Genomic DNA, 71,678 nt, shown 5'->3' with positions numbered 1-71,678 from the left:
CTCCTGAGCGCTCACCAAGGCCAGCCCACCTGGCGGAGTAGCCCCCGCTAGCTGCATTTCGGAACCATGTTCATTGTAAATATTTACAGCAGATGCATTACAATTATTTCATAAGACATAATCCACAATTTAATGATGTGAGTTACTAATAGCAGTTATTGTTTCTCAAACTCCGCCAATTCTTCCACTCTTTTCACAATCCATATTTTCTTTTGAGAAGATGAGTCTTCTTTTGTTTGGATGAAGATCCGACAGTCTTTTGTGTTCTCGATAAATCCATTCTTTCTCAATTGTCGCGCCCTTCTGGCAATGTCAGCATTTCCTTTTGTGAGATTTTCATTGACCTAGACATGTTTATCTTTAAGATTGTAGTTATCTCTCAAAAGAGCAATCTTTTTCTTCCTGTCAACAAACCTGATCAGAACTGCCGGTGGTCGTGTCCCCCCAGTTGGAAGCGAAAAGCACATCTGAATGTGCGCTTCAGGTTTGTCCAGTTACTCTCTGGCAAAGTTGAGATGGGCAGCTTTGATCTTTATTTGTGAGCAGAGGCTTTTACCTCGCAAGCCTTCCATGAAAGCCTTGTCGATTGACTTTTCTTCTGATTGTTGAAGCATGCACATGTGTCCCAGATGCAGCAAAAAAGGTCTGCAAATCCCTCGATGTGATGCACAGGTTGACTTTCACCTGAATTATAATTTTTCTTGTGTTTTTTGCTGACATTTTAGAAGGTCCTCCACTTCTAGGTTCTCTCTAGCTTCTCTAGTTGCAGAGAATTTGCTTCAGAGTGGAATGATGAAGCAAAAAATGTTTTCCAATGACTTTATAGCTTTCCCCAGACAGATGTGCTGTCACTACCCACTTCCTGAGGTCGCCTGAGATTTCTCTTCCTCTCAGCTTGACTGACCAGTATGGGTTCACCTGGGTAAGACGTGGTTTTGTCTCTGTTTCAGTCAGTGATGCATAATTTCTTCGCTAAACCTCTCTCTCATTTCATTGGTCCATTTCAGTGGTTAGTTTAGCTACCAATTTGTCCTACCTGATCCTACTTGACTGCTTGTTTTAAGCAATGCAGCTCAGGGTTCACTTACTTTTGCACCTACATGAATCGACCAAAAACTATTTTTAATTAAGTTAGGACTACACAATTGATTTAAAAAATAAATAAATAACAATGCATTGAAATGCTAAACCTACACCTGTTATTTCATATAAAATGTAATGGTTCCGATTGAACAACAAAATCAGGTTGAAACAATTGGAAAGTCCAAATTGCTCAAGAGGTTCACAAACTATTGAGCAGCACTGTATGTGCGGTCGGATAACAATCTCACTACGAATATTTAATTCCCTGCGCAATAATGCGGCACCTTCATCAATAGGGTCATTGTCAAAAGGACAAGCCTTGTTCGGGACAAAAGTGGACTTTACGCTATAGACTATAGGTGTATTTACGCAAAAACTCACCACAGCGGACTTTATGAATGAGGAAATTAAATCCGTGTGTGGCTGAAGGATGCGGGGACAGAGGAAACCTCAAGGTTCATTGTGAAAAAACCTGCAACCGACCAGGTTTGATTCATGGACAATGTTGCTATGGTAACTGACCGAGAGCTTAAATTACCTCTTTTTATGAAACAGGCTATAGTTACCTCTTTTTCTCTGGTTTCAGTTACCTCTTTTTCTCTGGTTTCAGTTACCTCTTGTTGAAGAAAATAATATTTTTCTTCGTGTGTTCGTTTTCTTTCGGATAGTGAGAATGTTGGTTATCCGAATACAGGCTGGAGATCGGTGAACAGTTCCTTCGAAGGTTTTATTTATACAGAATATTCCGGACACAAGCGAGTTTACAGAATATTGCTGCAGCTTCTCGCAAGTGTCAAGTTACAGCGGACTCACAACATTCTTATAATATCTTGAAGGGGCGGTACCAAATGCCCCCTCCAAACAGCCCACCTGGAGTTCACCGGACATGAGATAAGACTTTAAACACATCATTGATTACAGACACTTCAACCACAGACAATGGCCCATTGTTGTGGAAATAGATAAGGTCCCAGTCATGACGATAAGACTTTAAAAACATCATTGATTACAGACACTTGGCAGAAATTGCGACATCACTCACAAAGACACATCCACAGATAAAAGTTCTACTGAGGAAATAAATAAATTAAAACAGTTATAACTAAATCTTGGCAGAAGACCCTCTTCACTCCCTTTCTGGAACAGAAAACGCAGTTTCCCACATTTCCGGGTTTCTTGACCCAGAGTTCTCACTAAACCTGCTTTGTGAAATAGACCCCTGGTCCTCACTCCTAAATTACGTTTTGTGAACCTGACTAATTAGGCTATTCCCCAGACAAAATACAGCAGTACACTTTGGCAGTATATTGATTTATTTATTTAAAAAACAAAAACAAGTTACAGGTTTACAAACATGAATTTATCTAGAAACAAAATATTTAATATAACCTTTTCAAAAAAGAGAGAAAACTTGCCCGGATGAAGGCCTACCAAGGCCGAAACGCGTTGGCAATTTTTAATCAATTGACCATGTGGCAATAAAGCCCTTTTAATTGGAACACCTTTGAGTGCCTCAGTTTTCTCTCTTTTTTGAAAGTGCTTTTGTGAATCCTTCCACTGAAGAGCACCAGAGAATTTTTTTGAATAAATCCCAAAATATCCTAGCAGCGCTCCTGCATGCTCTGATTGATTAAATATAACCTCTTTGGTGAAGATTTATTTATAAAAAAAAAAATTACAGGTTTGCAAAGTTGAATTTATCTAAAAACAAAATATTAATAAATATAACTTTTTTGGTGAAGGAAAAAAACAAACATTAAATAGCCATCCATCCATTTTCTGTACCGCAAATTCTCAGCAGGGTTTTGGGTGCGCATCGAGCAACTTTGGGCAAGAAGTGGGGTAGACCCTGAACTGATCAGTGGTCACTATCAAATTGTTTGCCACATACAACCATTTACACTATAACAGTTATGATAATATATTATCATATTTGATATCTATACTCACATGTACTGTGTATACCAGTAGTTTATAGTGCAGTTTGAAAAAAGATTTACCAACAAATGGTTAAATATCTATGCTGTTGCATTGAATGTTCCATGGAAGCCGTACGGGATATTAACTGGCACCTCAGCCCTGCCCAGCTCCTCGAATGTCTTGGCATCCAAAGCCAAGAGGAATGTACTCTTGTCCTGAAATCAGTAAACACATAGGCATAATAACACTCATCAATACGCAAATTCTAATCAGCGAAGGCTAAATGCCTAAATGTATTTTTGTCACAGATTTTAAAAAATGGCTTTACTTATTTATTTTTTTAGCACATCAGATTTTTTTAAAGATATTTTTCTATATTTTTTTCTTTTTTTAAGTTTGACCTTTTGTGCATGCATTGTAATTTATAGCTATGGTGTTTCAGAAAACATTCAAACTGTTGCTGAACCTTACCCTTAATTCATATTACTATATATTACATATTATCCATCCATTATCTGAAACGCTTATCCTCACAAGGGTTGTATTATTATTATTATTATTATTATTATTATGAAAATCTGATTTGCCAGAGGAAAACTGAGGTTAAATTTGAAATCAGTGCAAAAAAACCCCCCCCAAAAATATTCTAGGAAAGTTTACCTGCATTTCTTGAGAAGTTTAATTAGTAGTTTTAGAGAGACTTGAAGACTGCCAAAAAGCAAATGTGTCAGCATGTGTATCTCCAAGTTTTTATATGACATGTTTTGAATATTACATTTTGGGCTAATATGTGTCATATTTCTTGCAGAATATTGATAATGTACTGTACTGATAAACCATAATTGTGCACATGAAGATTTTTTCCCCCAAAATAGTATAAAATCCAAATGAAATAACTGATCCACCCATCTTGCTATGCAATTAATTGTGTCTATTAACTTTTGTTGAAGATGTTCAGTCTGAGACAATTAAAGAGGATAAAAATTAATGTTTGTAAAATTTGCAGGTTTGGGTTAATACATTTTTCCTAATAGATTTATAGTGTTTTGAAAAAGAGCTCTTCATCTTACAAAGTCAACATTTAAGAAGATTTGCACATTTTGAACTGCAAATGTTACTTTTAACATGCAGTAGAGGTTAGCTTGGTACTTATTACGAGATTTATTTGGGAACAAATGAATCCCCCAGTCCCCCCCCACCTCAACAATGTTTTGCTAAAACTGGACCAACCTTATTTGGAGTGATGACCACAGACAAAATAACACCATCATCCTCCTCAGTGGCCTCTGGGGAGGGTATGAAGACAGGTTCTGAGGGATATAGACCAGGTTGTTCCCAGACCTTGGCAGAAAAAAGATGAGGAAATGTATAAAACCGTAAAAACAATGAGCAGGAATTAAACTGTTGATTGTTACTTTTGATTGTCTAAAGCTTTTGCCACGATACTGTTACTGACAAACAGGAAAAGCTACATTTGACCCACCTTCATGTGTTTATTCTGAAGGTCCATCTTGATAAGTGTGTCTCCTACAAGGTGTCTGAAGCCGCAGCCATAGAAGTAGCGGTAGGGGCGGGTGTTGTACTTGTCATAGTTGATCTGAGGAAACTCAAGACCACCATACTCATGAAGGTCTTCCCCATGGAGATCCTCATGGGTGCAGAATATCTGCACAAACACAAAAGTTCTTGTTAAATGATTGTGAGCCCTGCGATTGGCTGTCGACCAGTTAAGGAGGGGGGGGGGGGGGGCGGGGGTATTCTCTGCCTCTCGCCCAATGACGGCTGGCATAGGCTCTAACATGCCGGCGAGCCTAGAGATGATAAGCGGTGTAAAGGAGTCTACCTTCTTCTTGCCGATCTTCAACGAAGTGGCTAAGCTTTTGGGCAAGTTGTTCAAGTTCTGGTTGAACGGTGTCTTGTCATCAACATTGAGCGGTAGAACAAAGCGACGCGGAAAGACTCTACACAGAGTGTTATACACCTGCAAAGAAATGTACTGTAGTTTTATCACCTTCCAGAGAATAATTGTGCTAAAACCATCTGTTGGACAGATGTTATATACTCTAGCTACATTTGTTGTTTTTAACCTGCTCACCTCATCGAGAGCTTCTCCAGACTTGCGAAGGTTCTGGATATTGTAGTTTGAAATTGCCTGGCCATCATCTGATGCGCACATATCTATGATTAAATAACCGTCTTCCTCGAAGGCGTTGATTTGGTGGAAGGTTGACAGTGGCTGAGCAAGGTATTTTAAGGCGCTCACCTGGAATGAAAACAAATTAAAGTAAAAGTGCTCGAGCCACAGTATGCAGATTGAAAAGACTGAATTTCAATGAATTCAAAGTAAACTCACCTTCCCTGTTTTTTTGTGAATCAGATGGAAGACTGTTTTGTGTTTGGGGTCCCAGAAGACGGCGTCGCTTATGCTCTTTCCTGTCAACTTGCCAGTTATAATCTTCAATAGGTCCATCTTGATGGGCTGCTCAATGAATACCACGTAGTTTTCAGACATAGCTACAATGGATTAGACAGAGATTGCATTTCCTTTGATTATCGGCATATTGATAACTTGCTGGCAACTCGGATTTCCTTTTGAGAAACTAGCAGTCTCCATCACATCAGTTTAACAGGCAATATTACTGTAATTGCTAGATTTAGGGAATATAACGCCATCAACTATGGGGAAAGAAAGTAGTAGGGTTTTTGGGTTTGGGTTACATGAAAAAACTTCATTTGATCAACATGTAAAAATTTGTTATTATAGTTATTATATTAGTTAGAAATTATTTGTTTGTGTTGTGGCAGGACTAGCTATTGTTTTGAAGTGTGTTTCAGCACATGACATTGTAATTCTGTTGCTTACCAAAACTGTGGTAGTAGGAGGGTTTGGTACTGTCTGCTGAGGGAATTGAGCAAAGCACCTTGGTTCCCTCCAAGGTTTCTTCACTGTCGTTTTTGGTTTGAGGCACTTGGATAATGTTGTAGTGTGATCCTGATAATACATACGCAAACAGTTTCTAGCTGATTTTACCAGACAAGTGGAGAAGCAATCGGATTTTCAATTTAATGTCTGAAATACTGTACCTTTAGAGGAGTATGAATTCCCCATGTTGTATGTTGTTCCATCAAGATCAGTGTGAGGGTGTGCAGTGGCGCCGTTAACAGCAATGAAATTGCTCCAGTTCACCTAATCGATACAGATTCGAGAGAGACAAGGTGTTAAGTTGATAAGTTGATCATGCCATTATGATTGATAGGCTGAAAACTTGGGTCGGGCTTTCTGGCATTGTTCTGGAGTGGTTCTCTTCATATTTGTCAAACTGAAAATCCTTGGTGGACATGTATGTATCCTCATCTGTGCATCTTACTTTCGGTTTATCGCAAGGCTCCATACTTAGGTCTATTTTATTTTGTATTTATATGTTACCGTTGGGATCCGTCATTCGTCATCATAAAATATCATTTCATTGTTATGCTGATGACACTCAGTTATTTCTTTCAGTAAAATCCACAGATTTTAGCAACGTGTTGGTCAAATAAAACTGAGGTGATTATACTTGACCTGATGGTTGTGTCAGACAGATTATGATCTTGGACCTCTTACTTCTAATATTAGACCCTCGTCCCGAAATCTCGATGTGATATTTGATTCAGAACTAAAGTTTGAAATCCACGTCAAGAAGTTTGTGCAGTAATGCTACCTGCAACTCTGTAATATTAGTAAAATCATGTTTGTTCTTTCATATGAAGATACTGAAAAAAATATCCACGCCTTTGTTTTGTCAAGACTGGACAATTGCGACACATTATTCATTTGCCTGTATTAGAATTCTTTGAACAAACTGCAAGCCTGTAAAAAAAAAAATCTCTCTTATCGAACGCATTTAAAAATGAGAACAAAAGAAGCTGAAACTAAATATAAGTAATATAATAATAAATTGATAAACATAATTAGAGTCAACTAAGAATTATTATAATCAGCTATTGGAAAAATATAAAAAATTATATTCAGGGCACGAGGAAAGTGATTAATTCGGTTATTAAACAGCGGATGGGAAAACCAGAGTACCCTAACCGTTTAATAAAAAATAACACAGCAATTCCATCCATATCTAGAGAAAGTACAAATGAATTCAATGAATATTTTGTAAATGTTGGATCTGACTTGGCAAAGCAGATTGTTGATCCTCTACAAAGAGATGGAGTAGACATAGATATTGTCAAGAAAAATCCTCACACCATTTTTTTGACTGAAGTCAATGAGAAAGAATTGGTAGATTTGGTTCCGTGACGTAACCGCCTACAAAAACTGCGAGATTTCGCGAGAGTTGAGGCGGGGCATTACGAGAACTATGCCTCTGAAGCAAATCACTCTTCAATGTAAACACCAACAAGTCAAAATTGTACTTTAGCGAAATAGTAGAAATATCGCTTTTATTTTGATGTTGGTTTTGCACAACAACAAGCCTCGATCAATCAGCAAAAATAGCCGTCATGTTTTCAACCACTTCAAAACGAAGCAGTCAATTAGACAAGATTTGAGTGAATCAGGCTTTAGCCCTGCCCACTAACTTTGACGGGCAAGTTTGACAGATGAAATTAATTCATGAAACGCTGGACCATGAAATAAATAAATACAGAAATAATTATACATATATTTATATATGTAGGTAATTTAATTAATGAATGCCACATTTATTTAATTATTGGTTTATTTAATTCCATATTTAATTGTTAAATGACACATTTATTTATTTCATGACACATTTATTTAAGTATTGGTTTATGTAGTTCTATATTTAATTAATAAATGACACATTTAATAATTTCATGACAAATTTATTTAATTATTTAATGGTGTATTCATTTATTTAATTTTTGGTCCTCCATATTTACCAGCAATTATATGACAATGACAATTAAATAAGCTGCGATGCACAGCTGAGTCATATAGCATAATTATGTAAGTTTTCACATGATAAAACTACACTCATCATTTGTTACCTTTTTGGTTGTCTCCAGCTTCTCAGGGTCTATCTTGTGCATCATGTTTGTTTCAGTGCTTACATAGTAATCACCTTTGTAGGTCACAACGCTCACATTCGCATTATCTGTGACCTCTAAAGGACATATAAGAAGAAAAAGACAGTTCAGTTCAATTCATAATAGTAATAATTAATAGTTTGTGTGATTCAAATCTTCAAACTGTGTAATTGAATCAGTTTCTGTTCTTCTTTTAGACAAAGTACTCACTTGGTAATTCAAATCTTGAGAGGAAGCGTTGGAAAAGGTTTTTACAAGGGTCTGGCATATTGACTGTTCCAAATTCGGAAACAGCAATGCGGTTGTTTTCATTGTTGGCCTGGTAACTGTCACTGGAGAGGAAGCGGCTTTTGTAAGTCACCTGTCCCTTGGAAATTTTGAACTGATGAAGTAGAGCCATGCCATCAAACCAGTGGTTGAATCTGAGGAAGAAGACAGTTAAGCCTTGAGAGGTGGTGCCTTCATCACCTGCATTTGATGTATTTTTCTCAAGGCATTGTACTGTACATACTTGTGGTTTCCAATTTCAAACTTCCCAGGGCCGTTTCTCAAGAAACTGCCGTTGATCCATTCTGGGAATTTGCCCGTGATGTTTGTTTGGATCGGGAGTGGAGTATCCTCCACTGTGCACACAATCTTCTCTATGCAAGGTAGACCGTGCACGTCTGTGAAATGACTGATGTTCTTTTTTGACTTCTGTTTTTTAAGTGCTGGAGGAAAGCATTAAAAACAAATGAAGACAATTAATATATTGCTTCAATTTGTCCATATGTTCCAGGTGAAGAGAATGGTTTACCTGTTTTGTTGTTCTGCTGGTGTTCAGTGGTATTCATGGCTGTAGATTTGTATCCGATCACAGTGTCAAAACCCTGCATGCTCCTCCTGTGGTGCACTTTCTGCAAGACTGGTGCTCAGTTTTATACAGTGCAGCCCCCCAGGATTGTGACGTACTCCAATAGAGATAAGTCAGCAAGCCACAGTGATTATATAAGCCTCAAACCACCAAGTTTAAAACAGATTCCAGCAAAGTATCTCATCCACTGGTTTGATATGATTTGTTACACCAACAAGTGGTACAATAACTGGATCAATTCTGCCCACCATACACAGTGCCTTATTTTGTTGTGCTATGGTTCTGGCACCCGATACTCTACCCTTGAAGGACCCAAAGAAAAAACTCATTTTTGTCATGTAAAGACAAATTAGAATATACACGTATGTGCACAAATTGACATTAAAATATGATCTAACGAAACAATAAATCTTTTAGTGGAAATGTGCATGGCACATTTCTTGTTCTATATGATTTTGCCTCTTAACAACACAATCAAAATTATTTGATTTATTAGATTTATTATCATTATTCTATCGTTTTATGGTTTCTACCAGCACAAGGAAGTGTTAATATATTAAAATGCTTCAGAATAGATGTTCTTTGTCTTGTCAGCAACTTACTCAAAGACTGGACATGAAATACAACTTGGAGTACAGTACATTTAACATGTAATTATGTCTGTTAGAACCACAAGGTATTGTCAAATAGCAGATCAATTTCTCTTCTTATTACCTACTGCCTTACTAAATATAACGTGAAGTTATATGATTTGCTCTATTCTTATCAAAGGAAAATTGTTTCAGATAGATAAAATTGCAGTATCGGAACTGCGGAAGTGCAGAGGGCGTGGACTTCACACGTGGACTTCACACCTGTCGGAGTCTGCATGTTCTCCCCACGCCTTGGTGGGTTTTCTTTGATTTTTTAATGCTCACACATTCCAAGAACATGCATGGGTGGTTGATAAAACACTCAAAATTGTCCACAGGTGTAAATGTGAGTGTGGATGGTTTTTCGTCTGTGTGCCCTGCGATTGACTGGCAACCAATTCTGGGTATACCCTGCATACCGCCCTAAGACAGCTGGGATAGGCTCCGGCACACCTGCGACACTCGTGAGGATAAGCGGGTCGTAAGATGGATGGATGGATGATGTGGTCTAATGAACCTTACAAGCATGTTCAGGGGCTGGAGGAGAAAATCCATGCAAGCACAGGAAAAACACAAATTTACACACAGATGTTCCAGGGGTTATTTGAACCTATATCTCCCTACTGTGAAGCAGATGTTCAACCCGGGTCACTATCATCCGTATTATAGTTCAGTTTTTTTCTGGGCATTGCTATTATGTGCAGTAACACTTGTTTAGCATTTACTTCCTCTTTTTATATCATTTGTGTGACAACATTTCTGATCATTTATATGCAATTTAGTAAAGAATTCCAATTTTTTGTTTTAACATGCATATCTGCTGCTTGATAGCAAAACATTATAGGTCTTGTGAGTTTCCATAGGATGGTTTAATTGTTTTTGTTGTTGTTGTTGTTGTTGCAGCTGTTTATACATTTTGAAGACATTTAAATCCATGTGACTATTGAACTTAACAAAAACAATGCATACCCTGTAGCTTTTATGTTGCCCAATTTAGACTGAAAACTCCCGAAACACAATTGAGCCATTTGGAAATTTGCAAGTCATCGTGTGCCAAAACCAAAATTAGCCACAATTTGATTACTTTAGTTCTACTTATTTGTAAGAGTAAAACAGAGTGAAACAAATTAATTTGTGCATCCACCTTAAGGCAAATAAAAACTGCTGTGTCATTCGAAAACATCAGACAGACACACACAACTAATACATTAACTTTTTGACTATTACTGATTTAACATAATAACGTGAATTGTAATGATTTATATGTATAGTTCAAATACGTTTCGACCAGTATGAACCCACCTCTCGATTCAAGTAAAGTAACAGAAGAATAAATTGAATGAAAAGAAGGTATTTTATATTCTACTACCTTCTTCCTTGAAGGTGCTTCAAAAGTTCCCTGCATTAGTTACAGTGCTGTCATTGCTCCTTTAACCAGCCTCAGTTGTGTGAGAAAGATCACGATCTTCGTAGTTGATGAAGTAGAAGTACTAGTAAGAAAAAAGTGTCCATCCGTCCATTCTCTGTTCGCATCCTTAGTGGAAAAGATCAATAAGCTTCTTATGAGAAAGTAAGGGATAACATATTTTACCTTATTTAATAGTGGAGGGGGAAATTAACTGACAAAGAGACCATACATCCATTTTCTATACCTCCTATCCTATTCATGGTCATGGGTACAAATACACGGAGAACTCTGAGAATACACTAATACAAACATGTAAATGTACTGTTAAAAGGCAAAAATTGTGCTGCCCAAAGGTCATATCAAAAGTGGCGACATGGTTCATTGGTGGAGTGGTTGGCTCCCAACCAGAAAGTTGTGGATTCGATTCCTCACCCCTGCTGACCATGTCGAAGTGTCCTTGAGCAAGAAAATAAACGCTAAATTGCTCCCAGTGGACCTGGCAGCGCACTGCATGGCAACAGCTGACCACTGGTGTATGAATGTGTGTGTGAATGTGAGGCTTTGCGAAGCGCTTTGGGCACCATATGGTGTAGATGAAGCGCTATATAAAAAGCAGTCCATTTACCATATCAATTACTTTATGAATATGATTTTCTGTTGTTGCACTTTTCATCTCTAACAGTTCTCTAGTTTAGCGCTATATTTTCATTAGAAAATTGCATCAGAGCAAAGATACACCCTTCTAACCGTTTGCCCTAAAATGTGACCTGTGAAAAGCCAACACTATTTGTTCTTCATACTGTGTTTGTCCCTTTGACTTTCTGCTGACTCCCTTTATGGTTTGTATCACCTGTAACTGAAGTCATACAGTGTTTAACTACTGTTAGACTTATCATGTTTTCTTGATATGATATGGAGGGTAACAACTGAACACAGCAGAAAAAGTAATTATTTGTTACTTTCTTTTTTTTCTTTTTTTAAAAGGTATTAATAATAGACACCATTTGGTAACAAGTAATACGTTTTGATTCTCACTACAGTATAACACCAGAGAAGAAATGCAACATAATTTACGAAATTTCATGCAAATCATGTAATAAAACATGCATTGGGGAAACTGGACACACAAACGGTAAAAAAAAAAAAAAACACCAAACAGAATGTGAAAAAGAAATGTAGATCGACCAGTAAATTGTGACCTTCACTGTTGGGCTCCGCTCCTTCTTCACCACGACAGGCCAATACAGAGTCCGCATCACAGCAGATGCTTCACCGATCTCCCACTCTGTCCTGCCCTCACTCGTGAACAAGACCCCCAGATACTCATCCCTGACCCGGTGAGGGCACTGCAACCTTTTGTGGCTGAGGACCATGGTCTCAGATTAGGAGGTGCTGATTTTCATCCCAAACACTTCACACTCGGCTGTGAACTGCTTCAGTGATAGTTGGAGATCACGGCTCGAAGAAGCCAACAGTACCACATCATTTGCAAAAACAGCAGCGATGCGATATTGAGGCCACCAAACGGGCCCCCTCAAAGCTTGGGCTGTGTCTAGAAATTCTGTCTATAAATGAAGTAATTAACAGAATCTGTGACAAAGGGCAGCCTTGGTGGAGACCAGTGACGTGCGGTCAGGATAGGCAACGTAGGCACTGCCTACCCCAGGCTGAAATGAAAGTTGAAACCGTTTGGCTTTTTCTATTTATTTTAATTATTTATTTCATTTCAGAAAACCTACACTACCTATAGGTTTAAAAGTGACAACATGTGGTGATTTTCATACTTCAATTAAAAATCACTCATTACTTCTTCTGGCCTGCAGGCAAAAATGCTGCAAAAATTTTCCTCCTGAAGGCACACCGCTACTGTGCTTTTCCCAGCCCTGTCCGCGTAGCGATGTTTGTTCGCGAATGCGTAGTCAGTTTCCCAGTAGAAAAGTATTTTACGCAAATAGGCAGGTCGCTACGCAGCCTTTTTACGTCGCTGTATTATTCCTATGCGGACGTACGTTTGCAAAATGCATTCGTGAATTCAAAACACTCTTAGTGCACAGCCACTCTGGAGAATATAAAGCTATTTTCACGCCTTTTTTTTAGGGAAAACGCCCGGTGTGTTTTGCAGGCATTTATTTCAAAATGTGTGTGTTAGAACATGAAATATCTTCTCTTTGTAGTGTATTCAATTGAATGTAGGTTGAACATGATTTACAAATCATTTTATTCTGTTTTTAATTATGTTTTACATAAATCTTGCCAACTTCATTGGAATTGTGGTTTGTAAGGGGCCCCTTTTTATTAAAATAGTCTTGTTTATGGATCTTGTTGGCACCTCTGACACTGATAGTGCAAATACAACACGTTAAAGGACATGAGCCCCCTCAGGAAATAAAGTCTACTGAGTCCCTCTAGTTCACAACATCCACGTTGATCCTTGAGCCCAGTCCATTGTTCAAGAGGACTCCATCAAAAAGCCCAAAACAGTCACAATACCGCCTAGGGGTTTATCACTACACAGTGTCGCTGGTATTTCAAGTACAGGTGTAACAGGACAGATTAACCCTCGCGACACTTTAACCCGAGAGTTAAAGCGTCCTTTTAGGACAGATTAATTCTCAAGGGTTAACCCCCAGGGATGAATCTGTTTTAGGACGCTTAAAAAGGGATAAAGCCATGTCAAGGACCGGTTTAAAGCGTCAGGGGGAGTGGGTTAATCTGTCCTGTTACACCTGATTAGTGGTTACGTTCCACATCACCTTGTTTCACAGACTATACAAGGGCATTATTGTGCTTACGATCAAGACTTCAACATAGACGTTCAGTTATCTAAATTCGGTTAACCATGGGTTCACAAAGTTTCACTTGTATAGAGTAGCAAACAAAATCCCATTGTGGAAAAAACATTTATAAATACAATTTGCAGACAATCCCTGGGCTCTGTTCATTTGAAACACTCATACAATCCAAAAACAAAGATGTGTAACATCTTGTACAGACAATGTCATCTAAAGGAAATTGGTGAGAATAGGTTTTATTGGCATGTAAGTGAATACATTTCACATTACTAGGAATTTGTCTCGGTGACTGATGCAGACGAAGGACATAAACAAGTAGCATTAAAATGACATAGTAATCTAAGTCTGACCTCTCCAATCAGAGTATGTTTCCCCCATTTTAGCCTCACCACACTGGCTGGCTGATAGTTCAGGATTAATTTAACATTCTTTCATCAGGCTTGAAAAATATGCGCTTGCCCTGCCCTACCTGTAAATACCTTTACGAGTCCATTCGCTCCCTCAGGTCGGTTGTCCTTGATTTAAAATAAGGGGATAACCCAATACTTTTGAGGCCCTGAAAACAAAGGAATTCTAAATAAAATGATTATAAGTTCCAAATTGTTAGTGCCACATTTCTATAAAACAGCAAGTCTATGCTTGAATTGCATCATGATTGTTTTTATTTCAAATCCACTATATAGACGTGTACAAAAAGGCAAAATAATTTGTAAATTGTTTAAATACTTCTTCAACTAAATGTATGTTTAAAGGTAGCACCATATTGTAAATCACAACATTCACGTAAAGCTTGCAAAATATGAGTTTACTGTTCTCATTGGTAATGATTCACTTGAACTCTTTTTGACTGATTGTCACTCATGTTGCTTTTTGCAGACTGGCATGAAGATGTTTATAACATGTGAGAAAAGTCATACAGAGTTTATCTGCTGTGTGGCACTGTTCCAGAGATAAGTATGTTGTGCCATATAAGGTTATTTTCTCTCTCAACTTAACAGACTGAACAGATAAACAGAATATTACAGATGAAGAATACATTTAGTAAAATCTTACCTGAATTAAAACCTTTTGTCCAAAATCATATCTCATGGTCATTTAACGTTTCGTCTTTATTTAATGTTAAAGATGATGCACAAGAAAGCTCACAAACAGTTTGCAGAGGACAAGCAGACTAAGGACACCTGTGGTGTAATGAAACCAAGATAAACTTTTTTGGTTGAGATGGTGTCAAACGTGTGTCTTGCCTGCAGTCAAGCCTGGTGGTGTGAGTGTCGTGGTCTTGGGCTACATTAGTGTTGCTGAAAGAAGAGACTCCAATATTTCTTTTGGGAGGTTCCATGTTTTTATAGCAATAGAACACAATATTCTGTGGGCTTTGCAAAATCAGTCAAAATCCAGTAAAACAGCTGGAGCGAAGGGGGTTGCTTCAGTGAAAATAACTGGGAGTGAATGAGTTAAGTAAGTTAGTTTTTTTGCACATGCTATGAAAGTTAAGTATATAATAAAAAGTGATTTAAAATCAGTATACATGATTATTTTTTGAACTTTTTGCACAAGATTTATTCATGAATTAAACAAACCTTCTTTAAATAAATGTTTGCTTAGATCAACATTGTAAAAGTCCAGTCAGGGGCAGGTGGGGGTTGGGGTGTGAATTGAGATTTTGTTTTTGGGCAGGGCCCCGCTGGTCGCTCCTCTTAACTCACTACACTAGGTTTGCACAATACACTTTTATAGACATATAGGGCACATAACACACTTTGGGGGGGTGGGGTAGGGTGGAAACACCGTCTTCACCCTACAACTCCCCTCCAATTTTAATGCACCACACAACTGGGGGGGGGGGGGGCTTGTGGGGGTGCCATCGTTTGGGGACCGCGGTATAGAGCAGTCGTGGGGGGTGCGGGGGTTGGGGGCCGGTGGAGGTGCCTGGCGGGCCTGCAGTGCCCCGTCCTGCTGCGTTGGGTCGGGGGCGCGGGCCGTGTTGAGGTGGGGGGCGCTCCTGCTCCTGGGTTTGCTCTCCGGCCGGTGGCCCTGGCGGGGCCCGGGGGCCGTCCTTTGGCGCTGCCGCGGCCTGGGGGGCCCTGAGGGGTTGCGCTTGCTCTGTCCTGACAGGGGTCGACGGCTCCCCTCATGAGTCTTCTTCACCATTTCCTCCACCACTCTTATGAGGCGCTCTCCCTAGTGGCCTGCCAAATAATTGCTCAATAAGTAATGAACAATGGAGCTGTTATAGTGGCTGTATATTAACTACAAATATTGCGTTACATGCGTAGGCGTATCGATGATCTATCGGGTATCACGATTAGGGATGGGGATTGATAAGATTTTTACGATTCCGATTCCGTTTTCGATTCTGCTTAACGATTAGATTTTTTATCAATTCTCTTATTGATTCTTTTTTGGAAAAACATGAATAAACATAGATTAGGATCCACTTTTTATGTCTTTGTATCTGTAAAGAAGAGACATGTTTAAAAGTAACATGGCCTGACAAACCAAACAGTGAAGTTTTAAGGTCCACATTTGAGGACAATAGGGTGCCATGGGGTCCCCAGAAAAAAAAGAAAAGAAAGAAAAAAGATTTGAAAAATAAACACGTTTACATTTTTTTTTAAATCATCTTCTGTAAAAATTTACAAAATACAACCTAGATTATTTTGTGACAATAATGTCCAACTATTTGGTGTGCACTAGAGAGTTACAAAACATTCTAGACAGAACATAAATGTAGCCCACTGCCTGACTGGCAATGATTACACCTTTCCAAATCCGAAAGAGTCTCCTATTGCCTGGGAAAGCATCTGATGCAGTTCGTCCTCTTGAGTAACACCTCTTGGCAGGTACAAGCACATCATGCAGGTTGATGCATAGGGCAAACGGCGCATGCCCTCATGCTGTTCATAGAAGTCGATGCAGAGTTTGCTCGGAAAGCCAAGTGCAGGAATTTCATCTGCTCCAGTGATAAAAATCAGAAGGTCTTCAAATCTCATTTCAGTTGTTTTGTCTGCCGTGAAAAAAAGTAGCATCTGCATTTTGCTGGCATCGAGCCCAAACCTTTTAACTCCAAAATAGTCAATATTCAGGAGACCCCCAAAATAGCACGTTTGTACAACTACTAGCATTGCATCACCATAGAGAGCTAGCTAGCCATTTTTAAGACTTGAGGTTAATCAACAATTTGCTGGTCGCTCCTCTTAACTCACTACACTAGGTTTGCACAATACACTTTTATAGACATATAGGGCACATAACACACTTTGGGGGGGTGGGGTAGGGTGGAAACACCGTCTTCACCCTACAACTCCCCTCCACTTTTAATGCACCACACAACTGGGGGGGAGGGCTTGTGGGGGTGCCATTGGTTGGGGACCGCGGTATAGAGCAGTGCTGCGGTCCCCTGTCCGTGTCCCCGCCGCCCCCCCCCCCCCCCTATTTATTTTATTTTTTTAATGCACCACATACACTCAGTGACATGCTTGGGAGGCGGGTGGATCGGAGCGTGGGAATATCATTTCCCTCGGCTCCGGTTCACCTGCTCCTAATTTTAATGCACCATACACACACACACACACACACTTGTATATACACTGGGTGGGGTCACATTCACGGTTTAGGGGTAGAGTTCGCCAGTCGGCGAGCTGGCGGACTCAGTAACAGGGGTTAACTTTCACAAAGAACGCTGGGGTGACGACCGGGGCCTTTCCCCGCTGGGCCTGGGGTTCGGGGGTGTCGGCCGTCCTCCGGTGCCCCCATCTCCCCTTCTGCCCCCGGTGTTCCGTCCCTCCACGCAGCGGGGGGTGGGGTGGGCGCGGCTGCCCTCTCCGCTCCGCTGTCCGGCCCCTCTTCGGCGCCGGTGCCTGGGTGCGGGGGGTCCCCGGGGGCTGGGGGTCGATGGTTGAGGGGCTGCCGGTTGGTCGGGGGGGGGGGGGGGCGTCTTTGTTTGGGGGGGCGGGGTGGGGACCTGGGGGCGGTTGGGGCTAAGGTTGGGGTGGATGGCGGGGGTGGATGGGGGGCGGGGGGTCGTGGGGGGTGCGGGGGTTGTGGGCCGGTGGGGTGCCTGGCGGGCTTGTAGTGCCCCGTCCTGCTGCGTTGGGTCGGGGGCGCGGGCCGTGTTGGGGTGGGGGGCGCACCTGCTCCTGGGTTTGCTCTCCGGCCGGTGGCCCTGGCGGGGCCCGGGGGTCGTCCTTTGGCGCTGCCGCGGCCTGGGGGGCCCTGAGGTGTTGCGCTTGCCCTGTCCTGGCAGGGGTTCGACGGCTCCCCTCTTTGGTGAAGTTTTTCATGCATGCCAGATCCACCACACCAGCATTTATCGAAACTCAGACACAATCTGCTTCCTCCTCAGGTCATTGAATCGGTGGAGGCTGGTGTCTGTGGATCTCACTCGGCTTCGTCTGTCCTTACTTCCTTTCCTCAGTCTCCTTCGGTCTCTTGAGGTCTCCCTGATTTTTTATTTTTTTTTGGATTTGTTGGAATTTAGATGTTTCTGGGGTTGGGGAAGAATTCTGGTGGGTGGCCACCGCGGTGGGTGGTGTCTGGTCGGTGTTGGATTTCACTTTCCTTCTTTGGTCCCCTTGGGTCTTCTGACGGCGGTGTTCGGTTTAGGTGAACGGTATGGGATTTTTTTTTAATAGGTTTTTGGTGAGCTAACAAATACACGCACGCACGCATGCACATACACATTCTCACCCACATACAAAAACATATATATAAAAATAAAAAAAAAGAGCAATGATGATGACATTACCGAATGAACAATACTGAACTCTTTAAAGAGAGAGAAAGAAAAAAAAGAATAATAAAAAAAAAAAGAAAGAAACCATGCATTCGGAATATTAAAAAAAAGAATGAATAACTGGGCCAAAATTCATATGACTGTATTGTTTGTATGTAATAACTTATTTTTTACGTCATAATTGTCTATTTATATTGGCTTGGCGTTTTAGCATTCATGACCAGGACAGAAAGAAAACAAAGTCCCTATACTTTAACCTTTAAAAGATTTAATTACATCTCTCTCTAGTTTTGTAAATGACAAACAAATATCCAACTGTTGCTCTTCTGAGAGTGTCCGTCTCTCTAATTTGTAACAGTAACATTATCATTTTTGTATTTGTAATTTGCGACATACGGTTGTATTATTGTTGATACTGCAAAACCATCAAACTGTCCCAAAAAAAGTAAATTTATATTAGTTATTGATTAAAAAAAAATTGTATTTCAATGTTATTTTATTTATGTTTAAATTTCAAAATATAAGCTACTAAAGGCAGGGTCAGTTTAATATAAACACATCATTTTGTAAGTAGTAGTATACTGTAAATTCATGTTTTGGAGTGGCAGTTTCATAGTGTTTAAAGATGTGAATCTTGTTTACTTTGCATGTTTTTACCTGAGAAAGATGTAGTGCTTTATCACATATGCATAGATTTTTGGTATGTCTTCCACATGAGCATTGAATATTCCTGGGATGCCACACTCAGAAAGCCAGTCCCCTAAGTCATGGCGGAGTGTTATGTCCTCGGTTGTCTTGCACTGTTGAATCTTAGAGAAACATGAGTGGGAACAATGCTGCTCAGTCTCAGATTGACCTTACATTTTTTCCCCCACCCATAGAATTAAATGCAACAACTGGTGGCAGATTTAAAAAAAAAAATGTTTTTTACAAATCCCGTTCCGTTCCGTTCCGTCTTCAATTCCGCTTATCCGGGGTCGGGTCGCGGGGGCAGCAGCTTTAGCAGGGAAGCCCAGACTTCCCTCTCCCCAGCCACTTCAGCCAGCTCCTCCGATGGGATCCCAAGGCGTTCCCAAGCCAGCCGTGAGACGTAGTCTCTCCAGCGTGTCCTGGGTCGTCCCCGGGGCCTCCTGCCGGTAGGACATGCCCGGAACACCTCCCCAGGGAGGCGCCCAGGAGGCATCCGAACCAGATGCCCGAGCCACCTCAACTGGTTCCTCTCAACGTGGAGGAGTAGCGGCTCGACGCTGAGTCCCTTCCGAATGACCGAGCTTCTCACCCTATCTCTAAGGGAGAGCCCGGCTACCCTGCGGAGGAAACTCATTTCGGCCACTTGTATCCTGGATCTTGTTCTTTCGGTCACGACCCACAGCTCGTGACCATAGGTGAGGGCAGGAACGTAGATCGACCGGTAAATCGAGAGCTTTGCCTTTCGGCTCAGCTCCTTCTTCACCACAACGGACCGATACAGCGTCCGCATCACTGCAGACGCTGCACCGATCCGTCTGTCGATCTCCCGCTCTAACCTATCCTCACTCGTGAACAAGACCCCAAGATACTTGAACTCCTCCACTTGGGGCAGGACCTCATCCCCGACCCGCAGAGGGCACTCCACCCTTTTCCGACTGAGGACCATGGTCTCGGATTTGGAGGTGCTGATCCTCATCCCAACCGCTTCACACTCGGCTGCGAACCGCTCCAGCGAGAGTTGGAGATCACGGCTTGAAGAAGCCAACAGCACCACATCATCTGCAAAAAGCAGAGATGCAATGTTGAGGCCACCAAACCGGACCCCCTCGACACTCCGGCTGCGCCTAGAAATTCTGTCCATAAAAATTACGAACAGAATCGGTGACAAAGGGCAACCTTGGCGGAGTCCGACCCTCACAGGAAACGAATTCGACTTACTGCCGGCAATGCGGACCAAACTCTGACATCGGTCGTACAGGGACTGAATAGCCCGTATCAGGGGGCCCGCCCGGTACCCCATACTCCCGAAGCACCCCCCACAGGACTCCCCGAGGGACACGGTCAAACGCCTTCTCCAAGTCCACAAAGCACATGTGGACTGGTTGGGCGAACTCCCACTCACCCTCAAGGATCCTGCTGAGGGTGTAGAGCTGGTCCACTGTTCCACGGCCGGGACGAAAACCACACTGCTCCTCCTGAATCCGAGATCAACTTCCCGACGGATCCTCCTCTGCAGCACCCCCGAATAGACCTTACCTGGGAGGCTGAGGAGTGTGATCCCTCTAAAGTTGGAACACACCCTCCGGTCCCTCTTCTTAAAAAGAGGAACCATCAACCCGGTCTGCCAATCCAGAGGCACTGTCCCTGATGTCCACGCGATGTTGTAGAGACGTGTCAACCACGACAGCCCCACTACATCCAGAGCCTTTAGGAACTCCGGGCGAACCTCATCCACCACCGAGGCCCTGCCACCGAGAAGCTTTCCAACCACTTCAGTGACTTCGACCCCAGAGATAGGGGGGCCCACCTCAGAGTCCCCAGACCCTGCTTCCTCAAAGGAAGGCGTGTTGGTGGAATTGAGGAGGTCTTCGAAGTATTCTCCCCACCGATTCACGACGTCCCAAGTCGAGGTCAACAGCACCCCATCTCCACTATACACAGTGTTAATGGCGCACTGCTTTCCCCTCCTGAGACGCCGGATGGTGGACCAGAATTTCCTCGAAGCCGTCCGGAAGTCGTTCTCCATGGCCTCACCGAACTCCTCCCATGTCCGAGTTTTTGCCTCAGCGACCACCGAAGCCGCATTCCGCTTGGCCAGCCGGTACCTGTCAGCAGCCTCCGGAGTCCCACAGGCCAAAAAGGCCCAATAGGACTCCTTCTTCAGCTTGACGGCATCCCTTACCACTGGTGTCCACCAGCGGGTTCGAGGTTTGCCGCCCTGACATGCACCAACCACCTTACGGCCACAGCTCCGATCGGCCGCTTCAACAATGGAAACACGGAACATGGTCCATTCGGACTCAATGTCCCCCGCCTCCCCCGGGACAATGGAGAAGCTCTGCCGGAGGTGGCCATTGAAACTCTTTCTGACAGGGGATTCTGCCAGACGTTCCCAGCAGACCCTCACAATACGTTTGGGCCTGCCTGGTCGGACCAGCATCTTACCCCGCCATCGGAGCCAACACACCACCAGGTGGTGATCAGTTGACAGCTCCGCCCCTCTCTTAACCCGAGTGTCCAACACATACGGCCGCAAATCCGATGACACGACTACAGAGTCGATCATCGAACTGCGGCCTAGGGTGTCCTGGTGCCAAGTGCACATATGGACACCCTTGTGCTTGAACATGGTGTTCGTTATGGTCAGTCCGTGACGAGCACAGAAGTCCAACAACAAAACACCGCTCGGGTTTTGATCGGGGGGGCCGTTCCTCCCAATCACGCCCCTCCAGGTCTCACTGTCATTACCCACGTGAGCGTTGAAGTCCCCCAGCAGAACGAGGGAGTCCACGGGGGCTCTCCAGCACACCCTCCAAGGACTCCAGAAAGGGTGGGTACTCTGAGCTGTTGTTCGGTGCATAAGCACAAACAACAGTCAGGACCCGTCCCCCCACCCGTAGGCGGAGGGAGGCTACCCTCTCGTTCACCGGGGTAAACCCCAACGCACAGGCGCCTAGCCGGGGGGCAATGAGTATGCCCACACCTGCTCTGCGCCTCTCACCGTGGGCAACTCCAGAGTGGAAGAGGGTCCAGCCCCTCTCGAGAGGATTGGTACCAGAACCCAAGCCGTGTGTGGAGGTGAGTCCGACTATATCTAGTCGGAACTTCTCAGCCTCGCACATCAGCTCGGGCTCCTTCCCTGTCAGAGAGGTGACATTCCATGTCCCCAGAACTAGCTTCAGTAGCCGAGGGTCGGACCGCCAAGGCCCCCGCCTTTGGCTGCCACCCAACTCACTGCGCACCTGACCCCTTTGGCCCCTTCCACCGGTGGTAAGCCCATGGGAAGGGGGACCCACGTTGCCTTTTCGGGCTGTGCCTGGCCGGGCCCCAAGGGTGTAGGCCCGGCCACCAGACGCTCGCCTTCGAGCCCCACCTCCAGGCCTAGCTCCAGAGGGGGGCCCCGGTGACCCGCGTCCGGGCAAGGGAAACGAAAATCCAAAGTTTGTATTCATCATTGGGGTCATTTGAGCCATGCTTTGTCTGGTCCCTCACCTAGGACCTGTTTGCCATGGGTGGCCCTACCAGGGGCATGAAACCCCGGACAACATAGCTCCCAGGTTCATTGGGACACGCAAACCCCTCCACCATGATAAGGTGATGACTCACAGAGGTATTTTTTTTTCTTGTTTTTTTTTTCCCAATACATGTTTACATGATAACCGTTAAGTACCCTCATCACTTTGCTTTGCACATCTGGGTCAGGCAACACATTCCAGTCAAACTGCTCCAGTGCTGGCTCCTGGCCGCACATCAACTGGAAGAGGCAAGGATCCAGGGCCTTGATGCATGGACCACCATGAGCAACTGACCAAGCAATAAGTTTGCCACCTCTGAAATATTTTTGCTGGTCAAGAGCTTTTTGGTCATAACTAAGAAAGACCTGACCGGCCTTTCCCTGAAAAATTCCAAGAGAGGTCTGTACCTCTATCATCAGGAGTCTAGGAAAACAAAAAATACATTAATTCAACTTCCGAACTGTTTATGCTCACTAGGGTTGCAGGCATGCTGGAAGCCATCCCGGCTGTCTTTGGCCGGAATCAGGGTATCAACCCTGAACTAGTCACCGGCCAAATCGCAGGATACACATAGACAAACAATCCATTCAGAGTCACAATTACACCTACAGAAATTTGGAGTGTTCAATTGGCCTACCATGCATGTTTTTGGAATGTGGGAGGAAACCCACACAGGAACCGAGAGAACATGCAAAGTTGCAAACTCCACACAGGCCGGAGCCACAATCAAACCATGAACCACAGAACTGTGAGATAGACATGCTAACCAGTGCACAAGGATGCAAGGACCAACAATTTGTATTACTGTGCAGTTCACCAGAATAAATGTTTACGAAATATGTATAAAATGGTATTGGTATTCAGACCTGAAAAATTTGCGCTGTGGTCCCCCCATATCATCTGCATCTTCTCCTACAAACTCGATGTGTGGTGGATGGCTCCAACAAAAACTCACTCTAGAGAGTATTTTAATGGCACTCTCCAAAAGCTTACTCCTTCTGATACAAATGGTGGATGCCATAGTGCCAGAAATGTGATCCTCGTGATAAGTCCTCAAGATAGTGGCAAGATCCACTTCTTCCTAATATATATGAAAAGAACAGTACATTAGAAATGAATGGCAGAAACACTGGTAGAAAGTGGCAAAATCATTCATTCATAAAAAATGTTTATGCAGTCAAAAACGACTACTGAAAAAATTTAAAATGTTTCCCATGTTCTGTTTAAAAAGTTATAACTTACTGGAGGACTGTCATTTTCAAAAAGATCTGCAATGATGTCATCATCCCCCCCTTCTTCTTCAGTATCATCAATAAAAAAGTCATTGACAGGAGTCCTACAAAATAAGATTACACAAGTCATAATTACACACAGGAATACCGGAGACCTAAACCGTTTGTACTATACAGGTACTACATTGTGATTTAGCTAGATGTACTGAGATTTCATTTATGCATGTGTATCTCATTCCTTGTGCATTCAGTTTTCTGTATTTATCATATAGTTTCATAACTATCGTAAAAGAAAAAATTTGTGTTGTCCAGCATAATCGATAAGAGAGGGATGTTTAGCTCTCTGTCAATATACAGTATACAGCAAGGGCACAGCACAAGTGTTGAGGACAGAATTGACATTGAATAGAATACAACGTAACACATGGCTCCTGTTTCTAAACCTACGACATACCTGTTCATAGGTTCTAAACATGTTGCTCTGTAGAAGACCTGGAAAAATAGAAATGAAGCATGTGATAATGGCATAAAACGATAAAGCCTATAGTCACATTTCTCGAACATGCTCAATATGACTGATTATTTATCATCACATCTGGGGTCCCAGCATTGAGGCACTGTGCAGGATCCAAACTTGACTGCTGAAAGAGTTACATTCGTACTTACATTCAGCTCTCTTCTATTAAGGTGTACACAGAAAGGGTGACTTCCAAATAGAGATGCACAATGATGCTATTTTCAAACAATACCGATAAACCAATCATTTAGAAAGTGTCGATGTCGATAACCAATAAGTAAGTTGATAATTGTTTCCAAAATTAACTTGTGTGTTTACTTTTGAGTCCTACTATAATTCTAACATACGACAAATACAATGAAACATTGTGTAAAGCACCATGAAGCTGAATTTTCTTGATATCTCGGCTTCAGACAACCAGTAATCCATTTTGAGTTTGCCAAAACAAAACAGTCATGTTTAAAAAAAAAAAAAAAAAAATGCAACAAAAAACTGTGAAGGTAACATTTTGGGGAGACACAGTAAAGAAAGCCCACAATGGCGACTGCCATGTCGCCATAATGCATCTTCTGTGAACACGAGGTCGTGCGCATTACGACGTGACAAATATGCGACACTACCATAGGAGAGGGGAGGGGTTGAGGAGTTGGGCACAACCACAACAGATGGACCAACGTAACATGATATTAATATTGGCGGATTTCTTTATCATCTGGTTTATCTATATGATGTCAAATTGATTGATAATTGCTGATAATTATCAGCGGATTTTTTCATTATCTGGTTTATCTGTTTTACGTCAAATTGGTCAATAATTGACGATAATTATTAGGCACTGACATTATCGTGCATCTCTACTTCCAAACGCAAATCATTAACATTTAGGCCACCATTTTCTTCAGTCTGAATTATCAATTTCACACGAAATACAGTATTGTTTACAAATACTTACGAGTACTGCGGAGAAGTCTGTCCTTGGTGCACTTCCTTCATTGTCCATGGATGTAGGCAAAGACTGGGTAGTTACACTGTAAAATATATATATATATACAAATAATAAAAAATTTAAAAAACTGGAATTTTCCAGCACCAAAAAAATTGTCAAATAACAGAAATTTATTCTTTCTCATAAAACATGCCATTTAAGAAACAATACTTGGAATTTTTTTTTATTTTATTTTTTTTTACATCCTGGAGATAACATCCTCCTGTACAAATCCATTGAAATCTGCTGTCGAGATTCCTCATTGACCGCTGCAACAGTTTAGCTGGGATAGCTGGGATTCCATCATTGTTTGATTGTAAATGGCATGTTTTAAGGTTTCATTTACTATGAACAAAATATGTTTCTTCCGTCACACTTGGTTTTATTGTATTGTTAAAAAAAGTTCCAATTTTTTTGGTCACCCTAACAGTATAGGCTATGACAAAAAATAATGTGATTCAGCTTCCAAAACATGTAAAAAAAACTGTTGAAAAACTAGATATTGGGTTTAAAATTGCAACAATTAACATTATGGTACTGTAATTAATTTACCGTATATAGCACTTTTCCACCTTATGATGCCCTCAAACAGCTTTACATTTTGACTACTCATTCACCTTCTGATGATGCAGGATCAGGAGTTCAGTATATTGCTCAAGGATACTTCATTATGGTCACAAAGGGGATCAAACCCACAATTTCATGGATACTAGCAAACAACTTTACCACTGAACCACGCCGCTGCTGTTTTTAGCAATTTTAGATCACATGAAATGTATACTTAGTTGGTAGTGCTGATGCCTCATGGCATCCCTAAATCAATTGCAATTATTTGCTTTGCATATTAGTTATGCTCTCATATTTTCCCATTTCCCTATGCCTCTTTAGATGTCCCTTCAAAATAAATGTTAATACAATGTCAATGAATGCTACCATCTAGTCAACTAATTAAGAATTTATCGTACAATTATACATTTTTTGTATTAATTTCTCAGTAATTGTAAATGTCTCTCATTTTTAAAGGGTTTTAAAGTTGCATACATTTGAGAGGTTATTCCCTTAATAATATATATAGACAAATATTTGAGGAATTACGATTTATTTGTGAACCTATTTTAACACAATAAATATATGCATTACTATATTATACTATATACTGTACTTTATGTATATATATATATATATATATATATATATATATATATATATATATATATATATATATATATATATATATATATATATATATATATATATAATATCTGCTTCTGTCAACTGCTTTTCTGAGGTACTTCAATGTATTGGCCTGAATTTTACTCAGAAGCCTCGATTTGTCAGCTTTTGCCAGGTGAAAGCCAACTACGTTTAGGCTAACAGAGGGACAGCTTTGGCGAATGTAGTTATTAAACTCTGGAAGAGTCCATGATAACTGCACAAAACATCGAGGGGAGGTTGCCCCTAGTAGCTCATGACTTGGGGTCCCTGCAATTTAAAAATAAAAAAAAATCGGCTAAATGCATGTGTGCCCAGTAAATTTGCTGATGTATTTATTTGTAATTCTTTAATAATTTTGATGGTCTTTAATACTGAATACATGTTGTACTTAACAGTACTCATTTAATTATTATTTATTTAAAAATGACGTCACAAATCGGCTGCTACCCCATTATTGGTGAAGTTTTTTAGGGGGGTTTTTGCCTCTACAACACCGTCACCGCAAATTTCTTTGAAATATCGTGCCATTATTTGTAAGCTATATCACCCACCTCTAATAGTATTGATTGACCGTCTTACAATAGCTAGCCGGCTATCTGTAAGTAGTACTAATTGAATTAGCCATGTCAAAAAGTTAGCCAACCTATCGTCGTGCGTGCTCTTCTGCGTCTCCGAAATGTGTTCTTTGTGGCTCGCAAAAAAAACAACCAATAAGTTGTTTCCATTCATCTGTGCCGCCAGTTCTCGTCTTGCAACATCAAGTGCATTCCAGACGCGACTAATAACTTAATCAAATCCACTTTCTGTGGCAGATTCAGGTGAAGACCCGCTGATGTCACCAATCAGCAGGAGGCCCGCCAAAAAACTTTGTTGCATACGCATACTGCCACCCACTGGTCACTCGCTGTCCATACCTGTATACTGCATTATATCTTTAAAGTGCAAAAGTACTTATCCAGTTATTTAAAAATAAAACAAACTGAAAACAGCCATAATGCTTATTTAGTTTACTGGTGGGGGCGAGATTAATTAAGCATGTATTGTTTTGTTTGTTTGTTTGTTTTTTGTAAATACAGTTTATTTTCTTTAGAGTTATTGCGGTCCAGGCACTTAAGGGTTAAAGCTTCAAGATATCTAATTTGAATATCGACCAATCAGAGTTCTTGTCCCGCCTGCTTCATTTGCATGTAGTTCACGAGTGAACGTATTGGCGTTTGAGTCGCATTCAAGACGTCTATGGTCTATTGTTGCATTTTGCATGTTGACATGTAAGGGTCGAATGTCCACTGGTATCACCAGTTGTGTTTTTTCTTACCTTAGTGGTTCACTTGTAAGGTTTAAAATTGTTTACTAGTTAACTAGAAAGGCATATAATGTCCACTAGTTACACTAGTTGGGATCTTCCAAACCTTACTAGCTGACTAGTGAGGTACAAAATGTGATCTAGTTAACTAGTAAACCCAAATATACCCACTTGTGGCACTAGTTGGGCTTGTTTTGACCTCACTTGTTAACTAGTGAATCACTTGGTTTCTCTCTTGCAAGCTAGTTACATCCAGACTGAGTCTAGTGGAAGGCATTTTCTCAGACCAAGAAATGAACTTGTACAAGATTTGACAGAACACGTTAGACATTTTTCCTACATGTTGGGCGTGTCTTTTAACTAGTGGACCCTTATGTAGCACTAGTAAGCAACTGTGCCCAACTAGTACAACAAATATCTAACATGTAGTGAATTTTGTTGCACTAGCTGATGTTTCTAATATAATAGGCGTCTTTTTCATCATACTAGTTTAACAAAAATGCTTACTAGCTGACATGTGCGCACAACTAGTGAACATGCGAAGTGTTGTAACTGGCAAACATGTCAACCAGTGAAATGTAATTATTTTTACTGGTTAAGTACTTGTGAGCAATTGTGTGAAACTTGCACAGTCAAAGTCTGTACAAGTTCAGTCTTGAGGCCGACACGTGAGACAAAATACCTTCTATGAGTAAACTAGTGATAAGAAAATATGTGTCACTAGTTTACTAGTTACTCACTCTGTATGCAGATAGTTTACTTGTAGTAAAACACGTGTTTCACTAGTGAACAAGTGGCATTATAAAGAGACCAACTTGTGTAACTAGTGGATATCTCTGCATTTACTAGTTAACTAGTGAACATTTTGAGCCTCACTAGTTAGCTTGTAAGGTCCAAATAGATGCAAGTAGTTGTGTAGTCTGAGTTTCTGCATGCACTAGTTAACATGTAATCGTAATAGGCATCCACTTGTTAACGAGCTCCAATTCCTCAGGACAACTTGTAAACTAGTGTAAAACATGCAATTAAAGGGGGTGGGAGAATGACAAAATCTGAATCTTAATTGGTGTATTTTAACTGCAGAGCCAATAGGAATCCTGGATGCACGTCGGCCCCACCTCCTCATTAATTTTTGGGGTGTAACTAGTTTACTAGTGAGCATGTTGGCATCCACTAGTTCTACTAGTGAACGTTTTGGACCTCACTAGTTGAACTAGTTCAGTCAAAATGGCTCACTAATGTAACTAGTGGATATTTGGGGCATCACTAGTTAACTAGTAAAACAATTGCGTGTCACTAGTTCAACATGTAGACTTCAAGATCCGTTCACTGGTTAACTTGTCAGTGTTTTTTCTTTCACTAGATAACTAGTGGATGCTTCAGCTCTCACAACCTAATTAGTGCAAGGAAATCATAGGACACATGTCACTAGTGAGAATAATTCATGTTTGACTAATTAACACAATGCTAAAAATTAGTGACTAGTCAGAGTTTCTGTGCAACTAGTATGACAAAGTGCATAGCGAGTGTGGCTAATTGTCCAACTAGTGCTGACAAAGACTGAACTAATGAGAAACACTACTGTCTGATATCAAGGATATGGAATAAATGCTCAAAGGGCTTGCCATATGTAGGTCTCATTAGATTCTACAATTGCTTGTTGTAGTCAGTCTATGTATAAAATACAAATAGGTATTTTAAGTCACAGTGTCGTGCATTTCCTCAGATGCGTGCAACGCATGCACGGCTTGCCATATTTGAAGTTCAAGTTGGCAAACTGACAGAAACACAAGCAGCTGATCAAGAGGAGTGGACAGCCAGAATGGTTTTCCTCCACTCTCAACTTTATCTGAAAATTCAGGCTTATAACTGAGCCACTGCATTTAACAAACAGGTTGCAGTCTGTTTCATGTTTGAACAGCACTGAAATAAAAATATTAAGGCTTAATGTTCCATTAATATAACATTCTTCTATGCTTAATGTGTGAATCCTAACCCTAAGTAAGACGTTTTGTTGAATATTCCCATAAAAAATGTATGTTTAAAAATCGATTCGGCCGCATATCGAATTGATTCGAGAATTGCGTGCTGTAATATTGCGATATATTGCCGAATCGATTTTTTCTCACACCCCTAATGCTAACCACTACACCATTCGCTCATATACGTTCAATGGTGTAAAGTTTGTACTTGTAGTTTATACAAGCGTCCGCCACAGCACGGAACCTTTCTGGGAATTTAAGACGGTCAATTGTCATTGCACTTTGGCATTGCAAATGTGAAGAATATACAGTATTTTCTTTTCATCAAAGTGAGAGATGAATTCACTGGGACACAATCTTGACTGATAAAGGCTACGTTCATCACTATCCTGCGAACATAAAGGTCTTAAAGAAAGTGGACGTGTGTTTAGCCCGTAGAGGCGGTGCGGGGGTCGGTGAGAACTCCACACGTCACAGAATGAGTATCCGCTTGTTTTCTCGGGTTAGGAGGGGGCTGGTGCTTGGAGAGCAGATGGTCCTCGAGTACCCCCTATCCAGCCTGTTTTCCATGTCTTCCACAAGGAACACAGGTGTTTCAAACGATCAGCTAATCAGCAAGCTCTGCATGAAGCCTGATAACGATACTCAGCTGTGTTGGCTGGGGAGACAAGGAAAACAGGCTTGATCGGGGTACTCGAGGACCAGGGCTAAGAACCAGTGACCTTGAATTTCTCATAGAGGGGCGAATGGAGGAAAACACCATTTCTGCCGGGATTTTGGTGAGGAATTAGCATTTTAACACGGCTAAAAGCTCCAAAAAGTAATTTTTTTGTAATATGGATCCTTTAAAGCATTATCTTTAGCAATTCATAAATGTGTTTGCTTTTAAAATTTAGAAGCTTGTTTAAAAAACCCATTCATATATTTATTACAGCTTATCTAGGCTTGGGTTGCACGGGAAGCAGCTTTAGCAGGTAAGCCCAGACTTCCTTGTCCCCAGCCACTTCGTCTAGCTCAGAGGTAGGCAACCCTGGTCTTCGAGCCGCAGTCCTGCATGTTTTAGATGTCTCCTTCCTTGCTCCAACACAGACGATTCAAATGATCAGCTCATCGGCAAGCTCAGGAGAAGCCTGATAGCAATCCTCACCTGTGTTGGAGGAGGGAGATATCTAAAACATGCAAGACTGCAGCTGTCCAGGACCAGGGTTGCCTCCCCCTGGTCTAGCTCCTCCGAGAGGATCCCAGAAGACATTCCCAGGCCAGCCGAGACACATAGTCACTCTCCTGGGTCGTCCCCGGGGCGTAACATCTCTCCTGGAGGCTCCCAGCAAGCGTCCTAACCAGATGCCGCCCGAGCCACTTCAGCTGGCTCCTCTCAAGATTGAGGAGCAGCGGCTCGACTCTGAGTCCCTCTCGGATGACCGAGCTTCTCACTCTATCTCGAAGGGAGAGCCCACACACTTCCGCCGCTTGTATCCTCCGGGATCTTGTTCTTTGGGTTACATTCCACAGCTCGTGACCATCGTATCATCACTGTACTGTTTCCATCCAGTATCATTTCATGTGTTCTTACAAAATAATCACAATTTCTTCTTCTGGGGTTCTGTCTCTTGTCTCGCGATTGCCACCTCTAGCCTAAAGCGTAACCGCAGTCTCTGTGTCAAGATCGTGCATGGTGTGAGTACGTGCATTCGAATAAACTAAGTTTTTTTAAATAGTTTTTTGGATATCTGAGCTGGAGTTTAGACTGTGCTCAAAACTAGCATCTTTCTCTCTCTCTCTCTCTCTCTCTCTCTCTCTCTCTGTTTCCATGTTTCATATAGAGACTCTTTTTTTTTTTTTTGCAGATGCACGCAGTATGGGCTCTTTGCACAAATCCACTACTTCCTGAACTCAGTGCCACTCCTTCATTTCCTGTCTTTTATGATTGGACAAATTGATTAATCCAGGTGTGTCTGGCCATTGTCGTTGTGGTTACAGAGCTCAGTTCATCAGCGTTCGAATAAAAATGTACGCACTTTTGTTTATTTTTTTAACCATTACTTTATTTTAATGTTTTTTACTATTCTCATTACTTTACCTTTAGCATTTGATTCACACCAAATACTGTACTAAATACAAAGGGTTTTTCTTTTAGAAAACGCAACATCACGTCCATACATTGAACCTATTAACTTTGACAGTATATTACCTGAAAGCAGCACCATTTGCATGCTACAAATGACTCTGTAAAGCTTTTCACATTCTAAACACATCCATCAATTAACAAACCAGTTGCCATATATATATATATAGCCACACATAATGCTGAAAATTAGAGCTATTCTCTTTCAAACTAAGGATGTCCTGAACAACACATCATCATTTATACTTTATAGTATCGTGTTTTGGGGAAAAACATAAAACAAATACATATCCTATTTTTAAAGGGGACGTCAACCCTAACATTTTCTATGCATTAATTAGTGATGGGGAAATTAAGCTTTATGAACCACTTGCGAGGGGCGAGTGAGGTAATGTGGGACATTTTTTACATTTCTCCCCCTCTAAGCCAAGCTAAAGTGATTTATCACTAAAATTAACACCTGCAGGTTTTGGATGTTTCCGTTCTCCAACACAGCTGATATGTGATCAGCTCATCAGCAAGCTCTGCATAAGCCTGATATCGATCCTGCTGATTGGAATCAGCTTGTGTTGGAAGAAGGGAAACCTCCAAAACCTGCAGGACTAGGGCCCTCGAGGACCGGAATTTGACACCTATGGACTAGGACATTTGTTACGCTATAGCAAGACCTATTCTACATTCCAGCCCCAAAGGTTGCACGGAAAGATGACGAGTTGCTCTCTTCGTGTGGTTCCTCCAGGACTTGTAGGTTCTGGCAGCTTCCTCACAACATCATTTTTGCTTTATGGCAAACATGGGTCTCTCCCACACTTTGCTGTTTCCCTGGGTTTTTCTGAGAAATTACTGCGTTTGGTTGCAAAATTGACAATGACAAAGTTACCCACTGACCGATCTGTGCTTCTGCCCTGTCAACACACCCATGTGGGGCCCATGTGGGTTGGCTATGGGCTGGTGAATGGGTCCCATCTGGTCTGCCCGAGCTGGGTCCCAGTTAATTTTGGCCAGGGATTTCATTGTGGCCCCATGTGGGCAAGCCCAGATGGGCACAGGGTGGGCCTCATATGGGCCCTAGCTAAAACCTACATTGGTTTAAAGTGGGCTTCATATGGGCCCTAGCCAAAACCTACATTGGTTTAAAGGTGGGCCTCATGGGTTTGGAATTTGCTGGTGAATGGGCCCCATCTGGGTCCCAGTTTAAAGTTGATTCCCAAGAATGATTGCCAAGACTGGGAGTTGAACCAGGGTACCATGTGTCATGTTTGGTTTCTGTTTTTGGTTGTGTGTCTCCCTTGGTCTTGTTGAGTGTAATCCTGCCCTTCCTTGTGTCACGCAATCCGTGCCCTCAGCCACTTGTGTCTTGCCCCAGGTGTGGCTTGTTGTGTCGTTAGTGTGTGTGTATATAGTCTCCTGTCTTCCCTCTGTCTGGGTTGGATCATTGTCGCTGTCACCACTGGTGTTTTGTTGTTACTTTGATTTTTGGTCTTTTAAGATCTTTGTTGGTTTTGTTTACCCAGTACCCCTGGTAGTGTTTTTGTTAAATAAAGCATTTTCAGTATTACATGCATCCCTGCCATGGTCCTCCAACCCCATCGTGACAGGATGATCCAACCCAGACAGAGGGGAGACAGGAGACTATATACACACCCACTAACGACACAACAAGACACACCTGGGGCAAGACACAAGTGGCTGAGGGCTCGGATTGGTTGACACGAGGAAGGGCAGGATTACACTCAACAAGACCAAGGGAGACACACAACCAAAAACAGAAACCAAACACGACACCAAGGAATCAAAGTTAGAGACCCTAACCACTGAGCTAAACAGCTACATGACAAAACTTGATGTTTTAAATACATTTAGTGCAACATTGGCCTATCCTTTAAGTTTTGTAAATGAAAATTACTTCCAGTGCCCAAATTCCTTTTGTTCAAATGTCAGTGTTTCCTGTTAGAAGCGAGGAAAAGTAAAATGGGGCCAACTCGTCTCTAAAACTAAAAACTGCTGGTGTGAAGGTGGACCTGAATTACATCTCTAATCTGCAACTCTGTAAAATAACATCTAATTTGGGCACTATTTAATTCTGAAAATATTAAAATTACACTTCAGGAGTTGAAATCTGCTTCCAAAAATGCCATCCTGAATATTTTAATTACAGGGTGATTCAAAAATAATCCGCCAAAATTATAACGCAATATTTAAAAAATGAACAACAATAGAAAACTCTAGCTTGGACACGTGCTGTACGTACCTTCAAGTTTTTATTTCACGTTTTACAAGTGGCCACTGGGCTGATTATGGTGTTCCTGATTGTACGCATAAGGGCTCCTTTCATACTCATGCCACACAGTTATTTTGTTACAAGCTTTAATAACAAGGAGACCAATAATACCATCAATTACCTTTTTATTATTATTGAACGCCAAAGAACAACAAATGGTCAGTGTTCCATCACTGTCAAACAGAATTATTCATTTTCCAACTCCAATGAACCAAAATGTTGCTAGTTGGCAGACTTCATTTAATTGGCTCGAAGGGGGAGGGGTTTTCCCATATCTTTTCAGAACGCTGTGCAGCACTTTCTTCAAGGTTTGAATATTAATCTTGTGATATCAAACTTGTATGAAATGGCCCATTAATAGTCCAAATAATACATATCGTCACCCTCTTAAAATAATTGCCTATGTCACTTTTTTTGCATTTTTTCCCCCTAAATCCTCTCCTTATTGATACAAATGGTTAATTTTTTTGTTTATGGAAAAATAAAAAATAAATAAGTAAGATGATTATTTTAAGGTGTCAATATTAAGTTAAAATAGATTATTTTTTTGTGTGCATTTTATTCCAAAATAAAATCTTACTTAATTAAATATATATATAGGCCAGGTAGTCCATCCATTTTTGTAACCGCTTAGTCCTCATAAGGGTCGCGGGGGGCGCTGGAGCCTACCCCAGCTGGCTTCGGGCAGTAGGCGGGGTACACCCTGAACTGGTTGCCAGCCAATCCAGGGCACAGAAAGACAAACAACCATCCACACTCACAATCACACCTAGGGACAATTTAGAGTGTTCAATTAACCTGACATGCATGTCTTTGGAATGTGGGAGGAAACCGGAGCACCCGGCGAAAACCCACAAGCACGGGGAGAACATGCAAACACCACCCAGGAAGGCCGAAACCCGGACTCGATCTCACGTCCTCTGCACTGGGAGGCGGACGTGCTAACCAGTCTTCCACCATGCTGCCCCAGGCCTGGTAGTAAGCTCTGTAATTGTGCAAAATTAGACTATTTTGGAGTGAAGCCCAGCCAGAGCCCACTTATTTCCCATACTTAGTTTCACCCATCTACTGCCCACTTACTGCCCAAGTGGGGCCCAACAACGAAGCCCACTCCAAGCCCATGCCCAGCCAAAGCCCAACTAGACCAAGTGGTGCTCATATGGGCCCCAACTGTACGTGTTCGCTGGGTAGTTGCAGTTAATAAAAATGCACGTACAAAGTCAACGTTTACCTGCAAGATAATCTATTTTGCTATATGCTGATTGCTTGGCAACCCAACACATGTAGTCAAGCAACAATTGTTGTTTAAACTGCTAAGACCATATTTAGTCAAATAAGAGAAATCATTGTGCCATTCTCTACCCAAATAAACGTCTCTTTGTTTTTCTCTTAATAAAAAGGGATCTAATAACTGTAATTACATCATCAGAACCAGTTATCAGAACAATCAACAATGAAATGATAGCAAAGCACACAAGAAAAAGCAATCACTGTGAAATGTAAACCCATTCTTCAAGTCACGATTCACGATACTGAGATGATAAAAAATAAAAAATAATGATTGATGCAAACAATGAAGTTGTTCTTTTCTAGGCTCTCATTATCCCATGCACTGTATATACACCTACTGATTTTGGAAAAAAAAGAACATAAGTTGTCAGTAACAGCCTAATTACTGAGCCTAAAAAAATGTTGTTTTAGCAGGAGTACCGATACTGTAAGTTGATCTGAATTGCGCGTGCGCCCTCTTGTGGCAGTAAATACTCAGCACAAGTTAGTATAAAAAAATATTTATACATCTGTACAAATGCGTTTCATGCAAATCTTCAATCCATCGAGTGAAAGTTTCTGTGTGGCTTTAGTTCGTCACAGGCATATATGTATAATGATTATATCATGTATATATAAATATATGTATTTATTAATTTTTTCAAATATACAGTCGATTGAATGAGCATTCCCTCACTCAAAGCGGAGCTGCACTTTCCATTTCCGTGTGAAATTTGTTTGCGGGAAACGTTACTTTCCACGTACAGTATCTTTGAGTTTATTTATGTGACACTTGTTAGGTGTGGCTCAGCACTAGCAAAATACAAATCGGGTTTGACTCATTTGCAGTTTCCCTATTAAATTAAACCTTGCCCATTTCCCCTTCTTTATCACTCGGTGGTCAAGAGGCATCGGGACGAGCTGCGCCAGTCATGTCGATAATGTCGGTAAGCGTTTCATCACTTGACACACGCTCGTCATTTTCAGCTTGTTGTTTTAAGTCACAATGAAGAAGTTTCGTTCGAAAATAGATATATATACAGGTTAGCAAACGAACATTAGCACATATTGCAGGTGTTCAAAGTTAAAAGGAGTTAGAACAAAAACGTCATTTTCTACCACTTAAGAACGTGTAGTGTTCCTTCCTGCTCTGCTTGCGGTTTACTTAGCACAACATGTGCTGACACTTGTTCTGTGGCCAAATGATCATTTGCTGCCACGAAATACGAATGTGTGGCCACAAAAATCAGTTGCTCCAATCCGTACTGGACATTTGGTCAGCTACTTTTCTGCGCACTCATTAAATGAAAACGGTGCGACATCATTACGCTTGTTTCCATTTAAAGACTTTTGTTTATTGATTTTCAGTTTTATAAACAAGTGCTTGAATTTAAGGATCGATATATGTGTGGAGAAGATAAAGAAAAGCTATTATCATTCTCACTCTAGTTTGGAAGTAGACTCGACCACTAAGACACAGTAGAGCATCTCAATTTTCCATAGAAAAACTCATTCAACACGTGAGCACATTGGAGGGGGTACGTTGAAAACATTCTTTAATTTATTTGCTTAATCGATAATCTCTGGCACAGACACACCAAAATCTCAACAGTCCCACGTCAATTTAACTGATTTATTAAATGAATAAATTAAAAAGACAGCAACACAAAAATAATATAAGAAACATCCTAAAATAATAATAATGACAACAAGAAAAAGCAAACTATGTTTTTTTTAAAGACAAAACAAAAAACAAGCAAAATATTATTTATTTTTTAAATGCACAAGTACATGAGAATGGCTTGGGTGTTTGCTTGCGGCACTTGGGGATTTATGCATTAAAACTGGTTCTCAACCGCGGTCTTCGAGTACCCCTATCCAGCCTGTTTTGCACGTCTCCCACAGCCAACACAGGTGTTTCAAACGATCAGCTAATCAGCAAGCTCCTCATGAAGCCTGATAACGATCCTCAGCTGTGTTGGCTGAGAGGGACATGGAAAACAGGCTGGATAGGTGTACTCGAGGACCGGGTTTGAGAAACTCTGCATTAAAACATGCAAGACAAAAATAGCAATTTTTTGTCAGAGCACTCCAACACACTTGTGGTTGTACCACCTGTCTGTCATAATGTATGTGACTGGTAGAAGGATGGTGGACCCAAATGCGGGGAAGCAAGGCAGCAAGGCAGGAATGAAGTGTAAGAAGAGGAACTTAAATAACACATAGTGGCAAAGGTGAGCAGACAGACATGACTGGATGAGACGTGACTGGACTGGACAGTACGAGAGTAGACTGGTCGCCATGACTGGACAGGACGTGAGAAGACTGGATGAACGAGGGCGAATTGACTGTGACGAGGACGAATTAACTGTGACGAGGACAACATGACTGTGACGAGGACAACTTGACTGTGACGAGGACAACTTGTTTAACTGTTGCGATGATGGTGATTTGGCGGTGACGAAGACTACTTGGTGGTGAAGACGAAGGCTGCTTGGCATTGAGGATGACGGCTACTTGGCGGTGAGGGCGAAGGCTACTTGGCGGTGAGGACGAAGGCTACTTGGCGGTGAGGACGAAGGCTACTTGGCGGTGAGGACGAAAAAGACTTGGCGGTGGGGACGAAGAAGACTTGGCGGTGGGGACGAAGAAGACTTGGCTGAGATGAAGGAGACTTGGTTGAGACAAAGGAGACTTGGTTGAGACAAAGGAGACTTGGCTGAAACAAAGATTAGACACACGAACTTCCACACGTAACATAAGCAATACTCCCACACTGACAGAACAAACACAACAGAACTAAATACACCAACACTAATGAGACACACCTGGGGGAACACAAGTGGCTGAGGGCACTGATTGGTTACACACAGGGAAGAGCAGACACACACAGGTGGACCGCAACCAGGACTCTTATGTTTATAATCATGACTTTGAGACTGCCGTAGCAGAAGCAAAGAGGCTTGACGAGGCCGCGGCAGAGACGAAGTGGCTTGGGGCTGCAGCGGCAGAGAGACGAAGAGACTTGGGGCTGCAGCGACCGAGACGAAGAGACCTGGGGCTAAAGCGGGCGAGACAAAGAGGTCAGGGGCTGCAGCGGCCGAGACAAAGAGGCCATGGGCTGCAGCGGCACAGGCGAGGCTTACGCTTGGCTGGGCTGTGCTTGGGTTGGCTTGGCTGACTGGCTGGGCGGACGTGGTAGGCTGAGACTTAGCAGGCTGAAACTGGTTTGATTTGGCTGTGGCTTGGGTTGACGTGGCTTGGTTGTAGTTGACTTGGCTGTGGCTGACTTGGCTGTGGCTGCCTATCTGAAGAGCAGGAACTGGGGGCACTTCAGCCTGCTGCCATGGGGAGTGAGGAGCACCAGGGATACCCGAAACCAAGGATACAGTGACTGAGGGAACGTGACTTGAGAGGCTTTGACTAGGTGAGGGGACATAATCATAATGTGAAGGTGACAAGGGGCTAGATGGTTTGCACAACGAGAGTCACGTGACATGGAGTTAAAATAATTCATAAAAGAAAACCGTGACGAAAACATATAAGGGTCTAAAGTGCTAGTATGAAAAAATCCAAATCAGTGTCTAAATCGGAACCGGAATCACTAAGTGCATTAACCAAAAAAAGAGCCTTCATCATCATCATCGGTGAGATCTCAGTCTGTGTCTATGAAACAATGGGGTGACAAAATGGTGTCATATGGCAAGGAATCAAGTAAACTAAAGGGTTTGGCTAAACAGGAGACAGAGGACAAGGTGGAACAAGACAGAAACCAGAATATAGTGATAGTGATAAATATTTTTTTATTTTGGTCCTCAAAACTCATTTTGACCTTCAGCAAACTTGCCTTCTCGCAATTTTGCATCATTTATTGTTTTATCTTGTTTCATAAGCTTTTTATACAGTTCAATATTTGACCGTATAATTTCATGCAGGGAGATAGCGGCCTACTGTTACGTACGTTGTGTTACGTGGAATTATGTTCGAATATTTATGAATGAAGAAAGCTATCTAGTTTTATACTCGAGTAAGTTGCGTTTTCCATACACGGTCTATGTTTCCAAAGGGATTGCCATTGTAGAGTGACGTCGCATTGTAGTCCGTCGGTGAGGTCGGGGTCTTTTTTTTTCCAACTTCGCAATTTCCGAGTTCAAGAGGGCAGTTCCGTACAGTTTCTGGTTTGAACTCTGAAAAGTCCGACTTCTGACCATCCTCGAATGCAGCATAAATACACACTAACTAATTACACAACAACGGACACCTGGACAAGACACACCTGACTGGGGGCACTGATTGGCTGACACAAGAGGGAGAGTAGACGAGCTCAGGTGGACAAGATCACACTTAACGAGACAAAGGGAGACAAGAAAAACCCAACAAAACAGACTTGGAACCAAAAGCAAACAAGAACACACACACACACACACACACACAAAAAAACCTAAACATGGTATGTTTCTTTTTTATGTAATTGCTGCGGTTTTGTTTTTCTGGGCACCGTCATTACGCAAATAGACATCGTTTCCGCTTTTGACTTTCTACGGTCAATAAAAGACATATTCATGTCACTCACCATGCCTAATAAAGCAGTCGGTATCCTCCTCGCTCCAAAAGTTCTTTCCTGTTTGTCATGTTTGTTCACCTCTGCTTGAGTATTTCTGGTGGGTTGCGCACCGGAAGCACTGAGTTATATATTGCGTATTGATGCACACTGTGGAATTTTCACAGTTGAGACAGAAAATAACATGAAAACGCCTCCAAGAAATCAATGTATTCAAGTTAGGCTCGTTTAGCGAGTGTGACGAAGCTGCGCATACATGTAATTCCTGTGAATCCTTGCGAATACAGCATGTGCAGAAAACAAACTGTTGCAAATGTAATGTGCGGGGTTCTTCCTGGCACAAATTGAGGTATCATCTTGACTATGATGAGTGACTACCAATATGATGTGTCAGTATTGGTGCCAATACCAGTCTTATTTGAAGGTATCGGTACTCATGACGGTGACCGATACCATTATCGGCCGCCCTCCTGTGGCCGTTTTACGATCAGGGACAAGAAATTAGAAATTATATGAATGCAAAGTTGCCATCAACTTCATGCAATTTTAAGGAAAAATAATATATTGTATAAAAAGTGGTATTGAACATCCCTAATCCTGACCATGCGTCATGACGTGCATGTATTCTGTAAATTCAACTGACTTGCTTTCATTTTTTACAGGCAATAATAAGAATAATAGTTCAAAGAAGAATATGACTATTATCATGTTAAAGCATTCATTCATTATCAGTCACTCAGGCTGTGAGCAAATAAGGTGGAGGTGGCCGCCTCAGAATTTTGTACACAGGAAAAACCCTGAATGTGCATTGCGTAGCATAGTTGTTGCATGACAATGTAACCGTTTTTCACAATGGACTTGTCTGTCATAATAACAAATGCCGTTTTAATTTTTTTTCATAAACAATAACAGGATCTCCGATGTGATGTTTTGTCACTTTGTGTTTCTGCTCGGATTAAGTAACCCCTTCAGACCCACATTTTTTCTGCTGGGCAAATTTTTTATTTTTTTTGCTGATTTGGACTCTTTTCCCACATAAGAACATGGAAATGTTTTTGGTGGGTTATCTCATGTTTTCAGTATAGTGGACGCCAGGATAATATGGCTGTAACATGTTGTAAACCTATGAGCTTATATGCAACATTTTTAACATGAACATCATGCAAATCAACTTGCGATTGTGATTGGTTATGTAGAATCCAATCATGAACCCGAAGTGTTGACACCATCCAAATTATGCGTTTTTATTGGTTTAGACACGCAAATATGTCATGTCCACTGCGTCCATCTATGAGTCTGAAGGGATTAATGACACATTTCCGGTTGAACGAATCGCCTAGAGCCAGGAACATTTGGAGGCATGTGAAACAACCCACGACGTAGTACAAGTCCTTTGAAGCCTAACAGGAAGTCTCCCATTTTGTGATTTACTTTGACATTTTTTGGAGCCTTTTATGGAAGGCATATTTTAATGAACTCATCCTACAGATTGTATCCGATCACCTTCAAACCTGCCGTGTTACATCTTCAGATGTTTAAGATGAAAAGCTACCAAAAGCTTTTTATTTCGTCACATGCTGTTGCCGTGGCGATGCACAGTTTACAGAGAAAATTTAGATTTTTTTTGAGGGTCTAAACATGGGTGAAAACTCGTGAAACTTTGCACACACATCAGACCTGGCATGAATATCAATATTTAGAGATTTTTTTGTGTGCAATTTTCAATAAATGGGCTCAATACCGTGTACCAAAATATTTTGGACAAAGCATTCCTTGGTGTATCTCTCTCTCTCTCTCTCTCTCTCTTATTTATTTATATATATATATATATATATATATATATATATATATATATATATATATATATATATATATATATATACAAGAATTTTTGGGGAAGAAAAATAAATACTTTTTTTCCCCCAATTGTCTTTTGATTTGGAAAAAGTACCGAAAAGTATCAAACTACATGCTGGTACCGATACCAAAATGTTGGTATTGTGACAACACTATAGCGGAGTAAGAGTAGCGTTTCTTCTTCACACATCTACTCAAGTTAAAGTAAAAAGTATTGTGTGGTAAAACTACTCTTAGAAGTAAAACATTTTCAAAAAGTTACTCAAGTAAATGTAACTGGGTAAATGTAACTGTAAATGTAACTGTAAATGTAGTCATACAAACGACAGTAGCTGCAAGCACCACCAGAGGCTAATTACGTCCGCCTACGTTCTTCTCCTTTGGCTATCTGTAGCAGAAACATGGCGGCGAAATATGCAAGCCTCCTGTAAGACGCGGCGCAAGCGATGTAATATAATTAGCAATTACGCCTACGATTATATAAAAATGTACGTTGGTGTAATAGAACATATATTTTTTAAATGAATTAATTATTAGTTCACCCCTAGAATGGCACTAAATCCTACCTTGTCACTTTAAAAAGGCTGTTTATGCTCGAAAACCTTCCAGTATTGCTCAATTAAAACAACTATACAAGGAAGAGTGGGCCAAAATATCTCCACAGATATGTGAAAGACTCATTGCCATTAATAGAAAACGCTTCATTTCAGTTGCTGTTGCTGGAGATGACCCAACCATTTATTTGTTTTGGGCAGGCAAGTCATTTTTCCATACAGAACCAGGTTGCTTTTCTTAATACATCAATTCACCATTTAAAAACTGCAGTTTATTTTTACTTGGCTTATCTTTGTCTGATATTGAAATTTGTTTTGATGATCTTAAATACTTAAGTGGGGAATTTTTATGGCACTGGATAAAGTCAAGTCAGCATTTATTTTTTTGAGCACTGCTGAACAAATTCCATTCCTCTTGCTGCACTGTAAGACGACACCATGGCCTCTGGATTTTTTTTTTTTTTTTTTTGGGGAGACTGCAAGAAGAACAAATTTCGTTCCGGCTAGGATAGTTGACACATCTGAGATACCCACTGAGATACTCTGACCAATCACATAATAGTTGATAGATACCAGATGATAGATAGTCAAGGAAGTGGTTGTTTCGACAGGCATCATGTGTTCGTGTCAACTCAAGACAATATATTGTCAGTCGTGTTCAGGCCGGGTGTGACCACATTCTTTGAGTACTGTGAGAAAACGTGTCTGTCACTACTTTCTGTGGGCGGAAATAAATGCATGCTCTACTTGGGAATTTTTTTTAATACTTTTTTTTTTTAACAGGAAGTGCATTATTTTCTACTTTCTACCATATACTCTTAGAAAAAAGGTGACTGTAGAGGTACATTTTTGTTCTCCAAGGTACAATTTTTTTGGTGATGTAACACACAATTGAACGCCATGGTACACATAAGTACGGTTCCAAACAGACAAAGGGATCCTTTCTCTACCTTTTTGTTGGCATTAAGGGTACAAACGAATGTTAACATTGTCATTGGGGGGGCAGTATGTGCACAACTAATTGTGTATATTGGGAAAACTGTAAAGTATGTATTAATGTTTATATGTGGTGTACACTTTTATGTGATGAGGTATATTTTGCATATATATGTAGAAATTATGTAAAAATACAAGCACTGTAGAAAAGGTATGTGTATTGCATTCACTTGAAAAAAACAACTGTTTTTCTGACAATTTTTTGGGGGGTGCTTTGTTTTTTTCTTCTTCAGTTTTTCAGATTTATTTTTTCAGTTTTACTGAATATTTTTTTCTGTCATAAAAAATATTCCGAAAACGGGGAGAAAATTATTTAGAAAAACAGGAGAAAAAAATACTCAGAAAAGGTAATTATTGTAATTATTGAAACAAGTTTAAAAAATATTAAAACAGAAGCACCAGCTCTGTTTTAATATTTTTAAGTATTTTACCTCTGAACTCCAAGTGACTTGTTGCAGACTCGCTAATAGCGATCCAGTATTTTCATCAGTATCCTAATTGTCTCTCGAGTCACCACATAGTCAGCCTGAATGCATTTCAAATGCATAATCTTGTATCCATAGAGCATGCCATATCTGTCCAACTGATCCTGGACAAACATTGCTACATCTAGCAGATCTGAATGTGCAGTGTCTTCTTGTGCCGGTCACAAGCCCAAATAAATACAGAGGGTTGTGTCAGGAAGGGCATCCGATGTAAAACTTTGGCCAAATCAAACATGCGAATCAAATATATGACTTCCATACCGGATCGGTCGAGGCCCGGGTTAACAACCGCCATCGGTGCTGTTGACCTACAGGGTGCAGGTGGAAACTGTACTACTGTTGGTCAAAGAAGGAGAGGAGAAAGGTGTCTTCGTAGGAGGAAAGAGAAGAGGAACACCAAGAGTCTAGAACTGAGAGTAGGGACTTTGAATGTTGGAACAATGACAGGAAAAGGTAGAGAGCTGGTTGACATGATGCATAGAAGAAAGGTGGACATACTGTGTGTTCAGGAGATCAGGTGGAAAGGGAGCAAACCTAGAAGTTTAGGAGCAGGGTACAAGTTGTTCTATTATGGTGTAAATAGGAAGAGAAATGGAGTAGGAGTTATCGTGAAGGAGGAGTTTGTTAGGAACGTCCTGGAGGTAAAAAGAGTGTCCGATAGAGTGATGCGCCTGAAGCTAGGAATCGAAGGTGTGATGATCAATGTTCTTAGTGGGTATGCGCCACAGGTAGGATGTGAGCTTGAGGAGAAAGAGAACTTTTGGTTGGACCTTGATGAAATGATGCGGAGCATCCCTAGAAGTGAGAGAGTTGTCATTGGTACAGACTTCAATGGACACGTTGGTGCAGGAAACAGGTGATGAGGAGGTAATGGTTAAGTTTGGTACCAGTAGAGGAACGCAGAAGGACAGATAGTGGTTGACTTTGTAAAAAGAATGGAAATGGCTGTCGTGAATACTTTCTTCCAGAAGAGGTAGGAACATAGGGTGGCCTACAAGAGTGGAGGTAGGAGTACACAGGTAGACTACATCTTGTGTAGACTGTGTAATCTGCAGGAGATCAGCGACTGCAAAGTAGTGGTAGGTGAGAGTGTAGCCAGACAGCATAGGATGGTAGTGTGTAAGATGACTCTCGTGGTGAGGAAGACAAAGACTGCAAAGGCAGAGCAGAGGACGAAATAGTGGAAGCTGAAAAAGGAAGAGTGTTGTATAACTTTCAGGAAGGAGTTGAGACAAGCTCTGGATAATCAGGAGGTGCTTCCAAATGACTGGACAACTACAGCAAATGTGATCAAAGAGAAAGGTAGGCAGTCCTTGGTGTGTCATCTGGAAGGAAAGGAGGTAAGGAGACTTAGTGGTGGAATGAGGAGGTGCAGAAGTGGATCCAGAGAAAGAGGTTAGCTAAAAAGAAGTGGGACACTTAGAGGACTGAAGAAAGTAGACAGGAGTACAGGGAAATGCAGCGTAAGGTGAAAGTAGAAGTGGCAAAGGCCAAAAAAGGGGCTTACGATGACTTGTATGCTAGGTTGGACAGTAAGGAGGGAGAGACTGATCTATACATGTTGGCAACGCAAAGAGACAGAGAAGGGAAGGACGTGCAGCAGGTTAGGGTATGAAAGGGATGGAAGTGTGTTGACAGATGCCAGTAGTGTGATGGAAGATGGAAAGAGTACTTTGAAGAGTTGATGAATGAGGAAAATGAGAGAGAACAAAGAGTAGAAGAGGTGACTGTTGTGGACCAGGAAGTATTAAAGATTAGTAAAGATGAAGTGAGAAGGGCATTGAAGAGGATGAAGAGAGGAAAGGCACTCGGTCCTAATGATATATCTGTGGAGGTATGGAAGTGTCTAGGAGAGGTAGCAGTAGAATTTCTGACTTGGTTGTTCTATAGGATCTTAGATAGTGAGAAGATGCCTGAGGAATGGAGAAGTGTGCTGGTGCCCATTTTTAGGAACAAGGGAGACATGCAGTTGTGGCAACTACAGAGGAATAAAGCTGATGAGCCACACAATGAAGCTATGGGAAAGAGTAGTTGAAGCTAGACTGAGGGCAGAGGTGAACGTTTGTGAGCAGCAGTATGGTTTCAATTGATTCGCTGTGGCAACCCCTGAAGGGAAAAGCCGAAAAGAAAAGAAGACGCCTACTGTATTGTTGTTTGCTCTCTAATCTCTGAGGGGAAAACAGTTAAAAATAATAATAATAATCAGAAAAACAGAAAAAAATATTCAGAAAAACAGAAAATAAAATTTTATTTTTATAAAACAGGGAACTATATAAAATATAAAACAAATATTCATAAAAACAGAAAAGAAAAAAAACCTCCAAAAAACAAAGCTCTCTCCAAAACTAGTCAGAAACCAGGAGGTTTTTTTTTTTTCAAGTGAATCCAATACGCTTCCGTAGGGATGGATTGCTAATGATAATAAAACCTCAACTTTTTTTTTCATAACAGGTGAATTCGATGTCTACCAATGCTCCATCCCCTGTTGAGTTCGTTGGCATAAGTGATCGCAGGTTCCATTTCCAAGGTCAGTTCAATTCCTTACATACATCTTGCTTATAATTATGTTGTACAGCCAAGACTACAAACCCCAAATCCATTGAAGTTGGCACATTGTGTAAAACGTAAATACAAACAAAATACAATGATTTTCAAATTCTTTATAACATATAATCAACTGAATACACTACAAAGACATATATATGTATATTTAATGTTCAAATTGATAAACATGGGTGTTTACAAATATTCTCTGAGTTTAAATTTGATGCCTGTAACACATTCTAAAAAACTGAGACAGGGGCAGGTTTACCATTGCGTTACGCCACCTTTCCTTTTAACAATACTCAATATATCTTTGGAAAGTGGAAACTGAGAATTGGTGTATTGTTGTAGGTGGAATTCTTTCACATTCTTGCTTGATGTACAACTTCAGCTGCTCAAGTCTTCATGATGCACTACACAATTTCAGGGTAAGGCAGGCCTGGACTGCTGGCAGGCCAGGGTAGTACTCGCACTTTTTTCGAAGCCACGCTGTTCTAACTGGCATTGTCTATGAAAAGAGCAGGGACATCTCCGAAAAACATGTATCATGTTTCTCCAAAACCTGTATGTACCTTATAGTATTAATGGTACTGTCACAGATGTGCAATTTACCCATGCCATTGGCTCTAACACATCCCCATACTATCATCACAGATGCTGACTTTGGAAGTTTGCACTGATAAAAATCCGGATGGTCCTTTTCCTCTTTGGTCTGGAGGACACAACAGCAATGATTTTCAAAAACTGGAAATTTGAATTGTGGACTCATCAGACCATTGCGCACTTTTCCACTTTGCATCAGTCCATCTCAGATGAGCTTGTGCCCAGACAGGCCAGGGGTGTTTTTGGATGGTGTTGGAATACGGCTTTTGCTTTGCATAGATTGATTTACAGTTTTAACTTGCATTTGTAGACTAGCGACAAACTCTGTTAACTGACAATTGTTTTATGAAGTGTTACTCATCCCCCAGGGCAATATACTTTTATGCAATGGTGCCAGTATTTAGTGCATTGCTGCGTGAGGGATCGAAGATCACAGGCATTCACTGTTGGTTACGCAGAGATGTCTCCTGATTCTCTGACAATTTTGATGATATTGTGGAATGTTCCAAACATTTTTTTAGCATTTAGTCATTTGTTGCCCTGTCCCAGCTTTTTTTACAATATGTTGTAGGCATCAAATTAAAAATGAGAGAATGTTTGCAAAAACAAACGAACAAAAACAGTCAAGTTTATCAGTTTGAACTTTGTAGTATATTCTATTGAATGTGGTTTGACAAGTCATTGTAATCTGTTTTTACATTTTAAACGACTTCACTGGAAATTGGGTTTGTATATTAAGCTAACTACAGTTTTTTTCAGATGCAGCTAATTAGCAGTACAATAATACCTTTAATAATAAACACTCAATTCAAATGGTTGTTGAACTGTATAGTTACATACAATATATTGCATTTGGTTAACAAATAATGTCTTGAAGCCTGTATTTTAAGAAGCCTAAACACTTACTGATAATATTCTGAATTTAAGCGACTACAACAATGGCAAATAATTTAGGTTCATTATCTGTTGTTCCATTACTAGATTTGTTTTTGTACTTTGTTTTTTGTTGTTTGTTTAAATGCAAAGTCTGAATTGTTGTCCTCTTCTTTCTTTCAGTCCTATTTAATGTGGATGAGACAGGTAAAGAAATTGATAGTCAATACATGTATGGATTAACATTGTTTAAATATTTATATATATGCAAGTATCGTTTCTGTTATCATTTTCAGTATATGTTTCTTTTCCAGATGGGCATGTGAAAGAGGATTCTTTCAGAAGATCGTTCAGCTGCTTGAGTACTTTGATTCGCAATAACGACAACAAATATCTGTTTTTAGGGGATGACAGCCAATTTAAAGTCCACAACTTGACTAAACAGCAGCAAGGCTTACCTGGTAAGAAGTCAGTCTGTTGTTTTTCAGTGACTTTCTGATAGGTGGATTTTCTGTTTTCAAGTTGTTGTTGTTTTTTAAATTACTATTTCATTGGAACTAAAAAGCTGACCAAAATTCATTCTGTGACTTTTAATTTATCTTGGTTCCAAACGAATCAATGGAAATTCAAATATATGTTCCAGCTTTGAAATTGCCTCCATCGTAAAACCTTTATCGAAGTTTCTCTCTGTAGGATTTTGCCTAATAATATCTTTACACTAGCCTTTTTATTTGACCATTTATGACTCAAACATCTTCTAATTAGCAGATTAACACTAGTTGTTCACAACAGGTACTCCTGCAAGCATCTGGCCAATACAATCATTGTTTTTCTTTTAAAGACAATAAAAGGTTGTGTTAACTTATTGTGTACATAAAATAATGATTGTTTTAACAGTGGTTCTCAACCCCCGGTCCCTGAGTACCCCTATCCAGCCTGTTTTCCATGTCTCTCTCAGCCAACACAGCTGAGGATCGTTATCAGGCTTCATGCAGAGAATGCTGATTAGCTGATCGTTTGAAACACCTGTGTTGGCTGTGGGAACCATGGAAAACAGGCTGGATAGGACCGCGGTTGAGAACCACTGTACTAGAAGGCAATATGAACGTTTTTAACCACTCTGGCCAATAGTTGTCAGACTGGATTCAGGTTCGAAGTTCCCGCCCTCTGTCTGCGGATATGACGTCATTTGTATTCTTGGGGCATTCCATTTAGGCTAAATGTCTCCTTATTTTCCTATGTGACAATAGCCAATTGTAGCTACAACATGTTAGCTATTGTGAATGCTACTAATTAGTCATTTATTTGTCGTTGGTACTGACGAGTGATTACTATTTATCGTTTGTCGCCTTAAGAACTGAGCCCGGCGACATGCGGCGATTAATATTTATTGACATGGTGAGGGGCTGGGCACTGGCCCAAAATGGCCGTTCGCGGAACTCACAAAATCCCAGATGGTGTCTGGTCGTCTCTTTTACTATTTGGTGTAACGCTGCGTGCTGCAGTCCCCTCCCCTCCTGCCTCCAAATGCTTTCCCAGTACTATATTGGATGTCTTATGGGTAGAATCAAGTCTTCTTGACTATCACGGCCTCCAGCGGGAGTCTCGTAATCGGCCGCTTACCGTTACATCTCCACAATGTTAACTGTACTTTGCTGTAAAGTCGGGAGATTAGCGGTAGAAATGACTGGTCGGGATCCTCGCACACAGTGCAGTTTCATTTTTTGGCCACTTGTGGCAGTAGCAATTCAATTTCCTACATAGAGCAGCTTTAACTGTAAAGGCAATTTAAACATGATTTACTGTCAAGTGTAAAGAAAAGGCACAATAATCACTGAAACATTTTCATACCTACAGTATGATAAGAGCATATAAGTGTGTTGCTGCCACAACCACCACCCAAAAAAAAGTTCAGAATCATGTCAATAGTTTCGCATTTCAAGATTTTAAATTTCACATTTTAATGTGATCAGTTTTACATTTTAAAGCACAAGTCAAGTTCAAATGTTCTTGCACGCCAACCAAGATGATTGCCACATCTAATATGGCTGTGGCATCGACATACTCACGTGTATGTACTGTAAATTGTGTCTATGGTACTACGCCAGTCAATGGATGGATGCAAAGCAGTGCTACGTGAATCTATCCAAATAAGGAGCAAAGTAAATGCTGTCTGTACTCTGTAGGGTATTAATAACAATTGGGGCCCACATTCATTTCATATGCATTCTCCCCTTAAGCCCCACTAGTTTAAACATATTGCATTTGTGAAATAAGGAAGCAGAATAGTGTACTGAAATCCATCCATTTTCAGCCATCAAAGGAGGATATTTTATGAAGCGCCGCCTCCTGGTGTCATCTTCAGTTGACAGCAAGTGGATTTTTTTTTTTAAAGGTATTAATTGTACATGAAAATTTATCAAATTAATTCTGGATAAAATATTAACTTTTTTTTACTGCTGAAAATGGCTCAATGAGTCAAGAATCCCTTTCTGTCGACAGACTCGACACCAGGAGGCGGTGCTAAAAAGGGTGTTTCGTTTTTATTTATTTTTTACATTAAAAATCACAAGTATAAAATAATCACAAATAAAACACTACCCATTGATAACACGTGACCATTAATTTTGCTACTGGTTACAAATGCATTTACACATTCTTCTTTGAACAGTACTGTGCAGTCTTTGTTGAGACAAATCATTTTAGAATGATGAAAGTTTTTGTGTGACATTTGGGGCTTTTTAAGTTGTGGTTCTATGTTGAGGTACACATTTTGTTGAGGTTTTCAGCTCCTGGCTAAGTTGTTTTGCTTTCCTGGTTGTAAACATAAATGAATACTTGATTAGATTGCTGTATTGCAGTGGTTGCATAATGCATATCAGCCACAGTAAATTGTCTGTAATAAGTCATTGTGGTCACTGGAGTGTCATTTGGCTTTTATTGCGCGTTGAAGTTTGGTGTCAGTGAGTCATCCACAAAATATGAAAAACAAAACAAAGGCATCCAGCCCTCTTTAGACTGCTAAAGCGATTCCTTTTTGGAGTTATAAGCGTACTGTATACACTGCAGGCTGAGTAGCAAACTAGCCATCTATGTTAGCTGTATAAACATTAAACAAAACAAAAAGCTTGACCACCAATGTTGAAAAAGATGGATGGATAGATGGATGTTAAGATGTTCACCATCACGGTGTATCAGGATAAACCTACACTGTGGTGTAAAAAAAAATAAAAACTTTATTTTTCTTCTGTCCCCCCCCACCCCTTTAGATTGCAAATTCAACTTTCAGTTTTACGATGAATCTGGCCATATGGTCAGGAAGGGCTTTGCTGTCATGATGTATGCTAATAAAAATGGGACTAAGATGGTGGTTTGCTGTAATGAGAATCGAGAAATATACCCAAAGGCAATGGTGAGTATTAATCCTTTCTAAAAGTATCTCAGGTCTTCTTCTCCACATATTGCTCTTTTACCCATAGACGGTCTACTTTATACAGTTTTCAATGGGTTCAGTTATAACCCATTTGTGTATTATGTGTTTTAAACAGGATATTCCAGACAATATTGAACCGTCTAAACATGAAGCTTTGTTCTACATGATTCCTGTATCAGGGGGAGCAAAAAAATGCAAGTTTGAGTCCTCCCTTCACCCACATGAAGTTTTGGGGTTTGAACCTGAGGAAAATAACCCTTCTCAGCTCACCTTGGTCTTACATAAAGCATTTGACGAAGTGGACGAATGCAGTCAGATGACGCTTTCTTAAGTCTTTATGTATTCTTGACATTAGCTTGTCAACTTTCAGAAGCTACACAATGTATTTCTCTGTTCCTCTTGTAACCAGCATCTGCTTAAAATTGTAAAAAAAAAAAATTTTTTTAATAAATGCAATATATATATCATATTTAATTGTTGTGAAATTGATAAAATTGTGTTAACTGCTCAGAAACAGACCAATTGCTGATGTATTTACTGGGGTGGAAAAAAAACATTGAATCCATAAATCAACTGATACACAATTCCTGTGTGTGTGTGTTTATAATCACCAATACAAAAACGAACATATTGGTATACTACTATTTAAAAGCTTCGCCTTGACTTTGTTATTGTTATGTATGACTGCGCCAAGATAGTGATCAACCACCCAGTGAACTGCATCAATAATAACATAAGGCTCAAATCAAGCAGAGGGCTTGCTGTGGGTTCAGCCGAAGGCCTTAAAAGAAACAAAATTGCCTTGCTCGAGTGATACAAATAAAATTCTTACATTTTGAAGAGGTCTTTACAGTAAAGCTGAGAGACATACAGTAAAAGACAGGTACAAATACAACTTAGTACATGCTGTTTTGTTTTGTTGCAATAAATCCTTTGACCAACATGAAGCGTCTCAAATGCAACATTAAAATACAACACAGCACATCTTAAATCAGAAGGATAAAGATCAAAAGGTATGTACATGTAGTCATTAAAACAAAATATGCCGTAGTTGAAAATCATCCAACAGATATAATCCTAATGTGGGGAAAAAAATAAATTAGATGTCATATAAGACTATTCTGGTCTGTGCAACGTGACATTTTGTGGAAAAAATATGGCGCTTTATGAAGTACAATGATTGTGATCAACTAAGATATGATATGGCATAGTACACAGACTAGAAAAGACATTGACCAACTTCATTACTGGACACAAATTACAAGGTCCAGGCCACACTGAGCTTTGACAAACTCAATCCCACTTTGCAGGTAAGAAAATTAAGTAATTCAGTTGAATTGATTAATATGACGTACAATTACACACCTGGAAATATTGTCAAAGCTGTGTATTTATAAGAATTTACATTAAACATGTTTGGGTCACCTTGCCAGTCCATATTCATGTTCAATTGCTCCAAAGCAGGGCGATGGCTTTGCAGATGCCCACGTCATTGTAGTTGAAGTAGCAAAGGCCGGCGAACGTGACTGTGGACAGGAGGAAGAGACCCGCGTTGGCTATCTTAATCTTGGTGTCACCATGAACATAATCTGTCAACACCTGCCCAAGACCCCTACAAGAAAAAAACAAACACACGAGTTAGTAATCTTATCTCATTCACGTTTGACTATTATATGGGATTGAGCAATTAATAGTGTATTTACTCAAGACTCCAACGTCCAAGGACGTGGTGAAGAAAATGTAATTGAATTAAGGATATCAAAATTTGTGTGTTAATTTTGAGTTTATTTAAAGTAACACTAAGGAACTTTCAGTTTACTTTGATTATGGCGGCACCGTATGGACAAAAGCGGTATTGTTATGTCTGAAGGAAGACCATATTTCCTATAGACCATTTGCACCGACGTCACGTGATCACGTGACTGCCATATGATGGACGGCAGAAGGAAATGATTGTTGAATGGAAGTGGACGTGGCCCGGAGCGATGTAGTGACTTAGCGACTGTTATTTTACAAATTAAAAGTTATTATCGCCCATAGAATCATGGAATCTATTACTTCAATCAAAAGTCGTCTGTCAGTCAAAGTTACACATAGAGCGCGATATTTACTTAAGTTGGAGATCGCTAGTTTTGAAAACAGCCCCTTACCTTCTGTTGCCTGCCGTTTTTACCAAGTTAATCAAATCGCCGACTTTGCAATTCACAGCGCACGACCTATATCGTTATGTAGTCAATGCTGTCGCTTCTCCTTACACCAGGGCTGATTCAAAAGCTTGTCACTGGCTGAGTCTCTGGGACGAGATGCTACGCTCACGCCGGGGGACAATATGCCTCGTAATGCATAGTTAAAACTTGTTTATCATGCTAACAGACTTATTTTTACATAGTCCGTTCTATATTGAAACGCTGTGATGTTATTTTACTATGTTTACTAGCATGGAACAAATGACTATCGTAGTGGCAAGCTATGCAGTCATTTCATGAATATGACTCCAGAGTTAAAAACTCCAAGCACAAAGGCAAAATCCCCCCTTATTAAACAGTCAAATGCACTTAATAGTTTTGAAGAGGGTGCATTTTAAAACTAAGCTGTGTGTTTGTGCAGTTAGCGTGGATGCTAATGCTCTGGCTCGTTAATGTGATTTGAAACACACAATTTGACACCTCTGTTAGAGTGTACGTTTACTAGTAAAATGTATGAACATTTATCTACTAACCGCGCAAAAAATGATCGCTGCAAATCCATGAATACTTTGTGGGCTGCTCGTCCTTTCGGTTGATTGCTGCTATCAATCGACGTCCTTCGTCTTCATTGGTAGGTATGAGATAAAAAGCAACATTTGGTTTGCTCCTTTGTCTGTATAACTGACCGTAAAATAATCGATTAGATAAAGAACTTTACGCTGTACGAGATTCAATGGTTACAATACAGGTAAGTGGCCCTTTTGCCGCCCAGTGTCCCAGAGGGGGCGTTCCCATGAGGGCTGTGACGTCACGTGCAAAAGGTCAATAAGGACTAGCGCATTGCATCATTTTTTAGCTCACTCCAGAGGGTGAAATCCAAGCCAATGTTGATCCTTGACTGTCCTTTCATCCGGGGTAGCTTTTGACGTATGCCATAAAGCAGTCAGCACATTTGTATTTTTTTGTGTGGCAGTGTTCCTACCATCCTCCTCAAAGTTGCTCAAAAATGATACAGACCCCCTCAAGCCATGGCAAAGCTACCATTTAGCTAGTTTTAAGTCAAAGTTTCATCAGAAGAGTTAAAACATTTTATTATGGTTGAAAAGTTCCTTAGTACTACGTTAAAGTTGCTTTAACGCCACTATATATATTTTTTAACGCACAATTAATGACCGCCCCTTGCTAGGGAAATTCCAGTCGCAATGCAGCAGACACGTCCACGTCAAAATCTAGCAGTAATAATAATGCATATATTTTTGGAGACTGGGGTCAAGTTGTATTTTACAATTTGAAAAAAAGTGACATCATGTTAAAAATTAGATAACTCTTAATATGAAAGGAAAAATGCACTGAGCTGTCACTAACGTCTTACAAATGCAATTATGCCACCTAGTGGCAGAATTATGACCTACAGTACAGTACATATTTTTAATTTTAACTCAATTTTATGAAATTACTGTATAAATTACTAAAATAAGCCATATTTGTATTAAACATTTTTTCCGTGATTAATCGCAAGTTAGTTACTATTGAAGTCATGCGATCGCCCGACACCCCTAACATCTCCACTTGGTGCAGCAATTACACCATCGTGCGTTTTATACATTTGTGCATAAAAATGTATGCAAAGAAAGATGTTCGTTGGACCACATAGATTGATACAGTAGTTGCATTTAAGAGAGTCAAGTTTAATAGTGGTTCTTAAATCTGGCCCCAAACCTCCCATCGTACGTGTCACAATATCAGACTTAGACAATGAAAATAACGGAATTGTTATAGTGGCTAAACTCTCTTTGGTCAAGCAATTTGACACCTCTGCCAATTCCAAGTGGAGCAGCTTCATTTGGGTTCATTCATTGCCAACATTCTTTGGAGCTTTAAGTTTTCTAATCCTATCAGACACAGACTTCACACAAGGAACTTTTCAGCCTTCGTGTTACACCTCATTGCACCGCTGCCGCCACCAAATGACATCAGGATATTTGTCTCACTGGTTGTAGTCAAAGAGGACGCAACCCGGTCTCCTAAGATATCCACCTGGCCGAGTGAAGGCCTTAGCTTAGGAGGATTTATCACCACTCGTGACTGGGATTTGTGGCCCTGCACCTGCCAGGCTGTCTCGTGTTTGCTCAAACTGATGGACCAGCACATTGCTCAGACAGACAGACACTAAGCTCAAGCCACTTTTACGGCTCCGCAACCAGCCGGAACTAACCAGGACTTGGCCGACTATTGCTCACAGCTGTGCTGCGGCTGTCTGCCCCCCCCCTTTTCTGGGTTTGATAGGGCAACCTTTGCTGAGTGCTTCAGCACTTTTAGCGAATGCTTGATAATGCCAAGCTTCACAAAAATACACGGAAAAAGAAAAAATGTGTGTACTCACCGCGATCAACGGAAGTGATCCGGCTTCACTCGGTGCTCTGTCTGTGTATTTTTTCCAAGGCTTCGCGTCATTGTACACTAACCAAAAGGTGGGCATCGTCATTGACGGGAAATGACGATTGACGGAAGTGCCCACCTCTGGCTCTTATGCTGCATTTGAGGATGGTCGGAAGTCGGATATATCAGAGTTGTTTTTTCCCAGTTCTGACCGAAAAGCGGTCGGGGCAAAAGTAAACAACCAAAATGGCAAATAGTGATAAATTGTTTTTTATTTTGGTCCTCAAAACTCATTTTGAACTTCAGCTAACTTGCCGTCTCGCAATTTTGCTTCATTTATTGTTTTTATCTTATTTCATAAGCATTCCATACAGTTCAGTATTTCACTGTATAATTTCATGCAGGGAGATAGCGGCATACTGTCTGTCATGTACGTTGTGTTACGTGAAGTTATGTTGAATATTTATGAATGAAGAAAGCTATCTCGTTTTATACTTGAGGAAGTTGTGTTTTACCATTCACGGTTTGTGTAAGAGAAATTTCTGAGTTCAAAGGGGCATTCTCGTACACACTTCCTGGTTTGAACTCGGAAAAGTCTGACTTACGACCATCCTCAAATGCAGCATTAGTATAGGTGGGGGTAGCGGGGTGGTCACTATTTCTTAACAAGTAAAAAAGAAAAAACAAGTGGACAGTATGCACTGCTTTGAAGAGCCCCTTTTTCTTTTATCGCCGAGTTCCTTAGACCCAAATATTAGATTTGGCAGAAGCATCTTTTGTTGAATTACAGTTATAATTCTTTAATTAAAAAAAATATACAAGTTACCTCCACTAAACATTATTAAAAATATAATTTATACATGTATTTCAGGCAAGTTGAAAAATGTCTTAAGTCCTCTTGTTTATGTTTAACAAATTTAAAACATCATAAATCACGCGGTTTCTACTAAGTACTGTCTCAAATATTCTCTAATTTCGATACTGTAAATGTATAAGATCGTATGCCGAGAAACGTTTATCCAGTTCATTCGGCTATCCATTCACAATATTCAGATCAGTGGCAGTGAAGTAGAATGGCGGCTGGCTCTCAATGTGAAACGGATACAAAGAAAGCGAGGTAAGCCTCGTAGCGTTCCTAAAGAAACATGCGATCGGGAGAGTCACCCTCCCCCACGCCGTGCTCTTGTCATTCACCAGACGCATTCAAGAGTTTTGTTTGCCCCTTGCTACGGAGGCTTATATATAGACTATATGTCACATTAGTGTCACAGTGACAGATTGGCAGAGACAAAATCATTTAATTTTCGTCTCATTTTTGTTTAAAATGTCCACAGTAGTCCAGTTTTTGTTAAGTGAAGTACATTTTATTAATTGTTTATTAATAAGCTTTTTAGTCCAGTTAAAAATGTGTGTTGGCAAAATTATTTGTTTAGTTTTCGTTGACAAAATTAAGACTAGGGTGGATGTATGCTCTACTCCCATCATCTACTAATAGATTTTTTAATTGCTCATCAAACGCAACCAGTCCAGAACAAGTTTGATACAAAATAAAATCACATTCATTTGACTTACTTTATTTGAAGGTAAGTCGTTTAATTGTCTCACATGCTAAGGTGAGGTATTGAGTACACAATTCCAGAAATGTAGTCAAACGCCCATCCCTACTCCTAGGCATCTTTTATTTTTTTGTTGCTATTTATTAATGCGTTTGTGTTGGAGTTTATACATATGCTGTGGGCTAGTTAATATCTGATTCCCACGATCCCAACCCATTAACCTTTGATTGTTCAATTCCTTGCATCTTACCAGTGTCCATGTAGGGTGAGTGCAGCAGCCAGAGAGTAATCTATAGCAGGGCCGGGGTGAAAATAGGCAACAGGCCCCATGGCCAGCAGCAGGATGCTCAACCCTCGCTCAGCTGTCCAGTGGAGAGAGGCGGCTTTGGAGACGGAGCTTGCTTTAAAATATGACAAAGAGAAATAAACATTTACTGTAAATACACTACACACATGGCTGGGTTGCAGTGAGGCAAAATATATTGAATAAGAATACAAACCGCAACACTTGTTTTATGAGTTGGAATATATATATATCAATTATATTCTTATATATATATATATATATATATATATATATATATATATATATATATATATATATATATATATATATATATATATATATATATATCAATTATATTCTTATATATATATATATTTAAAAGGGGAGGTAAATATACAATAATTTTGTACTGTATTGGGTCTTTTTTGGCCATTAAAAAAACATACTTCAATTTAACAACCAACCAGATTTAATGGACAACCCCTCTCCCTCTATTAGTTTGTTAAATCGAGGGTCCACTGTACTGACAGCACTTGCACACTGACCATTTAGGGTTTGGGACGCATGAATCCTTGCAGTAAACAGGTAAGTTTGCTCCTGGTGTTTGTGTGGTACAACCAACGGCCTTGCCAGGAAGGTGCTTTGGTAGAACAGGGCTAGGGGTGGGGGAAAAAGAATGCATGTTTAATAAACACAATGTTAAAACAGAACGTTATCGAGACAACTTTTTTGTTTAAAAAAGTGAACATGAATGTATTCTATTGGCAGCAGATATTTTTGCCGTGACTTTTTGCCGCTGGCGTTATTTTGTCGTGAACTGCTCTGATTAGTCAATTGCCGGTCCAGCCTCGCTTCACCCTTTTTCACAAATTTTTCATTTTGTTTTGCAACCAAAAATATGCGGTTATTGGCATTACCGGCCTAACCATAACTCTCAGTCAGAACATGGTTATCTGGCAAAATGCAGCAATCACATCTTCTATTCCTCAACACGGCTCCTAGTTAAAAACAACAATAACTACAGCGTGGGATTCGAATCCGTGACCATTCTAACCAGCACATTCACTGGCGCATAAACACTTGTAGTTCGACTAGTGCACGACTCACGGCAAAATCGCTCTAAGCGGTGAGTTGCCGGTCACGGCAAAATATCCAAATTATATTCCATTTCATATTAATTAGTTTATTACTTCCGAAAACAAACACTGAAATGGAAATATCCGATCGTTACATGAACATGTACTACATAATTATTCGTTATTGCCTTAACGTCGTAAATCAGACAGTACTGGATTATTGCTGGCTGTTGAAACATTCAATATAATAGACTTCCCCAAAAATGTTTAATTAATTTGATTTAAGTAATCTGAGACGAATTGAGAAGTGAATGTTGACATATTAAAACAAGGCCCATTAACGATTTATCCATGTGCAAACGACATATTCTATGTTATCTCCCTCTATACGCGAATCACTGATTACTGATCATCCCATTTATTTGCTATTCGGCGAGGTAAACTGCATTTAAGAGTAATGCAAACTATATCAAACAAGCTTAACAAAAGTCATGAACTTGAGAACCGCGCCACTGTTTTCTGCGTAGTGTGTCTTGCACACAGACAGTAAAATGGCATTCGACCCGCCAGAAACCATAACAGTTCGGCTGCCAAAAGATTGGCCTAATTTGCGAGCAACTTCAAAATAAACACAATCGTTTCGAAATAAAATAGTATTCTTACGCTGAATTCCTCTGCGACAAACAGAACTCAACCGGACAATAGCCGCCATGACGATCAACCAACCAAGGTCGTCACAATTAACCCGGAAGTTGTTGCTGATACAAAGACTACTACTAAGACTAAGAGCGACTACTCAGCGAACGTTATGCTTTTATGTAACGCTATCCAGAACGAATTTTGAAAGCCACTCATAAGCGTGATCATAAAAACGTTTAAATAATTTACCCCAAAAAAAATCATGCGATGTTTATTTGTTGAATGTGCTTCTCAAACTATGCATTCTAAATAATTAAATGTAGCGTTGCTTTTCGGCATGGCATCCTCCTAAAACATTTAACGCTCTTTGAAAGCGTCAATTTACGTCAGCAGGATGGAACAGATTTCCAAATGTAAACCACTACGTCCAGCAGCCGTCAAGGCTTACAGCGAAACATCCCATAATTTGTATGTCGGCAGTTGTCCACGTGAACTCGCGTAGCAGCAGTCGCACGCACGCACGCGCACTCAGTTCTTCAGAAGGTCACTTCTTTCAAAGTCGTTGGTTACTCAAATTCGTTAATACTAAAAAAAACAAAAACGGTATTGTCTATTGGACATCAATTTAAGAAACGCAATGGACGGCTTTAACAACCTCAGTGCGTCGGAGAAAGCGGAAGCGACAGAGCTTCAGCGATTGATCGCCATAGAGCAGCAGAAGGCTGAGTTCCAAGCCCAGGTTTGTATCTCAACGTGGACCCTGCGTACAATCTTGACATGACCACATGGACCTGGGTTCAGATGGTTGTTGGAATATAAGCAGACACAATGTTAATCAAACGACAAATATTGTTGCAACAATAAGCCCACGTCCCTCTGCCATAGATGATGTACATTTTCTATATTTTAAACGGATAAGGTAGTTGCTAAAAATAATTTCTACAGTTTATTTTAGGAATTAATCATTACTGTACAGAGGCTTGGCAGTAGTAGTTTATGTTTATCTATAAACGGTATTTTTGCAACTGCTATGTAAAGTGAAATATTTTTGGAGGTTTGAATGTGCAGTACGGGCTATTTGTAAACATCTATACTGTAAAGTTTACTAACAATAAGCTTTTCCATACCAGTCTAATTTGAAAAACAAAACAAAACATGCAAATCACATTTACAAACATGACTAATACTACTAAGTTCTTGAAAAAAATAATGGTGATGCAGTTACAATAATGATCACATCCATGCAATTACATTTTTATTTAAAATGTCTGTATTTTGATCATGATACTAATCTCCAGTCCCATCGTTTCTTTGTACTTTAGGTGCACAACTTCACAGATGTGTGCTGGGACAAGTGTGTGGACAGTCCAGGTACGAAATTGGACTACCGGACAGAGACTTGCCTTGTGAGCTGTGTGGAGCGCTTCATCGACACCACCTTGACCATCACCAACCGCTTCACTCAGATGGTGCAAAAAGGCACACTTTAAATGATGCACTCCATAGACCTTTTTTGGACTCTATTAGCACATATATATCAAATGTTTTGTATCATTAACATATTTGGCGTTAGGTATGTGAAGAATGACATTTCTGTGATATGACATCAGTCATGTTTGTGAGAATTTCATGTTTGAATGAAGTGGCCATCTTATTTCAACATGAGTGAACTGGCTGATATTGAAAGAGAATGGATCTCGTCAGGATTCATTTAGAGGACTTATGTGCTTGTGGGATGTATTTCCTTGAACAATTCAAATGCACCTGCATACGAATAAATAATGCAGTATGTTGTAGTTTTGTAATTTATTGCAACTTGTATCTCAATTGCTTATACCAAACACATACTTTTAAAGAAGGCGACATCCAATAGTTACATAAATGCAATATTCAGGAACTTACCTCTACCAACCACAACATTAGGCATATCTTCACTATTAAATACTAGAGCTGTATTCCAAAGTCTGCATTTACTAGGCACCGAGAGTAACAAGGTGGTGTAGGACTAAATTGCATTGTCACAGTTATGATTGTCAATCTATGATAAGGTAAACATAAGTTATCAAAGTATTAGAAACACATTGTAATCAAGTAATTCAATTTAGCTCTTGCACTAATGCAAACTAAAGCTGAAGTGCAATTTTTTTTTAATATATACTACTTAATGTAACTCAAATGTTTTTAATTTTTTTAGAAACTTGCTCGAGCAATGGATGTTATTAGTGCAAGTGTATCTCAAAGTGACTAGTGAGGTCAATTAACTTACTGTATCTCATCAGAAATTAATTCTAAACAGTGTGGCCTCAACACAAAACCTTTATTTGCAACAAAAAATACAAATTAATTTGTTAATAAATACAAATTTTACTTGAAATCTTTGAGGTACAGTATAATTGTTACGCCAAAATATTTGCTTCAATGATCATATATAGGATATAATGAAAATATGATGGTCAACATACAGACAATGACTCATGTTTATGCCTACGAGCAAGTCTTGAATTCATGTGACATACTGTATGTGTTAATTTAGGTACAATTTCACAGGCTTGTGCTTTGCACTAGAAAGTCAAATCAATGTCATTAACATGCTCATTATCATAAATATCACATAGACCCCAAAAACCATGTGGGCTGAAATATTCTAGGCAATTTAATTCTCATATTTCTGAAATAGAAAGTGGGGGCCAAGGTTATTTTAGTTAACGAAAACGAATTGAAAAAAAAACATTTTCGCTAACGACAAATAAAAACGAAATGCTTTAAAAAAAGAAAGAAAAGAAAATTAACTGAAACTACATTTTATGTTTACAAAACTAATTAAAACTAACTATAATTATAGCAAATAATTCCTTTGTTGTGGTCTTTGGTAATTAATTGAATACATGAGCCTTTGGGGATGATTTCAAATGTGGTTTTAAGTATATTTATTTAACCGGAATAAGGACGTTTGAAAGTGTGGCGCACAGAAGTGATGTCATCTAACAACAGCCAATAGAAAAGCACCTTCAGATGATGTCGCTCCAAGGCGACAAATTTGCATGTTTGTCTTTCGGCTCAATCGCTCAGCTCGCTTGCTTTTTAATTTAACTCAGCTGAAATACAACTCTAACTCATTTTACCTTGTTGTTTATTAAATATTGCGCACAAGTAATACAAATAAAAAGAAAATTAAAACTAATAGAAACTAACAGAACCGCCCTGAAACTAATTAAAACTAATTAAATAAAAAAAATAAAAACTAAATAAAATGACAATTCCCAAAGCTATAATAACCTTGGTTGGGACAAACAGTCATTGTAACAGTTTCACATCGAAAGTGATAACTGCTGTATTTAAATAGAAATGATATGATGTAAATATTACAACTTTATGTACCTATAAAATAAATTTGACTGAAATGTCAAATGCATCTGAATTTGAAATGTTTTTTGTTTTTAATTCATGAGGGTTAAATTGTGAGTCTGTTAATATTTTTGGCCGCTCTGAGAGCAGATTTCATGGATGTTTCTATCCAGCCATGAGGTAAGGCGGTGTGTTCCCCTGCAAAGTGTACACGTCCCTCACTCTGGAATAGTTCTCTGGCATAAAAGCCCTGGTAGGGTGTGAACAGGGCAAACGCTCCCAGGCTGTAGGGGTCCAAGCCCCACTTTTTCACCAGTCCGCCAGTAAATAGAGACCTTATATCTTCGCCATGGATCTTAACCAAGTCATCCAAGACCAGAGACATCAGCTGGTCTTCGCTCACACCTTGAAAGAGGGTGGAGTCGTCAGAGCAAGTGTAAGATGCGAGCAGGGCCCCTGCATCTGTTCCTGGGAAGCTGTGGCTGGGGTAATAAATGAAACGAGAAGGTCGGTCTGTGATGCTCTTCCCTCCCCTGATGCCCTCTTTCTCCCAAAAGCGTTCCCTGAAGCTGAGTATGACTTTGGTGGAGCTTGCGTAGTGAACTGAGCGCATTGCTTCCATCTTGTCCCCAGAAAGTGCTGGCTGAAAGTCAATGAAGAGGGTAGCCTTGGCCGTAGCTGTAACCAGGGCCTGGTCTACCGTCAGGTTGGTCAGGGAATCTGGAGCGCGCAGGTCCTGGTATGTCACTGTCACGTTTCTGCCTCCTGATTGGTTGATGAGTTTGACTCTAGAGTTGAGGAGCGTTGTTGCGTTTAACATTCCGTGGAAAGCTGTTGTGAAATGGTCGAAGCCATCAGTCACTTCAAAGTACCTGGAGACGCATACAGAGTTAAAATGTAATATACATATAATGTCGTGCCGAATACTATAATTTGTTCTATATTGCAGCACATTAGCGACAGTGGATATAAAAAGTCTACACACCCCTGTTAAATGGCAGGTTTTTGTGGGATTAAAGGGAAGTCAAATAAAAAAATCTTCTTTACTGTAAGATATTCTATGCGCTCCTGTTATTTGAAACATGGTATTTTGACAATATTGTTTGTGGAATGTGCATTGAGTAGATTTTAAGTTTTTATTCATCTCAGGGCGGCCATTTTGCTACGTAGTTATTGTCGACTGAAAATTACGTCACATTGCCTAAAGGTTTAGGTAATGACCAATCACGGCTCATTCACCTGTTTTCTGGGTTTGGTTGTGAGGTTTGCAAGCTGAAACTGAAAGTGGCAAAATGGCCACCCCTGAGGTAGATAAAAACAGGTGGATTTTTCTGCTTAATTCATATTCTATAAACACAATATGAATCAGAATGCCGTGTTTAGACTAATGGACCACATAGAACATATTATTGTATTTTTTACTTGACTTCCCCTTTAAAACAATGGCAAGATAAATCCTTTCAAAACCTTATATGCCATTTATGTGAGAGAGACTTTTTCATACTGTTTGTAAACAATAGGTGTCAGGGTGCTTTCGGGATTGACTACTGCTAACTTTAACTGAAAACAATAACCTGTTGCGTTTGGGCTTGCCCTGCCTGATGTATCAGTACATTATTTTTGGGATTTTCCATTTACTACCAAAAAAAAAATCATAGTCTATCGGAACCTGCGGATGAGGAGGATGAATCGAGTGAATGCAGTAAACTGTTGTACAGAGATGATCATGTTTACTCAAATGACAATGATGGCTTTTAATCCATTCTGCAATTCACTATTAGGTACAGAAAAACGTTAAATTAACATGTAGGTAAATAGTCTAAAACAGCAGTGTCCAAACTACGACCCGGGGTCCATTTGCGGTCCACCATTCATTTTTTCAGCAAAAAAACAACAAAAATTTTGGCGGGAAGAGTGTAATGTGAGCGTGTCAAAATATGGGTGAAACTACTACTACTAAAAAAATTATTTATATATGTTTTTTGTCTGTTTCAAAATAATCAGAGATACAAATAAACTATTTACGACTAAAATAAAAAAAATTAAAAAAATATTCAAAACACTGATGAATAAAGATTACATTTTAGAAGAAAAAATAGTTTCTTCCACTTTTATGAAGATATCACATTAATGACCCCGAGTAACTGTTTTCAAATCAATTTGGTCTTGTTTTGCTTCTGATTGTGGAGATCGGATTCGGCCAAAATCTTAAAAAACTGAACTATTCTCCTTATCACCTTTAACAGAAAGCTGTTATGCACTTATTAAATTAACTAGAAAATGCAATACATAGTTGCTTACTCGATGAATTTTAGTGTGCTTAATAAATTAAAGTTGGACATTCTTTCATTTCTCTCTATGCGGCCCTCAAACAAATATGTTTGGACATCCCTGGTCTAAAATATAAAACATCTACACCTAAAATATTACTTTTTATATATTTAAATATTTTCTTACTCAGTGTTGTCATTGATGTCGGTCTGAACGTACAACATCTCTAGCATGGATGTGTAAAAGAGGCTGTTTTCATTCAGGATGTCTCCAATCATCCGCAGGGCTCCACGACTCAGGTTGCCTTCTTTCACCAAGTATTCCTATTGACAAACAAACAATAATAATCATCATTAACAGTCATGCAAACCCTTTTTTGGCTGCAGGTTCACAATCAACCAGGACTAGCCGACAACTAGTCAATAAGCTGTACTGTGCATGTTGCTTACTTTGACTGTGTAAGAATCATACTTTTCCAACATCGCACTGCAGCCACTTGTCTGAAGGTCATCTCTCACCTGTGAAAAGTTTGAAATATTTACGACATAATAACTCTTTCTAATTTCAATGTAAGAAATGAATGACTAAAAATACTTTAAGTGAAAGTACACTATTAGAGCAGGATATATTATGAGAGTTATGAGGTTATGAGTGTTCAGGGTTGGCTGTTTCAATGTATCAGTCCTGTAATGGACATGTCATCCAGAACAGGAATAGCTCCACAGAAAATTGATGGCCAGATTGACTCCAAGAGAGCCGGGAATGTCGACAAACCTTCCACAGAGTCTCGCTGAAGAGCTGTGCGGCGGACTTTCCCCTCTCGTCCTCATTCAGTGTGTAGTTAAGCACATCATGGTTGTTCTCCACTGCAAAGTTTTTATGAAGTTTTCCATTTAGCAAAAAGTAGGTGTTCATGTCATCTTGGATAAAATGGTTCAAGGGAATTTGTAATTTGGAGGCCAAAGAGAGTAGAATCCTGTGGAAAATATAAAGTGTTACTGCAAATAAATATTATGGAATGTGAACGTGTACCAGTTATTATTTAAAAAATGCATGAATTGGATACAGGCAAACAATGGTACTTGACTTCAATCTCCCGACCGAGAGGCAGGCGTGCTAACCACTGCCCACTGTTGATATAAGTCAATGACAACTCAACTTGTATTCTTTTTTTCCCAGATTTATTACTAACTGTAAATGTCTCAAATTTTTCAATCAGCAATTCATAATGAACTAGTGCAATTTCTGCAGAAATTGCATGAACGCTGAAAAGTTATCATGCTATTAGCTGAATGCTAAGATTTGAATGCATGTGCTTACAAAGTAAATTGAAAGATACATTGTGAAAATTACAATTTTGTAATCGTAGTTAAATGACAAACGAATAAAAAGAAAACTTGAACTGCAATCCAAAGTGGGATTTTTGATCATTTCAGAGAAATTATAATCTATTTCATGATATGATAGTCAGTTGGTATCAAACCATCGAATGTACTAAAATGTGGTCCAAGCGGGGTTTAAACTCAGGTTCTCCGTGGTGGCAGGCAATTGCTCTAAGCACTTGCTTAACTTGACTTGTTTAAATTCATGGCTAATGGCGTATTTATTTTGAAAAGTGTCATCTGATGCTGAAAGCAAGCATATATTTAAAAGTTTCAGTGAAATTATAATGCAATTCCTGTAATGATAGTCAGTTGGTATACAGGTATATCACTTAGCATAACGGCCATGGATATATTTGCAATGTAGACAATGCATTTTACCAACTGCGCCACCGAGCAGTATGAGACACCTGACAATGATGATCAGTTGTATGTATGGAGGTGGGCGTGGAAAGTGGCACTTGGAAAATTTTCTATGTCAGTCCCATTGAAAATGTATGGGAAAAAGTTTATATTTAACGTTAAATTGTGCCAATACTGTAAGTAATGTGGAATCAGACGATAAATACCCCGGAAGGCGTGAATTTTTTAAGCAAGTTGAAATGTGAACGGTGTAAATCGGAAGTAGAGTTGTTTGACGGCAAAAAAAAAAAATGTGGCGAAAAAAAAATCACAGTAATATATGTGGGAAGCATTCCCGCAATAAAATCAAATTGTCAAAAGGCACTGCACTCACTTATGAAAGCTGGGGATCCGCATGGCGCCCACCTCTGCATACCAGCCTTCTCTTGTGTTCCTGAAGGTCTCAACACGTCCTCCAATACGATGACTAGCTTCTAATATGGTCACCTTGTGCATCAGGTAACATTATCCGTCAGCTCATTTTTTTATGAAGCACGAGAGCTTCTATACAAAAGTCACTTTACCTTATGGCCGGCATCTTCCAAAGTTTTTGCTGCGGTTAGTCCAGCGATGCCCCCGCCAATAATTGCTACGTGTTGAGGTGTCTTGGTGGCAGGGAGTCCTTTATCCACAATATCTAGGAGCTCACTATAGTCTGTGTCTTGAAGGCATTCATACAGGGGGTCTCCAGTGATGTCGCTCACTACAAACACCACAACCCCCAATAGAACTAAAGGAACTAACAGAGGCAGAGAACATGTCAATTTCAGTTGTCAAATCGCACAAATGATATTACATTAAATTATATTTTATTACATTAATTTATAATTTATTTGAATTATATTATATTATATTATATTATATTATATTATATTATATTATATTATATTATATTATATTATATTATATTATATTATATTATATTACATTAATTTATTATTTGTTTTAATTATATTATATTAAATTATATTTTATATGTTATACATTTTTATGATATTAATGAATATTTTATTTTAATTACATTACATTATATCAAATTATTACTCAGCTTAATACTTACAAAATTTGCACAGTGACATGTGAGTGATCATCTTGACAATGGAACTCCACGGTCTGGACTTAATTGTTCTGTGGATACTGTCGGAGGAAAATGAAGCCTATAAAGAACACAAATCATTGGCTTGGAGGTTTGAATAAATGTTAAATGATAGCAATTTTAAAATTTGTCCCTGAAATACAAACACACAAAACAAACTTGGTATGAAGACAAAGTGTGCATTTTACTTACCTTCAATAAAGGTAATGTCTCACAAGATGTCATCTGCCTATTCATGACCAAGGATGCAAGTGTCCCTGCTGAGCTAAACTCTTAACACATTTGCAGTCTAAACGAAGGCGTGCTAGAAAACCTGGATGCTTGGTATGTATGAATTTGCGTATATTAATGAGGGGCCTTGTGGCTTCAAAGGTCTTCCAGAAACATTTTCCCACACCGGCTCAAGAGTCAACCACACTGAACAAATAAGATTAGTGAGGTTATACTAGTAAGCACAGCCCATTTCCTCCATCTTCACTCATTTTAATACCTGACTCTGCTAATAATTCAAAAGTGTTATTCAAAAGTACTTCATCAACTGGCAGGTCAGGCACATACAACAGATTAACACTAATTTGCAATAAAGCCTTCTTTAATTTAGTATTTAATTATCATTGTATTTTAGAGTGTTTAGAATCATTGCAAGTAAAGTGACTAGTGAGGCAAACATATTTAAATCCTACTTACTCTTGCTGTGTGAACTAAAAACCATTGCTGCCTTGTATAATACAACTTTCCAATTGAAAGTAAAAGCACACATTTTCATACTCTGCTCTTTAATACTTAACAAATAGAAGTTCTGAATTTTACGGACCTGGACGTCTTGGTTGGTGGTGCAGAAAAATTCTAAAGAGGCACTTACAGTATATTCATTACTGCATATGGTGGTGTGGATGATATAGCCTAGTACACAGCGGGTTATGAAACTATCTTGCAATGTAAGGTGGCTCTAGTGCTGAACACAGCATTGTTTGAGGTCAAAGGCAGGTTTTTACTTGACAATTTAGTCAGTAAAGGAAGAAGACATAGGACTGTGGCCAAATCCTTTGTTAATGTATAATGGGCATGCTTTGAGTTTCAGAAACATATTTGTCTTTTTCTGATAGCTAACTGTAATTTGTGAATAGCAAAGAGTTTGGTATTTGAACAAGTGTATTGTGAAAAATGATATGTTCATTTCATGTGCATTGCAGACAAATTAAGCAAATAATTCCTCTTAACTGGGGAGATGCGCCATGAGATCGGTGTAGGCACAGGAGTGGAACTTTTGGTATTCTGCAGCCTTTTGCAACAAGATTATCACTACTCGTGAGGTTTCGACCTTAACTGTGATTGGCAGCCGTGTACTAGGCATTGAGTTCTTTGAAAGCTTGGAAAGAAAGATCACCTGTGTCGTCAAAAGAGGATGAGAGGAAGGACATAAATGTTCTTAAGATAATGTTAACTGTTGCCTTTGTATGCTTTTTCTCAGTGTAGATTGCTAGATTTCTCCACAAAGAAAGAAAAAAAACCCTGTCTCCACAGCACATCTACTTTAGGTACAAGGCTTGACTCCTTTGGCCTAATTTGCAGAGGAGGTTGGCAATTTTAGGACTTGGAACTTTCTTGGCTAAAACTTTTTATAAGAATTACATTGAACATCTGCATTTTCCATCTTGTGTGCCATTTTATGTTGTTAAAAGAGAAATTGTATTTTTTGTAGCGTACAAAAACTTGGCGACTTACCAGTTGGCTATGAGATGGTCAAAGTCAATGAGTCAAGTCTGAGGCTTTTATACGTTATTCTACACCACTAACTTTAAAATGAAAGGATAAAAAGATTTTGTTCTTGCACTTCTTTGACGTTTCTTCTTCCACATTTTGCAACCGATTCTTACCATTCCAATTTTAACAAACCCCAAAATTCTCACTTTCTGGGGTACTATTTTTCTCATTCCAAAATTTCAAAATTTGCTCCCCAAAAATTCCCATTCATTCCCAATGAGACACTCAACAAGCAGGTTTCACATCGTTCAAACTTCAAATTCTAATGAGTTTATTTAATTCACCCTTTCAATGTTTCACAACATTATTTTTCATTATTTCAACACATCATTCCACTTGTGCCAAATATTTCACAATCATATATTTAATGTTTGACCAAATATTACACAAATTCACATATTTTACATCATTCACGGATTGTCCAACATTAATTCATTAATAGAACACCATTCCAAATTCAATATATTTTTTCAACATAAAAATTTCCCATGTGTCAATATTTTACATTTACACAAATACAATTCCCACATAAAATTCCCTTTTCATTCCCAATGACACACTCAACAAAACAGATTCACACCTTAAAAAATAAATAAAAATAAATTGGATTTAAAAAATAAATTAATCTTTTTATTTATTTTAAATATTCAGCTAATTCAATTCACATATGGTAACATATTTTCAAAGTGACAACAAGTACCATTTACCAAAAATTCTACATTTTCTGTTTTGTGTATTTTTTACTAACCTGGCAATAGCCAGATTGATAATTGTGATTCACTCAAGGGAGTTCTCCACAATATTAATCTGGGACTGCTCCACGATGATTTGCTCGGGAAAGGCGGGACATTCTGTACAATACTTCGAGCTGATTGGACGATGCAGCATCTTGTACACGTTTGTTTTGACCAATCACGGGAACGGATGAAAATGTCGTCTTTGGTACCGTTTTAGGAAAAAAAAGAAGCAAGAACACCTTTACCATATAAAAATGCACACAGCGCCACTGTTCAACATTCAACAAGGAAACAGTGAGTAATTCTCCAAGAACAGAATTATTTGCAGGGTCCATTCGTCCTATATTAGGTTAGTTTATTTCCCACGGTGTCGCCACTTCCTGGTCCCGTCACAGCTGCATATCACGCCCCCAAACACAATGTCGCTCTGTGATTGGTCCGAACCACCAGTGGTTCGGATCATTGGAAATCAACGGGCTCGGTACAAGATGTATTCTCAGGAGTTTGTGAACTCACAAATACCACGAGAATTCAGCTGACAGAGCGTTATATTTTTTCCCTCCAAGTTTACTTTTCCCTACGATCTCTACAGTCGCCCATAGGTGGGGCAGCTGAGCAGGGAGGTGCACACCTGGGGGCAATGGGGTACCAAACGAATGATATTTTTTAGATCGCAAGGCCACGTGACTTCAGCAGCTATGCTAGAAGTGTTTGTTTTGCTCTCGTTTATCATTCTCTTCAATTGAACATTAGTATGTTCTTCGACGTCTATACCAGTGAATCTGGCACCAGGACCAGGGACGTCATTCTCGGACAGAGTTAGTAGATTTAGCGCAGTAGACATCTGTACATCAGTATGACTGGCCCGCTGGGTTTCACCCCCTCGCTAGACTCATGAATATTAATTAAGTGTGCTGACGTATATCGTGTGGTACACCATTGGCAATTAGTTCCTTGTTTTAAGGCTCCGCAGCACACCAGCATGTTTCTAGATCATTAGCTACAGTCCTGTTCGTAGGGATGGCAGAAATAGAACATTTAAATGATCAAATCATTTTTGAACTATTTATTCA

General features: G+C 39.9%; 5 protein-coding genes across 7 annotated transcripts; 2 read left to right on the top strand and 3 right to left on the bottom strand.

Annotated features, from left to right (window-relative positions):
- Nucleotides 1–2,410: 2,410 nt before the first annotated feature.
- On the bottom strand, nt 2,411–8,942 carry bco2b (beta-carotene oxygenase 2b). Its single transcript, XM_086080443.1, has 12 exons — nt 8,843–8,942; nt 8,558–8,756; nt 8,257–8,468; nt 8,008–8,123; nt 6,088–6,190; nt 5,867–5,995; nt 5,357–5,517; nt 5,099–5,266; nt 4,847–4,984; nt 4,487–4,669; nt 4,234–4,344; nt 2,411–3,218 (listed from the first exon to the last, which is right to left on the bottom strand). Exons 1-12 carry the CDS (start codon nt 8,919–8,921, stop codon nt 3,102–3,104), a joined length of 1,716 nt encoding a protein of 571 aa, XP_085936569.1. The 5' UTR covers nt 8,922–8,942; the 3' UTR covers nt 2,411–3,101.
- Nucleotides 8,943–36,284: 27,342 nt separating this feature from the next.
- Nucleotides 36,285–51,953, top strand: LOC147170418 (interleukin-18-like). Of its 2 annotated transcripts, none has more exons than XM_086080542.1 (6): nt 36,285–36,527; nt 46,485–46,560; nt 48,237–48,260; nt 48,458–48,514; nt 51,323–51,465; nt 51,602–51,953. In XM_086080542.1, the coding sequence occupies exons 1-6, from the start codon at nt 36,513–36,515 to the stop codon at nt 51,815–51,817; spliced, it is 531 nt and encodes a 176-aa protein (XP_085936668.1). In that variant the 5' UTR covers nt 36,285–36,512; the 3' UTR covers nt 51,818–51,953. The 2 variants fall into 2 exon arrangements, with proteins under 2 accessions (XP_085936668.1, XP_085936667.1); XM_086080541.1 differs by having other exon boundaries at nt 48,368–48,514.
- Nucleotides 50,969–59,732, bottom strand: sdhdb (succinate dehydrogenase complex, subunit D, integral membrane protein b). The gene is made up of 4 exons (XM_086080543.1): nt 59,633–59,732; nt 58,439–58,549; nt 57,858–58,008; nt 50,969–53,098 (listed from the first exon to the last, which is right to left on the bottom strand). The coding sequence occupies exons 1-4, from the start codon at nt 59,679–59,681 to the stop codon at nt 52,933–52,935; spliced, it is 477 nt and encodes a 158-aa protein (XP_085936669.1). The 5' UTR covers nt 59,682–59,732; the 3' UTR covers nt 50,969–52,932.
- A 300-nt stretch (nt 59,733–60,032) lies between these two features.
- timm8b (translocase of inner mitochondrial membrane 8 homolog B (yeast)) lies at nt 60,033–61,404 on the top strand. The gene is made up of 2 exons (XM_086081401.1): nt 60,033–60,347; nt 60,931–61,404. The coding sequence occupies exons 1-2, from the start codon at nt 60,246–60,248 to the stop codon at nt 61,096–61,098; spliced, it is 270 nt and encodes an 89-aa protein (XP_085937527.1). The 5' UTR covers nt 60,033–60,245; the 3' UTR covers nt 61,099–61,404.
- An 82-nt stretch (nt 61,405–61,486) lies between these two features.
- On the bottom strand, nt 61,487–68,429 carry il4i1 (interleukin 4 induced 1). Of its 2 annotated transcripts, none has more exons than XM_086081398.1 (8): nt 68,297–68,429; nt 68,069–68,165; nt 67,533–67,747; nt 67,343–67,455; nt 65,999–66,200; nt 65,674–65,742; nt 65,411–65,547; nt 61,487–63,825 (listed from the first exon to the last, which is right to left on the bottom strand). In XM_086081398.1, the coding sequence occupies exons 1-8, from the start codon at nt 68,339–68,341 to the stop codon at nt 63,060–63,062; spliced, it is 1,644 nt and encodes a 547-aa protein (XP_085937524.1). In that variant the 5' UTR covers nt 68,342–68,429; the 3' UTR covers nt 61,487–63,059. The 2 variants fall into 2 exon arrangements, with proteins under 2 accessions (XP_085937524.1, XP_085937525.1); XM_086081399.1 differs by having other exon boundaries at nt 68,069–68,145; nt 68,297–68,353.
- Between the last annotated feature and the right edge of the window lie 3,249 nt (nt 68,430–71,678).

Source organism: Leptonotus elevatus, chromosome 7, assembly GCF_054856555.1.
Source record: "Leptonotus elevatus isolate MCC_2025b chromosome 7, RoL_Lele_1.0, whole genome shotgun sequence".
In the NCBI taxonomy this organism is placed as follows: Eukaryota; Metazoa; Chordata; class Actinopteri; order Syngnathiformes; family Syngnathidae; genus Leptonotus; species Leptonotus elevatus.
This window is presented reverse-complemented; position numbering and strand designations above follow the sequence as displayed.

Coding starts and splice junctions, on each gene's coding strand:
- LOC147170418 (XM_086080541.1), top strand. Junction 48,261..48,367: donor ATTTAATGTGGATGAGACAG/GTAAAGAAATTG, acceptor TTTCTTTTCCAG/ATGGGCATGTGAAAGAGGAT. Junction 51,466..51,601: donor AAATATACCCAAAGGCAATG/GTGAGTATTAAT, acceptor TGTTTTAAACAG/GATATTCCAGACAATATTGA.
- bco2b (XM_086080443.1), bottom strand. CDS start 8,921: ATGCAGGGTTTTGACACTGTGATCGGATACAAATCTACAGCCATGAAT. Junction 8,469..8,557: donor TTTGAAATTGGAAACCACAA/GTATGTACAGTA, acceptor CTTCTTCCTCAG/ATTCAACCACTGGTTTGATG. Junction 5,267..5,356: donor TTCACAAAAAAACAGGGAAG/GTGAGTTTACTT, acceptor TTTTCATTCCAG/GTGAGCGCCTTAAAATACCT.
- il4i1 (XM_086081398.1), bottom strand. CDS start 68,341: ATGAATAGGCAGATGACATCTTGTGAGACATTACCTTTATTGAAG. Junction 67,748..68,068: donor CATGTCACTGTGCAAATTTT/GTAAGTATTAAG, acceptor TGCCTCTGTTAG/TTCCTTTAGTTCTATTGGGG. Junction 65,743..65,998: donor TCAGCGAGACTCTGTGGAAG/GTTTGTCGACAT, acceptor AACTTTTCACAG/GTGAGAGATGACCTTCAGAC.
- timm8b (XM_086081401.1), top strand. CDS start 60,246: ATGGACGGCTTTAACAACCTCAGTGCGTCGGAGAAAGCGGAAGCGACA. Junction 60,348..60,930: donor AGGCTGAGTTCCAAGCCCAG/GTTTGTATCTCA, acceptor TTTGTACTTTAG/GTGCACAACTTCACAGATGT.
- sdhdb (XM_086080543.1), bottom strand. CDS start 59,681: ATGGCGGCTATTGTCCGGTTGAGTTCTGTTTGTCGCAGAGGAATTCAG. Junction 58,550..59,632: donor TTGTCGCAGAGGAATTCAGC/GTAAGAATACTA, acceptor CCCCACCCCTAG/CCCTGTTCTACCAAAGCACC. Junction 53,099..57,857: donor CTCACCCTACATGGACACTG/GTAAGATGCAAG, acceptor TTTTTCTTGTAG/GGGTCTTGGGCAGGTGTTGA.